Consider the following 72,089-nt stretch of genomic DNA (forward strand, 5'->3'; position numbering starts at 1 on the left):
GCAAGATGTAAAGTACCCGTAAGCCACAAGCCATGTGGTAACTTATAGATTAATTGAAATGGATTAATTTAAGAAATAAGAACTAGATAGCAAGAAACCTGCCACAGCCATACAGTTTATAAGTAATAAAAATCTCTGTGTTTACTTGGGTCTGAGCGGCTGCGGGCCCCAGCGGGACTGGAGAAATCTCCAGCTACAATTGGTGCCCAATGGCTCTAGTTTCCACCTAAAATCTGAGAATACTCAATAAGCAATTCTAAACGGAGCCCAAAACAGATTCCTACTTCATGTCTCATGCGGGCAGCTAGACGCCACAACATGTGGGCTTGAGCTACTTTATGGTGGGTTCATAGCATGCGTGCTTGTGCTTGACCTACATGCAACATGGCAGATTCTAAGCCCCTCAGTGCGCTGTGGGGAGGGTATACCTTTTGCTAGTTAGAAAAAAAAACTGGAGAAAGCTCCAGCTACAATGAACAGTTACTGTTTTTAAACCAGATATATCCTGCCCAACCCTAAAATGGTGTATCTAGCAAATGCCTCATCCCTGGACAAGTGTTTGTGATATTTTCAGATTTAAACCTTCCCATAATCTTTACAGATGCCATAGACTTCCATGAATTCCTTTATCCCCTTTCCATCTACCCTCTATAAACAATAAAACCTTTGGGAGAAAAGCAAAAAACAATAAGCTGGGCAGTGGTGACACACATCTTTAATCCCAGCACTCAAGAGGCAGAGGCAGGCAGATATCTGTAAGTTTGAGGCTAGCCTGATCTACAAAGTGAGTTCTACAACAGTCAGGGCTAGAGAAACCCTGTCTTGAAAAAACAAACAAACAAACAAACAAACAAATATTCATACAGAATTGATGGGATTTTAGACAACCTTACTGAAACCAGTCAGCCTTAAAAAGAATGTCACTCAAAAGAACATGCCCAACTGTATAAAACTTTTGGCTGAAATCTTTAGTACACAGGCGTCAGACTCAATATGGTAGGCTCACAATTCATATTACTGTAAAAGAATTTATTGTTTAATCATTCTTTCACCCCTCAGCCCCATCCAACCACTCATTCTGCTTTTCTGGTCATTCTAAAAGCTGAATATAGTACCCTTTATGGAAGATGAAAAGCAATGTGAACATCAATACTTTTCAGCATGCCTTTATTAGGCACTATGCCACTGTGCATGGAGTGCTGGTTTGCAACAAGCAAGATTTTCCTAGGGCTCCACAGGGTAGTCCTTTTTCAAGGTCACTGGGACACTCATGGACTTGAAATGCCGCTGTCCATCTAAATACAGCATGGACTCTGAAACACAAGAAAGACAGCTCTGGAGAAATGTGCAGCACCCTAGACAATCATTTAGATGAATAACTACCTGGGAATACTAGGGAGAGCAACTATGCTGAGAGAGCAGACCCTGACTTCATCCTGTTTGTTGGTTGCACTAGGCTCTCATTATCAGTGGCTGTTTGCAGTTTGAACCAGCTCCATGTACAATAGCTGTGCAAAGCAGCAACAGTCACTCCTGGGGCCCAAAAGTTATCTTTAGTTTTCAGGGCTACAGAACTTTGAAACCCAAATCTCCCAAAGACATGCTTCTGGATTAACAGGCTTGGGGACACTGCTAAGGATAATTTAAAAGAAGAGGGGTGGAAATATAACTCAGTGGTGGAGTACAGGTTTAGCTCATGTGAATCCCTGGGTTTGGAGGTAATTTAAAAGATGAAGGCTGGGAATATAACTCAGTGGCAGAGTATTTGCCTAACACATAAAAACCCCTGAGTTCAACCCCCTGCCACAGAAAAAAAAGAATTTTTTCTTGAGAATTTCTTTCTTTCATTAGGAATAAGCAATCACCACAACTTACCTCCGTATGTTCTGGGGCAAATCAAGGGTACTTCTTTTTCTGACATGAATGTAAAATGAAAGACATTGGTGGTCATATGCTCATTACGCTCAAGAGAGGCCACTTCACTATGTACTCTGACTTGAATGTAATTTTCCTGAGTAAAGCATACCTAACAGATTATAGACAAAAGATTTAATCAGTTGTTTTAGGAAGGAGGAAAGAAATCAGTCATAAAAGAAACACAGAAGGTAAAACCTTCTTTTCTAAACCCAAATGACAAAAAATACTTTTCACCTTTCATGACACACCTACCTGTGAAGAAAGGAAGAGCAATGAGCCAACTTCAACGGGTTTCTGAAACATGATATCATCTACTGTCACCACAAATGGCCGGGAACCACTATTGGAGAAAGCCCAAAATTGGAGTGAACTACAAAATTCAGGTCTAAAATGTTTCCCTTAACAATTCACTGATGCAAAATAACAAAGGTCAAAAAATAAATGTAAAGAACGGGAAAATTATCAAATGCAGCTACTAAGAGGGCGCTGTTCATTAAAGTAAAATTCTGGGACTGGATATGCTCTAAATACACTGTATTCATGTATGGCATTACCTAGGAATTATGATAAAAGTTTTTCATTCAAAAAAATCTGAGGCATTTAACTTTGATTTTAGAATGTTAGCCCATTAATTAAAGACCTACTGAAAAAATACAGCAATACAAAAAAGGGAAAAGAAACAATGATTTGGGACCTATATGGTCAGTGCTATCTCTTATATAATTCACCGATTTAGAACATGAAGAGACACATAAACACACACACACAAAAAAACCCAAAACAACAATAAAATGTGCCCACAAGCATGTGAGCCCATGCATACACAGATCTTATAAAAAGCATAATCCTATAGTGCAGTTCAGAGTGGTTTAAAATGTTTCCTTTCAATGGAATAAAATAACTTGCTTTTCAGAAGTTAACATAAGTCAAACTCACCCAAAACTACAAGCAGTAGCCCATCCAAGTTCATATGCTTTCCTCATAAGAAAACCACCAAAGATCCGATTGAAAATGTTCCGCTCCTATCAAATAAATAAATGAGTATTAATAAATAAAAGTTTGTGGCTACCCTTATATAGAGAACAAAGAAATTAACAATATCATAAGAAAGGTACATTTAAAGGTGTGTCAAATTTTAGACAATTATCATGAATGCAATCCAGCACATTCAGAAGACTGCTCACAAAGTTCTAGTACCTGAGGGTGACAAATATCCAAGCTCTTGAGTTTTGTATCCTCCATCCACACTGACCTTGGAGGCAAAATTCGACTATGAAAACTTATAGTCCTGTGCAAGTGGAGATGAATGAAACCCAGTTACTGTCATGTTTTCACTGTGGAGAGGAAATAGGTAATAAACATTCTCCATTCAAGTGTGGCTCTGGAGAAGACCTTGGACTCGACTGCTTTCTCAACTTGCAGTCTCCCCGTCTTAACTTACTTTGGATCCAGTGTGCTAAGAAACAGCTCATGTATGGCATTCCTCTCCTCGGGACTGGGAGCCATTTTCAGTAAGGAAATGGAGCTAAAGGCAATTCTTCGTCCCTTGTTCACTGGAGTATGCAAGAAGAAGTATGATGATTAGGAGGGTTACCCCACAGCATCTAGGGTGCTTTGCAGCATCCAAAGTATATCTAAGTTTCAAAATCCCACAAGAATATATAATGTGTGTGTGTGTGTGTGTATATATATTTATATATATATATACACACACACATCTCCAAGAGAAGGCTGCAGAGACCACATGAAATTTCCAGAGATGGACCAGGGACACAGTTGAGTGGTAAAACACTTTATGCACAAGTACAAGGCCCTGGGTTCCAATCTGAAACCACAAAAGAAACCGTTTTTTCCCAGCAAGTATTTTCTTTTTTTTAATCTATCTATCTACCTATCTATCTATCTATTTATCTATCTATCTATCTATCTATCTATCTATCTATTTATAGACAGAGTTTCTCTGTATAGCTTTGTGCCTTTCCTGGAACTCACTCTGTAGCCCAGGCTGGCCTTGAACTCAGAGATCCACCTGGCTCTGCCTCCCGAGTGCTGGGATTAAAGGCGTGTGCCACCACTGCCTGTCTTTCTTTTATTTTTTAAGACTTTATTTTGTTTTGTTTTTTGTTTTTTCGGGATAAGGTTTCTCTGTGTAACAAGCCCTGGCTGTTCTGCAACTTGCTCTATAGACCAGGCTGGCCTCAAACTCACAGAGATCCACCTGCCTCTGCCTCCCAAGTGCTGGGATCAAAGGCATGCACCACCACCAACCAGCTAAAGAATTTTTTATAATGATTTATTTTTATTTTATGTGCATTTGGTGTTTTGCCTGCATATATGTCTGTATGAGGATGTCAGGTACCCTGGAACTTGAGTTACAGGCATGTATGAGCTGCCATGTGGGTGCTGGGAATTGAACCCAAGGCCTCTAGAATAGCAGCCAGTACTCTTGACAACTGAACCACCCTTCCAGCCTGAGCATTTTCTTTCAGATGGAAATTATATCAGTTTAGTATGAGGACACTGGTTATCATATTGATCTACATCCCTGACCTGACTTGCATTTAAAGCACTAAGATATAATAATTCCCATTTCATGAAAAATAGCTACCAATGTTCCAGTACATGGCCCTGTACCCATGTACATCCTGGCAGCACTAAGTGGACTCAGTTTAAAAAAAAAAAGAGTACATGAAGTTGGGAGGGAAAAGTGGGGAAGGAAGGAAAAGAAGGGCAGGGATTGGGGTAGATTTAATCAAAAGACACTGTATGCATGTATGAAATTCTCAAGCAATAAAAAACGAAAGACAAATTGCTTCATTTAATACTGTCTCATCAATGAAACTGTTCAAAGCATGAACTCCATGAGAAAAAATACAACATATTTTTACTATCAAAAACTTCCTGATATGAGTAAGGCGTCTGACTGCTATAAGGAGTCACATAATCTTCAAGAATCCCTTCTATGGGAAAATTAATATGCTTTACATTTTTGTTTTACTATAAACAAATTAACATACATTCTCCTTGTCTAAAGAGCTCTTCTTCTTCTGCATTTTCAGGGATGAGTGGATTTACAAATGCCGGCCTAAAGAAAAGAGAAAAATTCAGTTTAAGATGTGGGCTTGATGGCTTACCTCTGTAATCTCAAGATTAGGGATGCTAAGATATGAGGATGTCAAGTGTATGCTATTTATGCTATTATCTAATAAAAAATTAAGACCAACTGCCTGCCAGTTTTAAAGTCTTCATCAGGGTTATGTCTCAATGATGGGCGCTGGCCTAGCAAATGTAAGGCCCTGGGAGCCAGCACTGCCAACATGAAAAGGTCTTTTGCCATTTGTTTTAGGTAATACTAACAGTCTCATATATGGACACTGGAACAATTAAGTAAGCCTTCTCCTTACAGACCTAACTATGCACTAGAAAGTTCACATTCTAAAAAGGATACAGAAATTGGGCATGGTGGCACATGCCTGTAATCCTAGCACATGAGAGATAGAGGAAGGAGTCCAAGGTCATCATCATAATGAGTTTGAGGCCAACCTGACCTTCATAAGGCCCTGTCTCATGAAAAGAAAGGGACAAAGAATACAGGATACAGGTACTTGCCACAAAGGTAAACCTGATTCTACTCATTAGGACACAAATATGGGTTTAGAACGTTCTGCAAGACAACTGACTTGGACCCTAAAAATATCTCAATGTCTTTAAAGATAGAAAGCAGGAGGGGTACTTCTGCTAAGCAAACACGATTACCAAATCAAATGCAGGACCTTTAGTGCAGCAGTTCTCAACCTGTGGGTCTCAACCCCACTGGGGTAACATATCAGATATTTACAATATGATTCATAACAGTAGCAAGATTACAGTTATGAGGTAGCAACAAAAAAAAATCTATGGTTAGGGTCATCATAAGGAACTGTATTAAAGGGTCGCAGCATTAGGAAGGTTGAGAACCACTGTTTAGTGGATCCAGAATCTGGGCTGGCACTTCACAAGGATATTTTAGGGAAATCTGGTGAAATCCAAATATGAATCATGTATTAGATAATATAATTGCTTCACTATTAAATAAGTTGGAAACACTGTAATATAAAGCCATCAAAGTCTTGTATGAGAATTACTTTGTTCTTAAGAGACATACACTAAATTACTGAGAGTTGAAATCAACAAAAGCATACGTTTAAGCAATTCAGAAAAAAAAATGATCCATGTGTGTAATTTCATAGGGTAAGAAAGATAAATGTGGTACCATGTTGACTGAGGAATTTAGGTAAAAGGTGTATGAGTAGGATTCACTGCATCATTAAAAATTCTTCAAAATAAAAATAAAACAAATAATAATAACTATAATGAGTCAACAAAAATAACAAATAAAAAAGTTCTTGAAAATAAAAATTGAATTCCTCAAACCAAGACATAAAATTATATATAATATATACATATACAATATACATATATATGTGACATGAAATTAGGACTGAGACAATCTCGGAAATGTAGAGGACAGAAGGAGAAGAAAAAAGATGATTGGGGTCGATAACACACTTGTACAAAAAAAAATGTCTTTATGAGATCCATCATTATGTGCAGTGAATACATGCTGTGATGGTTAGTGTTGTCAATTTGACAGAATCTGGCATCATATGGAAAATAGACCCCTGCATGGGCATGTGAGGGATTATGTAAATTACATTAGCTTCTAGGCACACCTATGGAAGATTACCTTGACAACACTTATTGAGGTGGGAAGACCAGGCCACTATGGGTGGCATTGTTCGCTGGCTGGGATCCCAGACTACAGAAAACAGAAAAAGTGAGCTGAACACTAGCATTCATTCACTGTTAATCTGCTTCCTGATTGTGGATGCAATGTGACCAGTTGCTTTAAGCTCCTGCTGCCTTGATTTTCCTACTATCATAGACCCGTGAGCCCCCAAAAACTCTTTCTCTCTGAAATTCTTTTGTCAGGGTATTTTAGTATAGCAAAAAGAAAAGTAACTAAGATATTACACAACACACACACACACACACACACACACACACACACACACAAACACACTGTATAGGACCAGCAATGTCACTCTGCTCATAAAGGAACTTGATGACAAGCCTGATGACCTGAATTTTATTCCCCAGACCCACATGGTGGAAGAAAAGAACTGACTGTCCTCTCACCTCCATATATGTGCCATGTCAAGTGCATGTACATTTCAATAAATAAAAATTTAAAATGCTTTAAAGCAGTGGTTCTCAACCCTCCTAATGCTGTAACCTTTTAATATAGTTCCTCAAGTTGTGGTGACCCCCAACCAAAAAGTTCTTTTGTTGCTACTTCATAATTGTAATTTTGCTACTGTTATGAACCACAAATATCTGATATGCAAACCCTAAAGGGGTCACAACCATTAAGTTGAGAACCACTGCTTTAAAGACCCAAAAGAACTGAAATGGGAAGTTTGGGAAGTGGAAATTTATCTGCTGGGAGAGAAACCTGAAACAATACCCTGAGTATTTGCAAATGAGTCACTGGCCAGCCACTGTTCACAGAAGGTCAGCTGGAGCTAATACGAGCAGATGAGTATTATTATTTGTTCAAATCACAGTTAAGGCATTTTATCTTTTTTAGAAGCTGGCCATAAACTAACAATCTGCCTGTTTCAATATTCCAAGTGTTAAAATTACAAAAATCATGTGTCACCACAGCTGGCTTAAGGTAATATTCAATCATAACCTAGTTTTCCAAACAAGCTTTCTATATAACAGGAAAAAATCTCATTACTGACTCTTAGGTTAGGTTTCTAATACATACATGATTAGGTTACCAGATTGTTCTGAGAAAATAGCAATAGAGCAGCAATCCCCATACCCAACTAAACAGCCTTCAGTCTGCAGGCCTTGGGCAAGTACCTGTTGCTGGAAACCAAGTATTCACTTTAAGAGTGAAAAAAAGGCCTGTATAGTTAAATTTCACACAGAAATGTCCATTTAAACTCCTGGGGTTTTTTGTTTAACATATATCCTAGCTCTATACACTGAGGCATAGAAATAAGTGACAAAATATTACCAATATAGTTCCAGTTCCTAGATTTTGGAGTGAGATAGTAGTTCCCACTGAAAGGAGCCCCAGGATTCTATAGATAATGGCTGACTCCAGGGTTTTGGAAGGAAGGCTATTAAGATGAAGGCGACAGTACTAGAAGAGATAACTGGAAATATGGGGCATGTGGAAACCTAGTATAGTATAAACTGGAATCTAGTAACCCTAGAGAAGTCCCCAAGTAATGGTGTGCCAAGAGGCATGACATAAGTACAGCAGATGGCAATTCATATTCAGGTGTCAGCCCACCAGAAGTTCAACTCTGATGGGAATGTTTTGTTCAAGCAAGACTTATAAGAATACAGACTCCAGAATGTCTTTTGCTTATGCTGAGATATCACACTGTTGCTGCTACATGCTTTTCTCTGGTATCTGATATGATGTATTTATATATGGGGAGTCCCCCAGTGTCTATAGAGTTCCACAAAAAGCTGTTTTATATCATAGCTCAGGTTGACATAGGAAAATAGTTCAACTTATCCAGCTGCCAAGACAGCTGTACACTATTAGGAGATACAAAGCTTCAAAGTAACTTTAGATTAGACCAGGTGCCTTGATAACGGTTTTTAAGATAAACTACTCCCTAAAAAAGCAGTCCACTTCACTAGGACAATAGCTAGCTGTCTGATTTGTTGAACTAAGGTTAAAGGTGCAAAGCAACTTAATTGCTATGCCAGTTTCTCTTGCTAGGTCTGGCTGATAACTTAGGACAATGATTAACTTAGTTTTATGATACAGGTATGTAATTAGAAGACTCGCAGTTCAGCCAACTAACTGCTTTTATGTTAAGTCCTGAAATCACACTAGTGACAGAGAGCAATTTACAGAGGTCTAGGGACAAATGGTTTTCGTTCAGCTACACAGTGGGGAAAGATTTTCCAACTGGCCAGGGCCACAGAGAATAATCTGACTTCACAGTCCCTGGAAAGAGCTCCAAGTTTCCTTTTTTATGGTCTAAAGTTATACACAGGGCAGAAAAATATATTTTAAGATTTAAAATGCTTTTGGTATCACTGTGCCTTGGAGAGTGTCAAAGTGAGCTCATATTAAGTGAATTAAGGTAAACCGGAATTCTAGCCAAAGCATTTAAGACATAGCTCTCTCCCTGTAAACACTCCCACTCTGAGAGATTCTGGCATTTATGACTAACCACAAAATGTTAATTTAAAATGTTATTACATTTAGAAATATAGGGTATAGTACATGATTTCCTTATTTTTCTTAGACTCTTCAATAGTTTAGTTTTATAACTCCTTTAAAATCCTTATAAGACTACCTCCCTATTAAAATAACAATGATTGGTTCTTTCTTTGAAACTGCAGCCCACCAATTAGGGAGTTGAGATTTATTCATGTGAGTTGTCGGGATAACTCTGTTTCTTATTATTTACTGGAATGTGACCTTCAGATGTAACTCCTATATTCAACATGAAAGATTCTGTTGGGTATATGTAACTGTGAAGAATAAAGAGACTCAGAGTCAACATGAGAGAATAAAGTGAGAAACCATTAAGAGAGTGTGAATTCTTTCCTTTCCCTAAAAATCCTCAGATAGAGAAAAGTCTTAGCACCACTAACACCGTGGATTCCTTGCAAGCCCTGTGTTCAGACTTGGAGCTGGTTCCCCAAGGCTACAATAATAAAGGATATAGACCCTAAACTGTCCATCTTCTATAATCAGGCAAGGTTCCTAGCAGTGGGACTGGAACATCAACTCAGTCACAAAACCTTCGACCTACAATCTGTTCTGCCTGCAAAATGTACTGGAGTAATGGTGGCACAAAACTTGTGGGAGAGGCCGATCAACAACTGGTCCAACTTGAGGCCCATTCCACAAGAGGGAGCCCATGCCTGACACTGGCTGGATGACCAGGAACAAGAGGCAGGATAGTCCAGAGATCTAAGATAGAACCAAACACGACTGGCAAAAAAAGGAAAAAAAAAGGCAAAGAAATGATCCAATTCCTAATGATATTTTGCTATACTTGTAGATCAGTGCCTAGCCCAATTGTCATCAGAATGGCATCATCCAGCAACTGATGGGAGCAGATGGAGAGACCTACAGCAAAACATTAGGCAGAGCTCAGGGAATCCTGCTGAAGAGGGCAAGGAAGTGTTGTAGGAGCCAGAGGGGTCAAGACACCATGAGAATACAGCCCACAGAATCAATTACACAGGGCACAGAGCAACTCACAGAGACTGAAGAGACAAACACAGACCCTGTATGGGTCTGAGCTAGGTCCTCTGCATATACGTTATGGCTGTATAGCTTAGAGTTCCTATGGGACTCCTAACAATTGGAGTGGAGCGGGTGTCTGTGACTCTTTTGCCTGCACTTGGGACCCTTTTGTTTTTGAAGGGAAACAGAGGAGGGAGAGGTCTAAGGGAGAAAGGAGGTGGGGGAAGGGTCTGGGAGGAGTGAAGGTAGGGGAACTGCAGTCAGGATGAAATATATAAAAGAATAAAAGGGGGGAAAAGAGTGAGCCTACACCATCTTGACATACCAGAGGACAGGAAGGTATAACAGACTAATGGGGTAGATAAGTGCTCCTCTTAGACTTACAGAGAGAAGCTTCTTTGTGTAGTGGCCAGAGGTTAACTGTTGAGTGCTCATCTCTAAATGAGGTTCTTTACCAGCCATTCCTGGCTCAGGGAACTGTTAGGATATACATATAGGAGCAGGAAGATGAGGAAGAATGCTGTGAAAAACTATCTTCTGGATATATATGACAAGACATTTTATATTCATGAACTCACAGCAACTGTGGTTACCTGCACTAACTGGAGGCCATAAACATTTCATCATGGAAGGGGAGAAGCTCATGAAGTCTTGCCCCTCCCAGGAAGTTGCCTGGGGGAAGCCACCATTTTCTTCAGTGGTGTAGCTACTGATAAGTTACTCATGTTCCAATAAATAACACTCCCTCATCCTCACAGAAGCAACCCTAATTTAACTCAGTGGATCATAGAAAAAGACAAGAAAGTAGGAGAGGTCTTATTGGGAAGAAAGGGGTTCAGCAGGTATGGGGAGAAGAGTAGAGAATGAGAATAAGAGGAGAAAGAGGTAGATATGATCAAACTACATTGTGTGTGTGTGGGGGGTGTCTGAAACTATCAAAGAGTAAATAAATAGGGGACAGGGAACTGGAATTAAAAATTTTGTTGAAATCCTGGTGTTTGGATTATGATTAGTAATACAAAGAAATTATTTTCTTTTTATTATTTCCTTAACTCCACTTTCATGATTAACTAGGAAAATAGTGCAATGAAATATTATCATTGTAAATACAAATTATCAAAAATTGAAAACAAAAAACTAATGGGGATAGGCTGAAAGGACAAAGGTGTCCCATCTCTTCCAGCAGAAGATGATACAACCTGAACATCAAGAAAAGCAAGGACTACAGTTGGTTGAAATATACATTAATATACCAAATCCATGGAAGTCAGACACATTTTTTAAAGAGAAAAAAAGAAATGCAAATATGTCCTTAGCAAATGGACCAACTGTTTATTCTGAAAAATATGTGCATGTGTGCATGTGTGTGTGTGTGTGTCTGTGTGTATAATATATACCAACTTCCAAAGCTGTCTTCTAACCTACACACATTCTCTCTCTCTCTCTCTCTCCTCTCAATAAATATATAAATAGAAGCCTGAACCGTCATGGCTGCGCCCATGTAACCTAGCACCACCGCAGCAGATCAGTGGCAGTGCAGGTCCGCGGGGTTAGGAGCCACTATGCTGCGGGCGGCCTGGCGCTCACTGAGCTCCGTCCGTGATGATGCAGTGGCACAGGCGCCAGTGTCTGCACTGCGGGGGGACGGAAGCGCCAGTCTGGCTTTAGCACACTGCGGCCTGCAGCCTCTGAGTCTCCTGCATGCTGTCCATGCATACGCCATCCAGAAACTAGTCCAGCCCAACCAAGATGATGAGCCACCCCCTTCCACATCCACCAAAGAATACAAGAACATTATCCCCAGAATGGAAAAGGTTGATGATGTTGTGAAAAGAGTCTTGTCTTTAGAAATGGCCAAAAAGAAAGAGAAGTTGAAAATCAAGCAAGAACAATGGATGAGCAGGATTTCGGAAAACCCTGAGGATTCCAGAACCTTGGAGGCTCGAGTTGCTGCCTTGACTGTCAAGATGAGCAGTTATGAAGAACATATGCAGCAACATCCAAAGGACAAAACCCACAAACACCATCTGCTGATGAGCATCGACCAAAGGAAAAAGATGCTCAAACTCCTTCAGCAGACCAACTACGAAAAGGCTTGCAGAGAGCTGGAGGTGGAGTATACCTTACCCCCTCTGCACTTCCAGAAGGTCCACCGCAGCATCCTTGCCAAGAAGGCCCTGTGTACTCGGGTATTCCAGGAGGTGCAGAAGGGGAAGAAGCAAAGAAGGGCCTTAAAAGCTGCTGCAGTGGTTGCCAAAAAGCAAAGCAGCCAGGGGGTCCAGAGAACCCTTCCCAAACCCTACAAGAGGTGACCAAAGAAAACTAATGAAGTCCGTTCTACCTTGAAAATAAATAAATAAACAAACAAACAAATAAATAAATAAGATGGAAGTAGTAGTAGCTAATCTAATCACAAGATGAAGAAGAGAAAAAGAACTTCACAATGGAGAATTCAGCCTGTTATTCCTTCAATACACAGATCAATCTTAGCAACATCCCAGGTGGGACCACCAACACCTACTGAACTCATAGAGCCTTTCACAACATTCAGGAACAGTAACACCAAAAATATGCTCTCACCAATCCTGACTTTGAATCTTACATGAAGCTCCAAGTCAATCTTCAGGTACAAGAAACAGTAGGTGCAGGGTACCACATACAAAGAATTAAGATGTCATGATGAAGCAATAAGGCAAAGCCAGCAAGTAGGATATTTTGTGCAAAAGTTAGCCCAACCTTTCTACAAATTAATGATATAAAACAGTAAGAAGGCAGTGGGAACACACAAGTAAGCTAGATTAGAACACACTTAAAAGAATGTACAACTTGTAAGTATATCAAAATCAAAATTGTACATATTCAGGGGATGAATCATATGGCATGAGTTACATCTCAATAAATCTATTTTAAAAAACAGATTTATGAGACATAAAATCAAGCATAACATGTACACTGAATATGGATCCTAATTTGAACAAAGAGAAACTAAGTATGAATGAATACTAAACTATATTAAAGATTACTTATATTTGTTAGGTGTGATAACGGTAATATAGTTTTGAACTTTTATGAGTTTATTTTTTCAGTGCTAGGAATCAAACTCAGAGCCTCACAAATGTTAATCAAACATGCTACCATAGAGGTAAGTCCCTAGCATGGTTATAAAAATTATTTAAGAAAATAGTCAGTACTAGCAATAGTGCAGAGAGTGCCTGAACTGGCCTACCCCGGTAATCAGATTGGTGAATACCCTAACTGTCATCCTAGAGCTTTCATCCAGTAACTGACAGAAACAGATGCAGAGATTCACAGACAAGCATTGGGTTGAGCTCCAGGAGTCCAGTTGAAGAGAGAGAAGACATAGAAGAAGAGAGAAGAGCAAGGAGGCTCAAGATCATTGCTGTGGGATGTCTTTCTGTATGCTGTGAATATGTGTTGCTGTAGTTGGAGTTTTCTCTCCGGGTTCTGCCAAGCCCACTCATAAAATAAACACACAGACGTTTTAGAAACTATATGGCCGTGGCAGGCTTCTAGCTAGCTTTTCTTATATCTTAAATCAACCCATTTCTATTAATCTATAAGTTTTCACATGGCTTGTGGCTTACCGGTACCTTACATCTCGCTTACATCTCTCTGCCTCAGCCTTCCACTTCCCAGAATTTACTTTTCTGCTTGACCCTCCTATACTTCCTGCCTGGCTACTGGCCAATCAGCATTTTATTTATACAGAGCAATATCCACAACATGTTGTTCTGATTGGTTGATAAATAAAGCTACACTGGACTATGGCAAAGCAGCTTAGAGGCAGGTGGAAATCCAAGCAGATAGACAGGAAGGGAAAGGACAGGGGAGAGACACCAGCCTGCCACCCAAGGAACAACATACCAGCAGACCAGTAAAGCCACAGAAAACACATGGCAAAACATAGATTAATAATTATGGGTTAATTTTAGATATAAGAGTTAGTTAGCAAGAGGTCTGCCATAGACTATATAGTTTGTAAATAATATATGCCTTTGTGTGTTTACTTGGGTCTGAGCAGCTGCGGGACTGGTCATAGGAAACCTTCTGACTACAGATCATGGTGGGGAAATCTAAAGAGACAACTGAATCAAACTAGTGGGAAATCATGAACTACTTTAGACCAACAGCTAGGAACCTGCATGGGACTGGACTAGGCCCTCTGCATATGGGAGACAGTTCTGTAGCTGGGTCTGTTTGAGGGGCCCCTGGTAGTGGGATTAGGACCTATCCCTAGTATATGAACTGGCTCTCCAGAGCACCTTATCTATGGTGGGATGCCTTGCTTAGCCTTGATGCAGGGGGGAGGGTCTTGGTCCTGCCTCAACTGAATGTACCAAGCTTTGCTGACTCCCCATGGGAAGACTTACCCTTTTGGAGGAGGGGATGGGGGATGGGCTGGGGAGAGAGCAGGAGGAGGGATGAGAGCAGGATCTGTGGTTGGTATATAAAATGAATAAAAAATTTTCTTAAAATAAAAATAAACAAAAAAAGAGTTAGTGTTGGTATCACAATACTTGAATTCAAGATATATTATAGGCCTGATATGATAATACATACCTATAATCCTAGCACTGGGGAGGCTATGACAAGAAGATTGCAAATAAGAGAACAACCTAGCCTATATAGGGCATCCAATGTAAGCATGGAATAATTGCTAGACTTTGCCTCCAAACCAAAAAAAAATCTGCCTTTGTTAGTGCATACCTGTAATATTCAGACTTAAGATGGAGTTCAAGGTCATTCTCTGTTGTAGAATATTCCTTTACACTGTCTGAAGATGTGTTGCTGTGACTGGTTTAATAAAAAGCTAAATGGTCAATAGCTAAGCAGGAGGTATAGCAGGGACTTCTGGACAGAGAGAGCTCTGAGAGGAAGAAAGGTGGAGTCATGAGCCAGACATGGGATAACCGGGATGGGCATAATGCAAATGAGGTAACAACAATCATGTGGCAGCACATAGATTAAAAAAATATGGGTTAATTTAAGTTATAAGAACTAGTTAGAAACAAGCCTAAGCTAAGGTTGAAATTTCATTGCTGTGGGAAATTCTGTATGTCAAATGTGTTGCTCTGATTGGTTAAAATAAATAAAGTGCTGATTGGCCAGCAGCCAGGCAGGAAGGATAGGGTAGGCAGGACAAGAAGGAGGAGAACTGTGGGAAGTGGACACTGCCAGCCGCTGCCATGACAAGGAAGATGTAAGGTATTGGTAAGCCACAAGCCACGTGGCAAAGTATAGATTAACAGAAATGGGCTAAATATAAGAGTAAGAGCTAGACAATGATAGGCCTGAGTTAATGGCCAAGCAGTTTAAATAATTAAATGTCTGTGTGTTTATTTTGTAAGTGGGCTACTGGATTGCTGGGGCTTAGTGGGACCTGGAGAGAAGCTCTCCAACTACATTTCATAATTAATAATAAGTCTCTATATAGTTTTTTTTGAGCTGCCAGCCCTGTGGGAGCCCATTTTCAGGTTCCTCATGGCTTTACCCAGCAGGTCTGCATGGAGAGGATGATTGAACCACAGGCTTGAGTGCAGGTGTCTGAGATGGTCTGCACTTGACTGTGCTGGGGGGAAGTCTTTTGCTCTGCCCCTTTGCGTTTCTATAAATACCCTAGGGCAGAGAGAGTCAGGGCTCATTAGAATAGGTTCCAGGTCCTCTTGAGGCTATCCTGTATTTTCTATCTGTTTATCTCCACAATATAAATCCTTCTATCTAATATTTCCTGCTGCTCACACTCAAGAAAACTCTGGGGAACTATGGGGTTGGTGGGTAAATGCCCTGCACGGCCCCAAAAGAAAAATCTGCCTATAATTTCAGTTACACACAGTGTAAGGATAGCTTGGGCTATGCTAGACCCTGTCTCAAAAAACAAATAATACATATACAGAGATTTTAAAAAGCAAAATACAATGTCATTGGCATTAAAACACATACAGATCAGTGGAAGGTAATAGATTATAAGTATAATAACTTAACTACAGTATGTAGTACAAAGGAAAGTCTTCTTAACAAAGGGTGCTAGGAAAACTGGGTACACACACATAGAAGAAAAAAAACTAGACTCATCTCTGAGCACTTAAAAACATGAACTAGCCTAGTGGTGGTGGCACACACCTTTAATCCCAGCATATGGGAGGCAGAGGCAGACAGACCTCTGTGAGTTTGAGGGCAGCCTGGTCTACAGAGTGAGTTCCAGGACAGCCAGAGCTACACAGAGAAACCCTGCCTTGAGAACAAAACAAAACAAAAGAATGAACTAAGCACTTAAATCTAAGATCTGAAACCATTACAAGAAAGAAAAAGTCAATGTAGTGATGCCTAACGATATTCTGCTTAGCCCAGTTGTCATCAGAGAGCCTTCATCCAGCAACTGATGGAAACAGATGCAGAAATCCACAGCCAAACATTAGGCCAAGCTCAGAGGAATACTTTGGAAGAGGGAGAGAAAGGAGTGTAGGAGCCAGAGGGGTCAGGGACATCACAAGAAAACCCACAGAATCAACTAACCTGGGCTCATAGGGGCTCACAGAGACTGAACCAACAACCTGGGAGCCTGCATGGGACTGACCTAGGTACTCTGAGTATATGTTACAGATGTGTAGCTTGGTCCTCTTGTGGGACTCCTAACTCTTTTTACAGGCCTTTGGGACCCTACTCCTCATACTGGGTTGCCTTGCCCAACCTTACTACAAAGGGAGGTGCTTAGTCTTACTGAAACTTGATATGCCATGTTTTGTTGATACTCATGGGAGACCTGCACTTTACTAAACAGAAATGGAGGAGGAGTGGATTGGGGGTGGGAACAGAGGGGGGATGGAGGGTGGAGGGACTGGGAGAAGAGGAGGGAAAGAAAAAAAAATAGAGGACACACTTAGGGACACTGAAATGGGTAAGGACTTTTGAGAAAATATCTTTTAGACAGAGAACAAAAGGAAAAATAAGCAAATGGGATTACATCAAAATAAAATGATTCTACTGAGCAAAGGAAACACTCAACTGAGTACAAAGAGGACCTATAGAATGGGAGAAAATCTTTACAAGCATATATTTTAGAAGGAGTTGATATCCAGAGCACATGTTACTCAAAAGAATTTAATAAACTAATTTAAATATGGGCAAATGATATGAATAGCTCCCCCACCCAAAGAAATGAGTGGCTAACAAATAAGTGAAAAAGTATTTAATATCTTTAGCTATCAGAGAGTCAGCAAGTTAAATGAGACACCAATTCACCCCCAAGTGGCTATGTTTTTTAAAAAAATTAATGCTAGCAATGATATGGAGGAAAAGGAATGTAGATGGTCTTGGAGGGAATGTAAATTAGTAAAGCCATCATAGAGAACTCTTTTTTTTTAGAAATAGATGTGCCATACGGCCCATTTATCTCTCTTTTATATATATTCAAAGGAAAATTAATTAGCATACCAGAGATACCTGTACACCCCTATTAGTGCATTGTAGCACTATTAACAATCACTAGGATAACTGAGTCAGCTTAGGTATCCATCAACTGTAGTAGAATATTTTAAGGTGTGTTACTTTTGTTTATGTTGCAGTTGTTTAACTCTTTGAAGCTGTGTTACTGTGCCTGTGTACAACACCTGATGGTCTAATAAAGAACAGGCCAAAAGATTGCAAGATAAAAGATAGGTGGGGCTGGCAAGCAGAGAGAATATATAGAGGGAAAAATCTGGGAGGCGGGGAGGAGAAAACTGGGAAGAGAGAGCTAAGATAGAGGAGCCAGAGAAGGATGAAGACTCCAGGGGCCAGCCACCCAGCTACACTGTGAGCCATGGAGTAAGAGTTAAGATGTACAGAAGTTAGAGGATGGAAAAAGCCCAGAGGCAAAAGGTAGTCGGGATAATTAATTTAAGGAAAGCTGGATAGAAACTAAACCAAGGTAAGGCAGGGCATTTATAAGTAATAATAAGCCTTCTTGTGTGATTTATTTGGGAGCTGGGTAGCAGGCCCCCCAAGAAAAGTGTAAAAACAAGCAACAATAATCAACTAATGAATGGAAAAATAAAATGAAATATATATATATAATTTAGCTGTTAGGAATAAAGTTGTTATCTGCAGAAAAATGTACTGAACTAGAGTGCATTATGTTAAGTGAAATAAGCCAAACACAGTAAAACAAGTACCACTTGTTCTCTCTTATTTGCAGAAGCTAAAAACAAGTCAACCTGAAAGTAAAATGGTGACCACCACAGCTGGGAGGTATGGAAGATGAGTTTAATTAGGAAATGGTGTATATAGTTAGTAAATAAAATAAAATATCTACATTCTTAAAAAGATGCCTACACATCACTGGGAGGTAAAATGTCGTTGTGCATGAGATTTGTTTTTAAAATATTATATATCTTCTTTAGAGAAAAAAATGTGAATTTGGAAAATATATTACAAATAAATCTGTTAAATTCAAGTCATAGACATATGGAAATTCATCAGTTTTCTCTGCAGTCTTGTGTATTTTTGAAAATTTTCAAATTAGGGAATTATGAAAAAGCAGCAATTACCCTTTATTTTCTGAATCTCGAGCCACCATTACAAAGGTTGCATCCAAAACAGGCCAAAATTCATCATTTTTGTGCAGCTAAAGAACAAAGAAAAGAAATATAAAGTTGTAAGGAATGCATTTACTGGGAAGTCCGACCACAATTCTGACAGAATATATTATTATTATTATTATATTATTATTATTATTATTATTATTATTATTATTATTATTATTTTAGGTTACTATACAGTGTAGTAAAAACCGTATGTGTGAATATGGTTAAAAATGTCATGCCCCTAAGAACTAAAAGTACTCTAAGTCTAGGTGTTATCCAAATGTTATACCAATGTTAAACTTAGAACCCACTACTACCTCTTTAAGATTGAAAAAACTGGTCAGGTGTGGTAGCACATGCCTGTAATCCTAGCAACTTGGGAAGCTGAGGCAAAACAGTGCCTATGAGTCTGGGGCTAGCCTGGTGGGTTTCAGCTTAACTTGTGTGATTATAGTCTTGTGTGACCATGGTCTTGCCTATTCATATATATATGAATGGCTGAAAAAACTTTCCAGGGTGTTCAACAGCCAAAGCTTTAAGAGAAAATCCAAAGAGAAAAACCAAAGCTAAGAAGATAGCTAGTATTTTGACCCATGCCTTTCAAAGTCAACCAGGACCCAAAGGAAAATACAATCCCTCTGAAAGGGCCCTACAACTGCAGGCCTGATCAGAGAAGCCATAGGGGATCAGGAGGTGAGACTCTAAGCAGTGCATATTGTAGCAGGAATCTTAAAAGGTCTTATTAATGAAATCAAACCCGAGGCCAGTTATTGGGGTGAATGCTGGAAGATCAGAGAAACAGAACAAGCCACAGCTATCTATCTCACCTTGCTAGTTCCTCAGGCGATCCTGTTTCCTCAGGCTGGAAGCTTCTGAGTCCTCCTCCACATGAATCTCAGCTGAACTGTGCTGCTCCAAAGCCTGAATGCTAAACCAGCCAAATGCTTAACTAACTAAAGGCTTAACTAACTCTGGTGCCTGGTTTTCACGTATTATATATCTTTCTACTTTCTGCATCATACCCTGGGATTAAAGGCTGGGTTTCTGGGATTAAAGGCGTGTGTCAACGTGCCTAGCTGTTTCTAAAGTGGCCTTGAACTCAGAGATCCAGAGGTATTTCTGTCTCTGAAATGCTAAGATTAATGGTGTGTGCTACCACTGCCTATCCTTATATTTAATCTTGTGGCCATCCTGTTCTCTGACCCCAGATAAGTTTATTTCCAGGAACACACAATATTTCGGGGAACACAATACCACCACAGCATATCCTGCAGAGTGAAGAGACCCTGGACAGGGAAACTGTAACTAAATGGTGGAAGAATTTGGTAATATTAAACTGGACTAAATAGACACAAGGACTGAGTACTATGCCAGTTACAGGATCTACTCAAATGGATACCATTAAACATCCTGTTCAGGGGAAGAAAACCAGCACATTCCAGTAGTCTCTGAGCAAATCTGTGGTGTTTTAATCAGCCATAAGGAGTCTTACTAGCTCTTCAACTCTTACTATGTTACCACTATTTCATAAACATCCAAGGAATGGTTACTTCTATGCATGGTGCTCCTGTCTTGATCCTAAAACTTTCTCTTTTTTGACTATTGTAATATATATATTGCACTCCAGCCTCAGTTTCCCCTCCCTCTTCTCCTTCCAGTCCCTCCCCCATACACACACCCTGTTCCCACCCCCAAACCACTCCTCCTCCATTTCTGTTTAAGAAAGGGAAGCTCTAATATCCCCTGAGTATCAACAAAACATGGCATATCAAGTTGCTGTGAGACTAAGCACCTTCCCATGTGTTAAGGCTGGGCAAAGTGACCCAGTATGAGGATTAAGGTCCCAAACGCCAGTAAAAGAGTTGGAAACAGCCTCTGTTCCTGTTGTTTGGAGTCCCACAAGAGGACCAAGTTATACAACTGTAATATATATGCACAGTGCCTATCTAAAACAGCAGAGAAACACTTAAGGAGATGTTCAACATCCTAAAACTTTCTTATTGGCATGCTCTATTTTTCCCATTTTAATTATTACTTCCTGTTTACATCTTCAAAAAGTCTATAGGACACACACAAAACATTCACTTCAAGTACAGAACTCAGCCTCATAAATTTAAAAACAAAATTTAGCCTGCTACAATTATATTTTATAAAAACAAAAAATAAATGGTCTGAGATTTTATTTAGATACTCACATGATTACATCAGAACCCAAAGGGAAAAGGGAGTTAGAAAAGTTGTGTTCAAGGAAACAAAAGGGATTCTGTAAAGGCTACTAGAATCCGTTAGAGGCTACTAGCCTAGTAGGAGAATCCATTAACCAGCCTAAGCCCAAGACAAAACTTAAAGAGGCCATTATGTGACATAAAAATGAAAGCCCAGTGGTGTTGGTATGTGCCCTACAATTTGAATCAGCCTCAATTCAAAATTAATGAGATTAAAAACAGGTGAAATGGCATACACCTTTAATTCCAGCACTCAGGAGGCAGAAGCAAGTTGACCTCTGTGAGTTTGGGACCAGCCTGGTCTACAAAATGAGTTCCAGGACAACCAGGGAGACACAGAAAGAAAAAAGAAGCAAAACAACAAAAAATAATGAGCAACAGCCCTATATAGGACATCTGTATCACCACCCAACCCACGGAACACAGCAGAAGAAAGAGCAAAAGAATGTAAGATCCAGAGGGTAGGGAGGAATGCTATGAAAGACCAAACATGTCATAGTCATTGCATCTGGGAACTCAAAGCAGCTGTGGTTACTGTACAAGATTGGCTGTCAACATTGTCAATCATTAATGGGGAGGAGCTACCAGCAGTTAATAGCCACAAACATGGGAGGAACCATTATTTTCAGAGGTATAGCCACTAGTATGTTCCCTACACTCCAGTAAATAACCCCCATATGCTCATGTAAACAACTGATTAAACACTGGATCATGAAAGAAGGGGACTTGTTGAAAAGAGGTTCAAGAAGCAAGAGTAGGATAACAGGTGAAAATGATCAAAATGCATTATATATAGATATAATATGCACAATGATGCCACCATGCCTCAGACACTAGACAATGGTTGCTCTGCTGAGTTTCAGTCTTATAACCTTCTTGTTCTTCTCTTTTGAAATTTGAAATGGGAATGCTTAGCATGTACCATTTATAATATAAGTATTGTTTTTTGATTTTACAGACGCTCACAGCTAATGTTTGCCATGAGTTTCAATAGAAACTTAAAATTTTTAAAAAAGTATTTAATTTTATGTGTGTGTCCTTGTGTGTACCAGAGGCATCAGATCCTCCTGGAGGTGTGTGTGTGTGTGTGTCAGAGGAAAGGGGGGTGACACATGACTGCTGGTGCCAGCAGAGACCAAAGGTATGAGCTACTCCTGACGTGTTCTCTCTCTCTCTCTCTCTCTCTCTCTCTCTCTCTCTCTCTGTGTGTGTGTGTGTGTGTGTGTGTGTGTGTGTCTGTGTGTCTGTGTCTGTGCCAGCAGAGACCAAAGGTATCAGCTACTCCTGAAGTGTTCTCTCTCTCTCTCTCTCTCTCTCTCTCTCTCTCTCTCTCTCTCTCTCTGTGTGTGTGTGTGTGTTTGTGTGTGCCTGTGTCTGTGTCTGTGTCTGTGTCTTCGTCTGTGTCTGTGTCTGTGCCAGCAGAGACCAGAGGCATCAGATCTTCTATTGTAAGATATCCAGAGTGGTTCAGGGAATCAAACTCCAGTCCTTTGTAGTAGTAATCACTCTTTACTGTTGAGCCATCTCTCCAACCCCTGAGACATGGAATTTTAGAACAGAGCTAAAACTGTTAAGGGGACTTTAGACTAAATGCATTTTGCTTTGAGACAGCTATGAGCGTTTGGAGATCACAGGCAAAATGATATAGTTTGAATGTGAAATGTCTCTGATGCACTGATTTGTTTGCTCCTTTAATTAGGTCTCATCTTTTAACGCTTGATCACCAGCTCCTAGCACTGTTTTGGGATGTTGTGGAACCGTTGGGATGTGGATGCTAGATGGCAGAATGATTTCACTAGAGTGGACGTGGACTCTGAAGGTTGCTCTCACTTTTGCTTCTGGATTGTGCTCTCTGATTTATCTGTTGCCATGATATGAGAAGCTCCAATTACATTCTCACTGACAAAAATGCTACCACCCTAACCTGCATGATGGACCAAAATGCCTCTGAAATGGAGCCAAAGTATATCCTCTCTCCTTTACTTTTTTTTGTCAGTGTATTAGTTATTTTTCTATTGCTGGGGTAAAACATCATGACCAAAGCAACCTACAGAAGGGTTTATTTGGGCTTATGGATCCAAAGGGAGAAGAGTCCACCATGGAAAGCACAGCAGCAAGCATGCAGGCTGGAATAGTGAGTTGAGGGCTCACTGCTTGAATCACAAGCAGGAAACAGAGAGACCAAACTAAAAATGGTATGAGTCTTTATAGCTCTCAAAGCCCACCCCAGTGACGTTCTCCACACCTTCTAAACCTACCCAAACAGTGCCACCAAACTGGGAACTGAGTATTCAAATGCTTGAAACTGTGGTGGGGGGACATTTATCATTCAAACCATCAGCTAGTAAAAGATACAAAGGGAAATCAAGGAGTTAAACATCTCACAATGCACTGGCAAGACTTCAGAACTAAGAAATCTTCTGGATAAAATGCCAAAATACCTGTTCTGAGAAATATTGCATAATATATCGCAATCATTTCTTTATGTGGCTGTCTCCCTATGATATGGTAAGGTTCTTGTAGACCCCCCACCATTTTCCTTCACATTTGCCCTTCCAACACTAAGCACAAATACTGGCAGATAAATATGCAATTAGTTTAAAAAAATTAATGAATGGGGCATTTCATGAATGGGCCCTTGTCAAATACAAGCTTTAAGAGAAAGGAACTTTCTGTGTCTTGTTCACTGTCATAAGACATGTTCAGTAATCATGACTGCCAAATTGATTTCATCAACAGATATTGGGAAGTGGGTTGGCTGACTGAAACCCAGGTATTGCTGTTGGTAAGTATACCATCTAGTAGAAGAGAAAAAAATGTTTGTATACTATTTTGTAGGCCCGAGAGTAGCAGGTTCCAGGAAGGAGAGAAAGATTAGCTCTTGAAGAGGGAACAAATGTGCCAAGCTGGAAGAGTCAAAGAAGGGGTTGAGCAAGATGTGATCCCAAAGCACAGTGGGAATGCACAGAATCAGAGCAGAGGGCATTTCAGGTAAAGAAAAAGGCATTAACAGACACTTGTTGCTAAATATTTACATTGTGATTCACTACAATTTACACTTGCTAGTATCACACACTAGGAATGCAAAGATATGTAGCACCATACTCACAGACTACTCAATGACAAGCAGTGAGCACTAAGAAGGTATAAGGGGCTGGGATGTGGCTCACTGGTATAGCACTTGCCTATTATACACAAGGCCCTGGATTCAAAACTTGGCATTGAAAGAACAAAAAATACTCCAGCTACACCTCCCTCTCTGAGTACTCCAGCTTGCGTCATGTTGACACACAAAACCAGCCAGTACACAATGCATGGTTTTCGTGTGTCTATATTTCTGTGTCTTTTCTCTTACTAATATGCTAATCATATTGGATTGAAGGCCCACTCTGCTCCAATATGAACTCGTTTTTTTTATCCTTTTTTTGAGATAGGATTTCTTGTAACAGGTTCTCAAGGATGTGTGAGTATGCAATGGAGGAATAATTTGTGGCTTTAGCATCAGCACAAGTATGAGGCAACCTTACAGAAGCAGTTGGAGGCTCTTCTTTTGTTTGAGGGTTTTGTTTTTCTGAGACAAGTTCATCTACTGTAGTCTATGTTAACATTAAATTCCTCATCCTACTGTCTCCACCTCTCAAGGACAAGGATCATAGGCATGTGTCATAATATCAGACTTTTTTATGGTTTTTCAAGACAGGGCTTTTCTGTGTAGCTTTGGAGCCTGTCCTGGAACTTGCTCTGTAGACCAGGCTGGCCTCAAACTCACAAAGATCCGCCTGCTTCTGCCTCCCGAGTGCTGGGATTACAGGCATGCACCACTATGGCTGGCAGGTTTGTTTGTTTGTTTGTTTGTTTGTTTTGAGAGGGGGGGTGAGCGCCTCACTGTATCACAGGCTGTCCTTCAACTCATAGTAATCTTCCTGCCTTAGCCTAACAAATACTGGAATTAGATGTGTGGTTACTATACTGGCTTTCATTTTATCTAATTATGTCTGTAATGACCCTGTTTTCAAATAATTCCCACCTGTAGGTCTGGAGGTTAGGCCTTCCTCATACCTTTTGGGGGATGAAAGACACACTTCAATTCTTTTCTCTTTGTGGTCCTGGGGTCAAACTCATGTTCTTGCATATACTAGGCAAATACTTTACAACTGAGCTACATACCCACCCCTCAGTCATTAATAGTCATTTGGGTGGCAGTTAAAATAATTCCTCTCATGAGCAGAAAGAACTCAGAGGATAATCAGTCCAGACACCAAATAATTTCGAGTATGCCCAGCATTTCACTGTGGAAAACATAAGAGTGTTTCATTTAATTATGCTATGGTAGTCAATGGACATATTATTCAGATGCATTTCACCTCTTGGTAGAAAACAACTTTCAGACTTGAGAAAAGTCTGAAGCTTCCTATATGTAGTAGTTGTTTGTTCAAAAAACTTGCTTTTAGAATTTTGAAAATTTATTCTTTGATAATTTTAAACATGCATACAAGGCATTTTGGACATATGTACCCCCATTACCCTCTTTTAGCCCCCTCTGAGTCCCACTGAACCACCTTTTCCCTTCTTTCCAACTAGGACCCTTCATACTTTTATGTCATTTTTTGTGGCCTATTAAGTTTAATTAGGGTTGCTTGCTTGAGCATGGGTGAGGGGTTATTTACTAAAACAGGGGCTACCCACTGAAGAAAATGACTCCTTCCCCACTAGTAGCCATTAACTGCCAATAATGGCTGCTCAGGGAGAGGTGGGGCCCAGTCTTTTGCTGGTCTTGTGCAGGTAGCCACGGCTGCTGTGACTTCATGAGTGCAGTGGCCAGATACTGAACAGGAGACAGCATTGTATAGTACTAACAGTTTTAGGCCCCCTCTCATGGGGTGTTCTTCAAGCTTTAGAGGGAGGTGATGTAGATGGCCCTCCGTAGGGCTGCATATTCAACAGCCACTTAATTCTTAGCACTTTTGACCAGTTAAGTGTGTCTTCATTAACTACCACTAAATTAAAAAAACTTAAATACATATCAAAGTGATTGAATTGCATTCCCATAATTATGTGATTGACAATAATACTGTTTTTTTTGTCCTTTTAAAAACAACAAAACACTTATAAAGTTGCTGTGGATGCTTCTATGATTTGTAGACACTTAACCAAACTTCTTGGTTAATTTCTACCCCACTACTGCTGTGCATAGTAGATTTCTGCCTAGGGCCTGCATTCCAGAGAATCACAGCTATTTGACTCCTATATAAATAAATTAGAAAAAATGATGCAGAATTGAGAGAGGGACAGAGTATAAAAAATCATATGCCTCTCTCAAGCCTGTTCTGTCTCTTTTACCAAGTAAAATTTCCAAAGCTAATCTTAGATCATGTCACTCCACTCTCTAAAAATCTTCAGTGACCATTGGTTGGAATGCATATTCCTTTGATAAGGTAGTACCCAAGGTGCTCTGTAAACTACATGTAATCTACTTTTCCAATGGTATTCCCTTTAGTTTACCATATATGTATCCTGCAGCCATTCAGACCTAATTAAACACACAGACACTTATATTATTTAAACTGTTTGGCCTAATGGCTCAGGCTTCCTGCTAGTTCTTATATCTTAAATTAGACCATTTCTATAAATCATGGATTTACATCCTGCTCCCCATGGCAGTGGCCCTCTTCTACCCAGCATTCTTCTCTCTTGTCCACCTACCTATACTTCCTGCCTGGCTACTGGCCAATCAGCATTTTATTTATCAATCAATCATAGCAACATATATTTACAGCATACAGGACATTCCACAGCACTTTTCTCTTTTTTCAAAAAGGAAGATTTTAACTTTAACACAGTAAAATTACATATAACAAAATAATTATCAAGCAAGAATTACAGTTTTAATATCTAATCTTTTATTTGGCAGAACTGAAGATATCTATCCTATCCTATATTTGTGAATCTAAGGTATTATATCTAATTTATCTTTTATCATAAAAATTGTAATGATCTAGTTTTTGTGTGTAGCCCAGAAACCTTTTTTCTAACTAGCAAAAACTATATCCAACACACAGCATAGTGTGCAGCTTGGAGACACCTCTGTGTAACAGCATAGGTCAAGCCCACATGCCATGAACCTGCCACAGAGTAGCTCAAACCCACAGGTTGCCATTAACTTGAGAGAGACAACTAGGAAGCTGTTTTTAGCTCTGTTTTAGAATCTTTTTTCTTAGGTTTTAGGTGGAAACTCTTGCCAACCCATTGGGCACCATTTGTAGCTGAAGATATCCTGTTCCTGCCCAGCTCCCTCGGCCCTCAGACCCAATCAAACACACAGAGACTTATATTATTTACAAACTGTATGGCCTAATTGCTCAGGCTTCTTACTATCTCATTCTTACATCTTAAGTTAACCCATTTCTATTAATCTATACCTTGCCACGTGGCTCTTGGCTTACTAGTACTTTACATCCTGCTCCTTATGGCCGCTGGCAGCATCTCCCTGCCTCAGCCTTCCACCTCCCAGAATTCTCCTCCTCCTTGGTCTGCCTACACTATCTTTCCTGCCTGGCTACTGGCCAATCAGCGTTTTATTTATCAATCAATCCTAGCAATATATATTTACAGCATACAGGACATCACACAGCAAGGAGGAGTATCAGCTGAGGAAATGCCTCCATGAGATCCAGCTGTAAGGCATTTTCTCAATTAGTGATCAATGGGGGAAGGGTCAAGCCCATTATGGGTGGTGCCACTCCTGGGGTGGTGGTCCTGGCTTCTATAAGAAAGCAGGCTGAGCAAGCTAGAGGAAACAAAGCAGGAAGCAGCACCCCTCCATGGCCTCTGCATCAGCTCCTGCCTCCAGGATCCTGTCCTGTTTGAGTTCCTGTCCTGACTTCTTTCATTTATGAACAGTGGTATGGAAGGATAAACAGAATAAACCTTTTCCTCCCCCAACTTGCTTTTTGGACATGGTGTTTCATCACAGCAACAGAAACCCTAGCAAAGACACAATGACAAAAGTAGAAGAGCCCCCTGAAACCATGAAGAGGTAAGCAAAGATAATCTCCTACAGAGTTCACATGGAATGTGACCCTGCTCACAGCTTGGTCTGGGAATCAGAGCCTCCCACACTCAAACAATATATTGCTGAGATTTTTAAGCCACCAGCTTGTGAGACTTTGTGGTACAGAGCCCCCCAAAAGTAATATAGTAATCAATCCAATTCACATCTAGTCTAACTCAGACTTCTGTGAAATCCTCCTTGACAAAATCAGAAACAATGTATAGCTCTACATGACTACAAAGTAATATATATCAAATGTAAGTAGCTGAAAATGTGTCAATCTTTGTGCAAAAGGAAGATGCTATTGCTCTTTGAATCATTAATTGTTTTGAAGCTATGGGTTGTATACCTGTCCATGAATACAGACAGGTTTTCTTCAAGTGAGACTAGCTGATTATATTTGAACAGTGAGGGGTCCTCAGGTACATACATACCTGGAACATTTTCATCTTCACTTCCATGGATGTCTTTCCAACCCAGCTAACATGGCCAGTTAACTTAATATCCCGTTCAGGGCTTAAGCTCTGTTTACACATATCTGCAAAATAAAAAGTTAAGAGCCATCCAAACCCTATCAGAAAAGTGTGTACTATAAGTGAACAATATTTGAAAAGATGACAAGTTGTACTATATTTATCTTCAAAACTAAAATAATTTTTGACATACAAAAAAAATCTAAAAATTTTTTAGACCATGCAAAGACTATAAAAACTGGAATCAAGTTAAACTCTTCCACCTAATTATATAAACAGCATGTTACATTCTAGATATTTTAATATATACATTAAAATCCCCTATAAAGGAAACAATTTCCCCCCAATCCCAATAATACCTTATAATTACCGAAAATTCTAAGTATGTACAGAAGCTGATCTTGCTTACCAATCTTGTCCACTAGGGCTGTCACTATTGATAAAGGAGACATCGGAACAGAATGGTTTTTGTTATGCATGTAGCAAACAAGAACTGTAGGAAACCAAAAAGAGTATAAAATAACAGAAAAGCAGAATTATTTCTTTCATTTAAAATTCCCTTAAATTCACAAAAGGTCTTATTTTCAATAAAATCCAGTAATACTCAAGTAATGATCTTATTCTACAACTAAAGACTTTTTTCTTTTGGTTTACTGAGATACGGTCTCACTCTGTTGCCCAGGCTGATCTGGAACTCACTATACATCCCAGGCTCGTCTCAAACATGTGGTGATTCTTCTATCTCATTCTCCTAAGTTGCAAATATGAGCCTCTGGGCCCGGCAAAGACAATTTCCCATGTTTTTATGTGTGTGTGCTTGTATGTATGTATTTGTACTGCATTCGGGCAGAAACCTGTAGAAGTCTATCCTAGTTAGTGTCACCATTTCTGTGATAAAACACCATGACAAAAAGTAACTTCAGGAGGAAAAGGTTTATTTGTCTAATGCTTCCATATTACTGTTCATCACTGAAAGAAGTCAGGAGAAGAACTCAAAAACAGCAGGAACCTGGAGGCAGGAACTGATGCAGAGACCACAGAAGAGTGCTATTTACTGGCTTGCTCTTCATGGCTTGCTCAAAGTACTTCCCTATAGAACCTAGGAGTGGCACCAGCTGCAACAGACTGGGCCCTCCCACACCAATCACTAATTATAAACATCCTCCAACAAGCTTGCCTACAGCCAAGTCTTATGGAGGTATTTTCTCAACTGAGGCTCCCTCCTCTCTGATGACTCTAGCTTGTGTCAGAATGACATAAAACTAGCCAGCACAAGGTCCAAAGAGGGCACTGGATTCCTTGGAACTAGAGTTACAGACAGTGTGACCTGCAATGTAGCTGTTGGAAATTACACCTGGCTTCCTTCCAAGAGCAGGTAGTGCTCTTAACTACTGAGCCATCTCTCTAGCCCCTGCCTCAAGCCTCTTAGGTGCTGGGATTACCAGGCTACTCTACTATACCTGGCATCAAAGACTTTCATAACCTGAATCAATCTGGAGATCATTTAATCTATTCCCTCAGTTGGAGACTTAGTAAGGCAACCAAATTCCAAAGCCCAGACCCCCGCAAGCAGCTTGTCACCACTCCAGGGAAACAGTGCTAAATGAGAGTTAAGAATCCAAGACAAATTGACCATGTCAAGCAAACCTCCCCAGAAGAAAGGACCTCAACACAAGGCCTCTACTACCTGCTTTCTTCCTGATTCTCTGCAGTCACAAAGCTGTGCTTTTACTTAGCGATCCCTTTTTCCCACCCACACTCTTGATTCCCACGCTGTCCTGAAATCTTGTGTATACCATCTATATCTTTTTTTTTTCAAGACAGGGTTTCTCTGTGTAGCTTTGCACCTTTCCTGGAACTGACTTTGTAGTCCAAGCTGGCCTCCGACTCACAGAGATCTGCCTGGCTGTGTCTCTTGAGTGCTGAGATTAAAGACATGTGCTACCACCACCCAGCCTACCTTCTATATCTTAACACACATTATATATTTACCAAGTGTGGCTCTATGTCCCTTATGAATATGAACTCATTTAAATTTGTATTAGTTATTAGTCCCTGCTTTCCCCACCACGATCTCCTCAAATGTGTCTCACCCCTCCTCAGAACAAAAATCTGCTGAATAAATACTTGCTGAATGAGAGTTAATTCTTCCATCCATATACCTGTTAAAGGATACACCAGGGCATGAGATGTTAAAGGCAAGAAACCCCATTTAAAAGCCTGTCAGGTTCCCAGAAATCTTGTTGAGTCTGACTTGTGTCATAGTAGTAGAATTGGAGATAAAAAGATTCAAGAAATAAGAAAAAGATAGACCTGACATGACTTGAATAAATGCAAGCTTCTAGCTTAGATGAGTAGAAAAAAAATACAGTGAGAGCAGAATGGGCTAATTGCATTGAAATGTTGTTTGCTTTTTCATTTGTTCAGAGTTAGGAATTGACTCTAATGATGCTTAACTAGCACTCTATCACTGAGCTATAACTCCCAGCTGAAGATGCTGATTTTGAGAAGCCTAATAGGACATTCAAAGGAAGACATCCAGTAGACAGGAAGGCAACCTGGGACTCAGAGGAGACCAGAAAATGTAGTTTTACATGCATTCAGCATACCGATAGCAACTGAAGGGCTGAAAAGAGAAGAGATTATTTATATAAATGTATAGCTTTCAAAAAATGCAGAAGATAAAAACTCTGGGAAGTCAACATTTAATGGATCAACAGAGGAAGAGGAATCTATGAGGAAGACTGGAAAACAGTAGCCAAAGAGACAAAGAATGAGGTGAATAATATCACAAATCACCAAAGAGACCTGGGAAGCTGGGGGAAGTCCTTAATAGACCGTGAAATGAAGGAGCCGATGGTGATTGTGGCGAGAACACGTTCAAAGGCACGGAAGAGGTGAAACCAGAACATAGTAACCTGAAAAGTTGTACACAGTTCATAATAAGGAACAATAAAACAAAAAGACTTTTCTAATTCTTTCCAGAAAAGCAGCAATGAAGGGAGAGGGAAAGTCAGTCTGAGGGTGTTTATACGGGAAGGGGGTTTATCTGCTTTTCATTTTGAGATGGAAAATCTTGATGTTTATAAAATGTGGGAAAAGTAAAGTAGTGAAATGGCTTGAGATACAAAGAAAAAGGTCTAAGTGATATGGAATGTTCCCTGAAGAAGGAAGTACAAGTACTACAAGAACAGGATTGGCCATTGACAGAAGGTTAATGAGAGAGAAAACAAGGGTAGGGTAAGCAAGAAGGCTGAGCCTCTAAAGGGACTTGCTGTTAAGCCTGAAAACCCCAGGTGAATCCCCAGAATCTATATTGTAGGAAAAGAGAACCAACTTGCATAAGCTGTCCTTTGATTGTGTGTTCACACACACAAAAAAGTAAGAATTTTAAAAAGAAATGAGGGCAATGGCAAAGGAGTTTGTGTATATAAGGATAGCTAAGAAAACCAAAGTAAGATATACAAATACAGATGTGCATAATTTCTAATGACCACTATGAATTTTTAACTTTAGATTCAAAGGAGAAGCATAGCTATATGTAAGTGGGCTTGCATCTGTATTTTAAGAGACATCAGAGTCTTTCTTCAAGCCCTTCCCCTAAAAGCCATTAGGAGGGAGTAAGTAGGACAACAATAAGCAGGAAGCTTGTGGAATGGGTAGGATATTCATGGAGGGGGGTAACAAAAGCAATGGTAGTATGTTGCAGATCAAAAACAATGAAAAGGGTTACCATGTAGAAAGGACCTGTTTTTTTTTAGGGTATCAGAGTCCAAGGGACTTGACCATGAGGAATTCAGGTAGTGGCCCTGGTAAATGGGTTACACACAGGAAGCTGGTCAAATTAGAAAATCTACTAAGGATAATGGAGCTAACTGGAAAAAGGAATTATAAATATTGAAGTGCAAATCATACAGTGCTAAAGTTGAAGGTACCAGTTTAAAACCATAGTTTCCATATACATAGAGATATGAATAATTAAACAAATGTAAAGGTACATACATGGACTTAAATATCCCAGCATAGTGATAACCAGTAACAACAACTACTCCCAGCATAAGACCTTGGTTTCTAAAAGCCATTCTCCAGTAAAAAGAACTGTGGTCCCTCTAAGATTTAGCTAACTGGCTGGTTAGGCCAAAGAAAGGATAAGATGAATCTAGAATGTCTTACTGGTCAGAAAGTTAAAAGTGCTGAAAGAATGATGGAGGACACATTTTTAAAACCCAGGGGGCCATGGAGATGGATCAGTGTTATAAAGTGAGGCCATCTGGGGCTACATAGCAAGTGCCAGGCCATCCTATGCAGCAAGACATTGTTTCAAATTTTAACAGTAAATTGTGGGGCTAAGAATGTAGGTCAGTGGTAAAACATCTATCTCCATGCACAAGGCCCTCGGCTCAGTTTCCAGCACTGTAACATGATGAAGACAAAGATGATAATGACAAAAAGTGAAAGTCTGGCAAGGAATGGGACACTTACAACATCTCAAAGTTTCCTTAACAATGATACTATTTTACTAGAAAGGGGAAAGGAGTCATTTCACAGAAAACTTGTCAGATATCACATTTATTAAGTGAAAGTTTACCTTCTCAGGAACTGGACAAATAAAAAGTTAGCATCACTTGATGAGCCACAGTAAAAACAAAGCATCCCTTCCATGGTGCTCCTGCTAAAGATACAGATCCTGATGCTAATCATGAGAAAGCATCAGAGAAGCCCAAAGAAAGGGCTTGTCTATAAGAATCACTTAAGAAAAGCAGCCCACAACCTTCAAAAGTGTTAAGCTTACAAAAACCAAGAAAAGAATGGGTATCTACTCCTGACACAACTACCAAATGCAACCCATGCATGCAAAGTGCACTGTTCTTTAATAAACGACCACTAGGGAATACTGACTAGGCCCTGAGGATTAAACATGTTAAATTTCTGATCTTGATGGTAGTATTATGGTTATGTAAAAAATGTCCTACTTTATAGGAAATGTAAACTAAAATATATGGTGGCCTGCAATTTAATTTCTCACACATGATTCAGGGAAAATAATTCTTTATATGGTATCTGTAACTTGTCTTTAAAACTCTTTTAAAAGCTGGGTGGTGTTGGCTCACGCCTTTAATCCCAGCACTCGGGAGGCAGAGGCAGGTGGATCTCAGTGAGTTCAAGGCCAGCCTGGGCTACAAAGCAAGTTCCAGGTCAGCCAGAGCTGTTACACAGAGAAACCCTGTCTGGAACCCCACCCCATGCCCCAAAAAAACACTTTTAAAAAATTTAGTGACCCATTGAGTTTAATTGGGGTGTTTTTATAGGCCTAAGTGAGGGGTTATTTATGTGAACACAGGAGAAGTTACCAGTGATTACACCAATGAAGAAAATGTCTCTTTTTCCAGAAACCACTGTCTATAGATCCTCAGCGAGGGGTAGGGGTCTCAGAACAACAGTTAACTGCACATAGAGCTTCCAGGAGAGGTGGGACCTCCCAGGTCATTTACCCCTCTATAACGGAATGTCAAAGGGCCTAGTCTTATATAAGTCTTATACAGGAAATAACCTACTGAAAATTCAAGAGGGCAATGGCCATGTCATACCTAGACAGTGTTCCCTGACACTGCAGATAAAACTACATCTAGTGTATATGCTTAGCATGCTTGAAGCCCTGGGGTCAATCTCCAACATCCAACTGAAATTTAAAACTAAAAATCATAAAGAAAGCTTATTTGGATGGTAACTGTTAAACAGAAATCCATATTCATAAGAAAAACAGTATAACAATGAAAAATCTTTTTGTCCTTTTAGAATATCCTCATCTGTGTAATATATAGAATAAAATGGCCCTTTCTACCAGGGATTCACTATCTACTTGTACCTGTTATTAGGAATACAAATACCAATAGTACCTCCTAAGCTGTCAAGGTCCTCAAGAATCCTGCCGAATCTGTGAAGTAAAGCAAAATATGAATTCAACGAAAATCGCAATGACTTCCCTTTAAAATTTCATAATGTGCTTTGGGACAAAGAAAGGGCTTTAAAACTGAGTACAGTGATACACAAGTCTTTCACTATGCTGGAAACTACACAGTCATACATTTTAAATAGATACACTGTAAGATTTATGAATTATATCTCACAGTAGTTATTTTAAAGGGAAAAAAATGATAACAAATGACAATCATGAAAATAATAGTGTTACCTTACTGTGTTTTGAACAGTCAAATATTTATCTCGTAGTTCAGGATCACTACCCAAAGGTAAGAGAACTTCGATGTAACTGTCCTTCATTTTCCTCGGTGGTAGGTCTTTCTGTGATTTAGCCAAAAAGTTATGAAGTAATTTCCTTTCCTCCATTGCTTTTACATGGTCTCTGAGAAGAAAAGGTGAGGCTTCATAAAATAAGAACAGTGGTACACAATTCCAGTACCCATTCCCTCAAACAGGTCAGTCAGACATAATAAATGGAAGATAGGGATCAATGTCTGTCTCGTTTTCAATTCCTTCATTCCCTTCCCATGAAGTACTTGGTGAAACTGAACATTTCTGATGACATTTTTAGGCTTGCAGATACGAGTCTCATGCTCTACCAACTGAAATATCTGGGCACTAGGCATATACATAAGAAACACATACAGTGATATAGATATACCTAAATGGACCACATATTCAACTGATCAAAAAAGTTTATTCAGGAGTTGGAGATAAGGCTCAGTGCTTAAGAGCACTGGCTGCTTGTGTGAGGACTCAGATTAAATTCCCAGTACCCACATGGTGGCTCACAACCACCTGTAACTCCAGTTCCAGAGGACCTGATGCTATCTTCTGGCCTCCCTAGGTACTACACACACAGTGCACATACATAAATGCTGGTAAAACACCCATACACATAAAAAGAAATAAATCTTTAAAAAGGTTGAATCACACTAGCTAGCACCATAGCTTGGTGGTAGAACACTTGCCTAGATATGCAAAGTCCTGAGTTAAATACTTTAAAACTTTTGTTGTAAACAAAATCTTGATGTTGTTTTGAAAATTTTAATTCTAGTCTGGCTATCTCGTCTTGTGCCCCAAGTAATCTCTAGACTTCTACCAGGACCCATCCTACCTGAATACACACATAGGTCCCTTTGCCCCCATGAGTCTAGTGATTACCCCCAACAACCTGGTGTTTGTTTTTCTGTAACCTCCTGGATCTACTCTGGGTCTCACAAGCAATGCCCTGGCCTAGTCTGGCCACTCAATCCTGCACCTCAGCCAAATTCTAGACTTCCACCAGGAAGCATTCTATCTGCAAGCCCCTCCTGGGGACTAGACTGGTGAGTAACCCTGACTTATATTCATCCAAGCCTTTTCCCAACCTCCCAGAATGAGCCTGGGTCCCACAGATAGTACACTACCCTAGTCTGGCCTTCCTTGGCTTCTCAGCAAGGGAGCCCTAGATGCTGTGAGATGTTTTGTACATCAAATGTGTTGCTCTGATTGGTTAATAAATAAAACACTGATTCACCAGTAGCCAGGCAGGAAGTATAGGTGGGACAAGGAGAGAAGAGAATTCTGGGAAGTGGAAGGCTGAGGCAGAGAGACACTGCCAGCTGCCACCATGACAAGCAAGATGTAAGGTACCAGTAAGCCCCACATGGCAACTTATAGATTAATAGAAATGGGTTGATTTAAGATAAAAGAATAGTTAGCAAGAAGCCTGCCACAGCCATACAGTTTATAAGTAATATAAGTCTCTGTGTGTTTACTTGGTTGGGTCTGAGCAGCTCCTGCGGGACTGGCAGGTGAGAGAGATTTGTCCTGACCTGGACCAGGCAGGACCAGGAAAACTCTAGCTACAAATGGCGCCCAATGTATTGACAAGAGTTTCCACCTAAAACCTGAAAAAAAAAAAAAGGTTCTAAAACTGAACTAAAAACAGCTTCCTAGTTGTCTCTCTCAAGTTAGCGTCAGCCGGCCAGTTTGAGCTACTCTATGGCGGGTTCATGGATGTGTGTGGACTTGACCTATGCTATGTTACACAGAGGTGTCTCCAAGCTGCGCACTATGCTGTATGTTAGATATAGTTGTTGCTAGTTTTTTTGTTTGTTTGTTTGTTTATTTTTTTGTTTGTTTGTTTGTTTGTTTTTAAAAAGAGGTTTCTGGGCTATATGCTGCTTTGATAGAACTGCTTCTGATAGTTGATGGTACATGTAGCTCCAGAGCCAGAGCTGGCAGTAAACTGAACCACTGCCATGTTGTGAAGGTGAGGTGGAGCCAGTAGCCACAGCAGCATTTCAGTCTTAGAATGCTACAGTCTAAAGCAATAGGCTCACAATAAGACAGATTCAGATGGACTAGTTTACAATGTGTGTAAAAATGTACATAGGCTTAGAAGAGAGAGGAAAAAGTAATATATACAGTTATATAAAGAAATACATAGTTTTTAAAAATAAAGTCTTTAAAGAGACAGTAAAGGTAGTACTAAAAAAATAAGCCACATAAAGATGGATATTACACAGAGAATCTGGATTGTGTTGTCTTTGGGATTTTTAACTGCAGAAAAACAAATGATTGTAAAAGCCGTTGAGTTAAACCAATATGTATATTTTAAAGATACCTTGAATTGAAAATTTGGATCTAAGGATATGTTGCTTTGGGAAGGAGGCTCTGCTTTTGTTTCCACAGAAAGCAAGAGGCTATGGATTTGTTCCAAATTAAGATACATCAGGTTTGACCAACCAAGACCACCTAAAAGGTCTCTGATGATACCATGGCCCAGATGATCGAACATCCAGAATGGTTTCAAGGAAACTGGTTCAGATGATACACCCTTCATGGACTACTCCATAATCCTAAAATTTTCTTTGTGTCCCCATAAGATACAGCACCCCCCTCCAACAGGAAGTAGTAAGATAAGCTATGCCCAAATTCCCAAATATGACAAGCTGGCTTTGTAGATGGAACTGGCTCACTCCTTCTCTAAACTCAGGCATATTGCTTTAAAAAAAAAAGGTTAAGAGATTCTTGTGTCCCAAATCAAAAGAGCCCTCTAATGTGGGACAGAGAAAAACAAATATTTTTATGTAAAACAGGCTGATTATAAATGCAATCTCTTTCTAAAGAAAAAAGAAAATAGTATAGATGATAGGATAAAAGGATAGATTGTTGAACCTACTTTTAAAGAGGAACAATCTGTTTAGAAATGGTTTACATTACTATAGATTTTAGTTTATTGATACAAATTTAGAGGTGATTTTGTTATAGTGTATATATATTTCTACTCTTATTTGAGGTATTAAGTTTATGTATCTCATTTAGATTGTAATGGATAATTAAGAAACACAGATTAATAATTAGTCTATGATAGTCAATCTTAAAGTCATGTTGTTTTCTAGGTATACATAGATATATTTCAGATATATAGGTAATCTTCAGATACTTCAAAGACCTATATAATATGACATTTAAAATGTTTAAAAAATTTAGTCTTTCTGAACAGTGAGACATGTCTGCTCCTGGCAGCACCGATTTACTTCAGAAAAGAGGATGGGCATCAAAGTCAATCCATATGGAGTTTATCTTCACCTTGGCAAAAATAGCCATTTGGGCAAGAAACTGTTCTTGCCTGGACTGCTTGATCGACTGGACGTGCAGGACCCATAGAAAGGTGACCACTGAAGTTTGCTTGGCAAAATGGTCCTTCAGATTCTTGCTTTGCAGAGGAAACTGCCAGACATTCTACAGGACACTAAAAAAAGTGACCAAGAGACTCTAGACCTATGGGCTGAAGCCAGATGCCCCAACTTTACAGAAAAATCTTGGGTGACTGTCCAGGCTGCCTGCTGTCTCTGTCTACTCTTGCAAAACTCCCAAAAGTTGCTTGCATCCTTCTCCCATTTCTCAGGTAGTATTATATCCTTCTGAGGTCTTTGATGTAGTTGAAGACTAGAGATAGTTATAATTTTCCTTAGTTATGATAAAGATAAGTTAGATATAAAACCTTAGACTCACAAATATAAGACAGGATATCTTTCTTTAATTTTGCCAAATAGACTAGTTATTATAAATAGACTAGACATTATAACTGTAATTCTTGCTTGATAATTGTTTTGTTATCTGTAATTTTACGATGTAAAAGTTAAAACCTGCCTTTTTGAAAAAAAAGGGGGGGAGTGCTGTGGGATGTTTTGTATGTCAAATGTGTTGCTCTGATTGGTTAATAATTAAAACACTGATTGGCCAGTAGCCAAGCAGGAAGTATAGGTGGGACAAGGAGAGAAGAGAATTCTGGGAAGTGGAAGTCTGAGGCAGAGAGACACTGCCAGCTGCCACCATGACAAGCAAGATGTAAGGTACCAATAAGCCACAAACCACATGACAACTTATAGATTAATAGAAATGGGTTGACTTAAGATAAAAGAACAGTTAGCAAGAAGCCTGCCACAGCCATACAGTTTATAAGTAATATAAGTCTCTGTGTATTTACTCGGTTGGGTCTGAGCAGCTCCTGCGGGACTGGCAGGTGAGAGAGATTTGTCCTAACCTGGGCCATGCAGGACCAGGAAAACTGTAGCTACACCTAGGCTTGGGCCAAGATTAACCCTACCCATCACCCAAACCACAGGACTCTCCCAGGCTATATACCTTTGAATAAAGCAGTCAAGTTACATGAAACAGTAAAACCAGAAGACTTGAGTTCAAGTCCCAAGTCTTGACTGTAAGTTTCAGTTTTACTGTGTGTAAAAAAATGGAAAAGAAAAATATGCCATAAGCCATCACAAGTTTTCTTCTGAGAATCAGTGAATATACCTAAACATGTTTTGAAAATGCACAAATACATAAATCCCATTTTGCATGGTGATGATGAATCAACTGATTAATACATTAAAATGTTGCTTTTTCCCCCAACAGGAAAGCCCCATCTCCACACAAGGCTCCTCATCCATAAAAGGGGATTAGCACCTGAGCTAATCACTTAGCATGACCCCTTGGGGATGAAACACCAAAGTTCATACCTCCAGTTTGTGGATACTCCTACTATCTCCCGCAACTTATCCCGAACTGAAACAAAAATAAAGACATTACTCCAAGAAACAAAGAAATAGGAAAAATTGGTTAGTGCAAGATGCTCAGAAACTAAGTAAAGCTGCTCATGCATTCAAAGGGTATCAAGATTCACAATCACATTCAATGCTACAACAGCTCAGGGGAGGGATCAGGCCTCTGCTCTCTGAAAATGGGAGAAACAACTATACTGTCGACTTAGTGCAAATAAACATACTATTTGCCAATTACTAAGGTTTATTTAAATAAGTCATAAAATTTTCAATATTTCACCCAAAAGGGCTTTATCAAAGCAAGATTTGAGTCCCTTTAGGATAGAACTTTTCTGCACATGTATGCACACATATACAGGCCAGAAAACAACCATAGGTATCATTAGTCAGGTGTGATCCACTTTGTCTATTGAACCAAGGTTTTTCACTGGCCTGCAGCTTGCTAAGTAGGCTAGGTTAACTGGCCAGTGAGCCCTGAGTATCCCTATGATTCTGCATCCTCATTGCTGGGATTACAAACGTATACCAACACATCTGGCTTTTTTACATGGGTACTAGACATCAGCCTCAGGTTCTAATGTCCCCATGGCAAGTATTTTACCAACTGTGCTATCTTCCCAGTCTGTGAACAAAAATATTAATACACAGGATCTCCACCCATAATCTTATAGGCAGTTTTAGACCAAATAACGTAGTTCAGCAACTAAGACTAATATCCAAAACTGAGCTTTATTGCAATTGATTTCTCACACACACATACATACACATATATATACACTATTCTTTTTTTGTTATTGTTGTTGTTTTGAGACAGGGTTTCTCCATGTAGTTTTGGTGCCTGTCCTGGATCTCGCTCTGTAGCCCAGGCTGGCCTAGAACTCACAGAGATCCGCCTAGCTGTGCCTCCCGAGTGCTGGGATTAAAGGTGTGTACCACCCAGCCCAGCTATACTTTCTAATTAGAGCAGTTAAGCCAGAAAAATAAAGCGAAGACTTAAATCAAGGTAAAGCAAAGAGTGTGATTTAATTTTAATTAATGCCCACTATGCAAGAGTGAATTAGGTTAAATCATAAGCGCTGAAGGGAAAAATTGATACTAATTACCACACACCATGATTCACATGGATAGATGGACATGCTATATATGGAAAGGGGAAAATAATTAGATAATCAGCAGTAATTTGAAATTAGAAAATAAACATACAATATTTCAAATAATGTGTTTTTTTTCTAGCATATACATTCCAGTTATGGGAAATTAAATGTAGCTATACTTGGTCCTTCAATAACTAAATAATCAAAACCAAATTATGGCAAGAATAATATGCAGCCTCATGAAAGTGGCGGATTTTCTATCAGACCTTTGTGTATATGTCACATACTTGGTGCACATACTAATTATGGTTAAATCATAAAGAACTGCAAAACATAACTATTAGTAAATTACTGAATTTCCTCCTGAATAGAAGAATGTATACAAAATAGCCCAAACAGTATACAGAGTACTGATGCTCACTGACATAAAATAGTTCTCACTAGTTTAGTCAATGTAAAGAGTGGTCAGTGCTGAGAACCAAGAAATTTCAACTTTATATACATTCATACTGTCCCCTCCCAATCTCTCACTTAGACCCTTTATAGAGGTGACAATTTTAATTTTTAGGAGTATTTCTAATTTCTAAGACATACCATAGTCTGCAAATGATATTAGTGAAACTAAGTGCAATTAAGCATACCTTAACAGGGTCCCTCTAACAAAACTACAGACAAGTATTAATACAAATGGCAGGCTCATTTCTTCCTCATGACTATATCTCTGTTCCAGTCTTCCATATCGCTACACAGGAAGTGGAAAGAAGAAACTGCTCAGTCCCCAAGGCTTCTAGAAACTCCTCAAATTCTCTCTCAGATTTCTACCTCAAGCTATTACACAACTATCTTAATTCTTTTATAAATGTGATGTTTATGAAACATTCACACTTAATATGTATGTCTCAGGGATAGAGAGAAGATGCAGTGCTTAAAATCATGTACTGCTCTTGTGGAAGACCTGAATTCAGTTCCCAGCACCTATATCAGGTGGCTCAGAACCACCTGTAACTCCAAAGAAAACTCATGCCTCCACATGTACATGTATTTATGTGTGCATACACACCCCCAACCCCCCACATATATGTGTAATTAATTAAAAGTAAATCTTTAACATGTACAGTTCATTACTGCTGCTATCATTCTGTGCACCTCCCAAAGGAAATGGGCTATTTCATCATGTAGGCGCAAAAGGTAAAAAACAATCATGCTTGCCTTCACGGATGTGTAAGGGTCCATGGTTTTTGGTGTACTGGGATCTTTGAGTCAGTCCTCTGCCATGAGTAAGAAGCCCCCTGTTCAAGGTACAAAGCCTGGAAAACAAGAGACAGCATATTTAAAATAGTTTCCAGAGCTGCTTCTCTGGGAATCTGCAAGACATCACCTCCTCCAGAGTATCTAACTACACAGCAGTTTTAGTACATGCTTTATTCTTTATTATCACATCATATTTCCTTCTCAATAAGGAAGATAAACTCAATTACAAACTAATCATCTTTAGACTTTGAATCAGCCCTTTGCACTCAAAGATCTTACTAGACTTGTCTAGAAATTTCCTAGGACCCTAATGAATGAAACTAAAAACTATGTACCCAAAGGAACCTTGTCAATTCTCTTTAAAAAAAAAAAAAAAAAAACTGGCCAGTGCTGGGATTAAAGGAGTGTGCCACCACCACCCGGCTGAGAGCAGCTTTTGACTATGTGGATATAAGCATAGGGTTAGGGTTTCTATTACTGTGAAGAAATGCCAAATGCACATGAAATAAAAATAAATCATTATAAAAAAACTCTTCAGCTGGTTGGTGGTGATGCATGCCTTTGATCCCAGCACTTGGGAGGCAGAGGCAGGTGGATCTCTGTGAGTTTGAGGCCAGCCTGGTCTATGGAGCAAGTTCCAGAACAGCCAGGGCTTGTTACACAGAGAAACCTTATCCCGAAAAAACAAAAAACAAAACAAAATAAAGTCTTAAAAAATAAAAGAAAGCCAGGCAGTGGTGGCACACGCCTTTAATCCCAGCACTCGGGAGGCAGAGGCAGGAGGATCTCTGTGAGTTAGAAGCCAGCTTGGGCTACAGAGTGAGTTCCAGGAAAGGCACAAAGCTACACAGAGAAACCCTGTCTCGAAAAAGCATAAAAAAAGAAACTGGTAAGCTGATATTAGCTTACTGTTATTTAAGTGATGACAACCATACACTAGCTACCATATTGGTAATAAAATACACTAGCTTAGTAGGGTGGCAGATTTCTGTGAGTTCAAGGCAAGCCTGATCTACACAGTGAGTCCAAATCTAAATAGTGAGATCAATATCTCTCTCTCTCTCTCTCTCTCTCTCTCTCTCTCTCTCTCTCTCCCCCCTCTTCCCCCCCCACACACACCAGAAATTAACAAACTGATCTGTGAAAGCTGAAAAGTTACTAAAGGGATCAAGAATTCTAAACACTGTCAAGTCCTCTAGCTCAAGTTACTAGCAAATTCTTACTACATAATGTGAGTATAATGACTAACCTAAAAATTACATTTTTACATTTTCTTAGAGAAAACTACTGAGTTACAAAATTCAGTGAAAGTCACTCAGTAAAAATATTTTGTAAGAATCTACCTGCATATAGTTTTGACAATTATGTGCTGCTAGATTAAATCTTTGACCTTTCACCAAGCCTATTAATTCAGCTGCAAAAGAACATAAAGTTATGCATACTTGTGCACTGGAAATTTTAACTCCTTAGCCTCCTGGTCAACTTATTTAGCTATGACAAAGTCCCTGTTGGCCCACTGACACAGAAATGCTTGCTGGAGGACTTTAGCCTTTATGCCCTCTACATTCTGTATCAATATGGCTGCCAGTCACTTGGCATTTTTTTTCACACAGTAACCTTTCCTTTTTCTGTACTTTTCTACACTGACTAACATTCTAGTTGTCTTGATCTTAACCTTCAAATTTGAATTTTCTCACAGTGTGATTTAGATTTTCTATTTTTCAGCATTGTATACATTTTTTGTAAGTTCAAGTCTATTACTAATGGAAGTAGGTTATGTATGCCTGTATCCTGCCATCTCATAAACCAGGATTCTGCAACAGAACATAACTAGTTTTAAAGAACATACAGGGGATGGAGGGTGATAAAGTCACAATCCTGGCAACCTGAGTTCAATCCCCAGGACCCACAGAAAGGTAAAAGGAAAGAACTGACTCCACAAAGCTTTCCTTTGACTTCCACATGCACACCATCTCTCTCTCTCTCTCTCTCTCTCTCTCTCTCTCTCTCTCTCTCTCTCTCACACACACACACACACACACACACACACACACACGTACATCATGCAGGTGTACACACATACACAAAATAATATTTTTAAATAAAAAACACTGGGGAGATAACTCAGTGTGTAGGAATGCTTACTGTACAAGCTGGCCAGCCAGTCTAGCCTAAATGATAAACTCTAGTCTCAGTGAGAGCTCCTGTCTCATGGGAATAAGGCCAGTGATAGAGCAGGATATCTAATGGCCTCCTCTTGTTTCTGCATGTAAACAAACACACTTGTAAACATACATGTGCATATACCTCAACCCACATGCACACACAAATTTGAAGAACCCACTGCAAAAAAGAAAAACTTTTCCATTGCTACCACTAGCTCAAAGACAAAACAGCCCAGATTTCAAACCCCAATAACATAAAAGGGGTAAACTGAATACAGAAAAACACCTGGGTCAACATATTTGCAAAGTCAATTGCACAGCCCTAAGTTTTGTATGCAGCCTTAAAAGATAGTAAATATATTCAAAGACAATTTGAACACTTTTTTTAAAAAGCCGTATAAACTGAGCATATAGCTGAGTTGGTGGAGTGACTGCCTATCATGCTTGAGGCCCTGGATTCAGTTTCCAGCATACATAAAATCAAGGGTGGTGGCACATGCCACAGTATTCAAGAGGTAGAGGTGTGTGCCTGTATGTGGGTATGTGGACATGCATGCTGGTATATGTGGGTGCCTGTGGGGTCCTATGCAAGGTAATGACTCTTCTGAGCTAGAGTTACAGGTGGTTATGAGCTGTCTGATATGGGTGCTGGGATTCAAACTCAGGTCCTCTGGAAGAGCAGCAAGTGCTTTTAACCAGCTAGCTATCTCTCTAATCCCTGAATTGTATATCTTAAAACCTGGAGGAAAAAAAAAGGCTTATAAGACAATAAGATGAAAAAGGATAGCTTTTTAACAGCTGTACCATATATTTGTGTTTTGAGCTGACTTTACCTAGACCAACTTCTAGTCCTGTAAGCTCCATTAATGGTAAAGGAGTACATCCTTTTTTAAATTTTCTACATCATATTAATACTCTATCTTTTCTGTTTCAGACATAGAAATAACTCACCCCTGTGTTCCAACTGCCCACACCATTCAATAAAGTACTGTGCTGTACGTTTCCAGCCAGGGAGTTGTAAGTTATAAATATTTGGTTTAGGCTGTAGCTTGAGTTTTTCTGGTCCTGCCTAGCCCACAGTCAGGGCAAATCTCTCTAACCCGCCAGTCCCACAGCTGCTCAGACCCAACCAAGTAAACACATAGAGGCTTATATTACTTATAAACTGTATGGCCATAGCAAGCTTCTTCTTATCTAGTTCTTCTATCTTAAATTAACCCATTTATATTAGTCTATAAGTTGCCACATGGCTCGTGGCTTACCAGTACCTTACATCTCGCTTGTCATGGCTGTGGCTGGCAGTGTCTGTCTGCCTCAGCCTTCCACTTCCCAGAATTCTCCTCTCTCCTTGTCCTGCCTATACTTCCTACCTGGCTACTGGCCAGTGTTTCATTTATCAATCAATCAGAGCAACACATTTGACATACAGAACATCCCACAGCACTAGGCTGTCTCATCTGGGTTTGTGTAAGCATGCTCTGTGATGTGGTATAATGACAAAAATCTCTTAACAGCACTGTGCTCAGACCATAGCCCCACTGGTAGGTGATGAAGCAGTGAAGCAGAAGAGGCAGGAGAATTGCTTAATCAATACCTAGTCCCTCTGCCCCTCAAGATTCCCTAGCTTCCTTATTTCCAATAAGTCCACAAGAGCCACACAACATAATCCCCAGGCTTTCAGAGGAAACTGTCATGGGACTTTCAGGATACTCAGGCCACAGAACCCCAGGATTGAACCTTTCTAATGAAAGAAGACTGAGAATTCCAACCTCTCCATGGCTTGCCTAGGGAGCTACAGAGTCACCTGGAGTTATGAAAAGAAACGGATTGGCCCCATCTTAGGTTCCAACTATAGAGAAAATGTGGAAAAAAATTGTCAGTGTATTATCAGGTAGTGCAAGCCTGGGGGTGTTAGCTCAGTGGTAGAAGACTTGCTTAAAATGAATGAAGGCCTGGGCTGGCTGCTCCCCAGCACTTTAGCTACAATAACACAGGCAAAGTTATTCATATGCCCACTACTCTGAGAAAATACCTCAATATGCAGACCAAATCAAGTGAGGTGACTCATGTGCATCTAGCAAAAAGCTACACAAGCAAACACCAAATAACCTGATCGCCTCAGACAGTCTGTACACTGACAGAAGTTAAGCTTCAATAGGACTAACAAGAAAGGCACAAAAGGTAAAGAGTGCAAGAAAGAATTTCTAAACTGGGGTAGAAGAGCTCAAGAAAGGTGTTGTGGGGGCTAGAGGGACAGCTCAATAATTACAACCACTTCTATTTTTTTAAATGAGATATTATTTTTATGTGTATGGGTGTTTTGTCTGCCTGTATGTCTGTGCACTACATGTATACAATGCCTGAAAAGGCCAAATGAGGGGGTCAGATCTCCTACAACTGGAGTCCTTGAACCTGGGTCCCCTAGAAGAGCAGCCACTACCCTTAGCTAGTCTCTAGCCCACTGAAGAGTAGTTCTTGCTCTTGCAGGAGACCTAAGTTTGGTGACAAGCACTCACATGGTGGCTCACAACCATCTACAACTCCAGCACCAGGGGATGTGATGTCCTCTGTGGTCTCCACTGGCATCAGGCATACTTATGGAACAAATGCATACTAGCAAGCAAAACACTATACACATGAAAATACAATTTTACAACACTTTTTAAAGATCTTGTGGAAGAAAGTACACAGGCAAGGCCACACAACGTATAGAAGCCCTTTCACATTATGTCTAAAGGTAACCATGCCCTTGTAATGACTTTCAACCTGTCTTCAAATAGTTTGACAAAGCTTAGGTGCTGGTGGGTGAGGAGATAACCCACTTGGCTCACCTGATAACAAGGTTCCTAGGAACAGTAAAGGCAGATCAAGAACCCTGGTGTTTATTCTCAAGGTCAAGCTCAACCACAGCAGGATGACTTCTGAACCCAGAGCAAGTGTCATGCTCTTGGAAACCAGACAAGCAGAAAAAAGTTGAATGCTGTGGGTTAGGGACAGCCAGATATGCCTTTCATATTGGTCCTTAACTGTGCCAGCTGGAAAGAGCACATCTACCAAAAGGCACTCTAGTTGCCCCTGTGGTTCAATGGAGCACTTTTATTACAAGGGCCTTGCTGCTTACCAAAGCCATGTTCTAAACTGGGCATGATAATAACCATCTGTAAATCTCAGCACTAAAAAGTTTGAAAGCTGAAGGAGGGCCCTGAGTCCGAGGCCAGCCAGTATTACTTGGGCTGTTTCTCTCAAACCAATGAATAAATATACAGATGAGAGCTGGAAGGCACATGTCCTTAAGCCAAACACTGGAGAGCCATAGGCAGGTGGATCTTTTTGAGTTCGAGGCCAGTCTAGTTGATATACATATCAAATTTTAGGCCAGCCAAGATTACATAGTGAAAATCTGTCTCAAAAATAAAGTAACAAGGGGCTGTAGAGTTGGCTCAGTGTTTAAGAGCACTTGTTGCAAAAGGACCAGTTTGATTCCCAGCACTCACACAGAGGCTCACCACTTCTTCAGGCACCATGCATGAATGTGGTGCACAGATGTACATGCAAGGAATACATTCATACACATAAAATAATAAAAATAAATCTAAAATAATTAAAAATAGATGAATGCGCTTATGAGAACCAAACGGCACTCTACAATCTTGGCACATGTGACAACATGCTTAAGTCAGATTCCAAGTGTGTCAAGCATGTAACCTCCAAAATGTTTTTCAAAGAGAAAAGGGCTGGGCAAGGCAAGGAGGAACGAACAATACTAGCTTTCAGAAAGCGGGATACCCCAAGGTTCCAGCCACACCCCTGGTGAGCAAAGGGATAGGAATTTCAAGGGAACGCCCTGAGTCTTCCCTTTTAAAAGTGCCAGATGTCGCTAAAGTAGGGTGACATTCTTTCAGGCTAGACCGGTGGGCCCCAGTCTGGGCTGCGGGTACCTTTTCCTGCAAGGCCAAACATCCACTGCCTGTGTCCTGCCCACCGCTTCTTCCGCCCAGCTCTGCGCAGCAAAGAAAGGCGTAGGCACCCCAGGACAGCGCCCTCCAAGCCCTTCCAAGCCCTGCCACCTACCGCATCGCTGCCCGCTTCATGGCACTCGACTGCTTAGCCACGGGTGGACAACCAAGACACTCGCACTCCTGGGCGGAGGAAAACAGGAGACAGAAGAGTGTAAGTGCGAGCCTTAAACACCAGGAACCGCGCAGAATCGAATCTTGCTCCCCACTACGCCACAAGAGCTCAGGGAGGGGGTTGGGCCTCACTGTCGGAAGGGCGGGGCTAAGATGCCCGGGGGTGGGACTACCGCGTAGAGAACGGCAGGTCCTGATGTTTGATTGGTACGTAGCTGGAGACGCAGACGATGGAACTTCCCATTCAATCAGCTAGGTGGGGTCCTAGACTAACAGACAGGACTTTTCCCTCAGTTGTGAAGTAAATGAACCACTGGGTACAACTCCGCACAGCAGAGTAACAGCTGCGGCTAGGCTCACCTCTGCCGGGATTAAACTCTAGTTCTTGACTCTTGGCAGGTTTACTCCCAGTCCGTGGTTCTTTCCCTTGACATCATCTGAGCAGCTTTCCAAAATATGGGTACTAGCTTGTTCTCCCAGCAATAGGTAGACTGAGGCCGGAGAATAGCCAGCAATTAGAGGCCATCCTACGCTAAACTGTGGGTCAAGGCCAGAAAAAATAGTGTTCCTATTTTTACTTGAAATTTTGGTTTAAAAAATGCTTAGTGAGAAAAATTAAATTATAGAGAATTTTTCAAGAGAGGCCCATTCCTGTTATCCAAGCAACCCAGAAGAGTGAGGATGGGTGATCACAAATTCAAGATCTGCCTGACTACAGAGTAAGTTCCAGTCCAACCTTTGCAGTACACCTAGATATAATCGCAAAATGAAAAGTAAAAAAGGGATTGAGGGATATAACGAAATGGCAGAGTGCAAGCCTAGCATGGTACAGGCCCTGAGTTCAATCCCCAGTGCCAAAAAAAGGAGAAAAAAAAAGACAGAACAAAAGAAATTTTCAAAAATTAGGCATGATGGCATATTGCTAGATGAGTTGATTATGAGAAGGTCTTATTTACTTAATAGGAATCCCCTTACCCAGACCCAAGACCAGGTATTGAGTCACAATCTACTAATATACAGGTTTGCATAAGTGACCATTCAGAGACTAGGAAACATGTTTTAGAAAGAAATCCTGAGAGATGAACCCCATAGACTCCACAGCAGATGATATTTAAAGTGGGAAAACTCTGAATACTTGGCTCACTTATCTTAATTCTAAAGTCAGGGAAGCCATGTTAAAAGCAGCCAACCTAGCATTTGTGTGTGTCTCTATCTCAACCTTTTAATCAGGCTGGAAAGATGGCTCAGCAGTTATGAACACTTGCTGCTCCTGCAGGGAATCAGGGTTCCATACACAGAACCCACATGCAGCTTAAAACCATCCCAGGGGATCTGATGGCCTCTTCTGGCCTCTGCACATACCAAGCCACACACATAGTACACATACATACATACAAACAAAGACTCATACACATAAAATAAATGTTTTTTTAATTCTTTTAATGTCTTAGCACCCTTATGTCTCACTGTTGTTCTTGTTGCTGCTATAATGCACTTATGTATCACAGTTTGGAACTCACAGATGGAAGGAAAAGTAGTCACAAAGCCAGACAGGAAACATGTAAAAACAGTGTAATGGTGAAAATTCCTGTCCTTACACAACCCATCTGCCAACTCACCTTTTTTCTTACTTGTGTCTCACATATAATGAAAATTTAAAAATACCTAATGATAGATACATTATTAATGTCTTTACTACAAGCAGAACAATAAATAACAAAAAAAAAGTAGTTTAAAGAATTTTCCTGGGAGACTATGTCATCCACCTTCAAACTAATTTATGCTATGATTTTACAGGCTAGAGAAACTGTGGTTTTAAAATTAGCTTATTTCCAATATTATATAGCCAATCCAAAATTATCCACATGAGGTAAATGTGAAGGCAAATGGCTGAAATACTAGCTACTTGGAGACTGAAGTGAGAACGTCACAAGTTCTGAAGCTAGTCTAGTCTTTGCAGTGAGTTCAAAGCCAGCCTTCCCAAAATAGTGAGACTCTTGTCTCAAAATAAACTTAAGGAGGACCATTTTGCTGAGATGTTAGCTCACTGGTAGTATTTGCCTAGCGTGTGGTAAGGTGCCTTTGAGTACTAATGCCAAAGAGTGTGGAAAGGGTCCAGAATAAATTAGGAGACTGTCTTAGTTACTCAGTTACTTTTCCATTGCTCTGTTAAGAACAATGTAAATGAACTATTTTAGAAGTAGGTCTGAATGTCCTTCTGAAATATATTATCTTTCTCATAGTTTGATTTATTTACTTACAGGAATATATTTTAAGTTTTTCATTATGTGTGTGTATGTGGAGGTGTGTGTTTGTGCATGTGAGGGCAGGTGCTTGTGGAGTCCAGAAGTGGAGTTATAGGTGGTTCTGAGTAATTTCGAGACAACAGATATGAATGTTGGGAACTGAACTTCGTTCTTTTGCAGGAATAGTTCCTGGCTGTCTTAGTCCCTCTTCTATTGTTATGAAAAGACACCATGACCAAGGTAACATCATGATCCCTGGAGGGGCACAAAAGCATAGTCCAAGAACAATCCTATGCTTTGGAGGTCTGAGGTCACAAGACTCTTGTCCTGTTTTCTTGGAGTCTTCTCACAAGCAATCAGAATTCTCCTCATACAGCTTCATTCATGGGCTGTGTTCCAACAATTCATAGCAAGGATCATGGTGGCAGGCAGGCAGATATGGTGCTGGAGAAGTGGCTTAGATCCACTATCCTGATCCAGAGGCAAAGAGAGAGAGACTAGGCCTAGGATGGCCTTTGAAACTTCAATGCCCACTGCCAGTGACACACATACTCACACAATCATACCTTCTAATCTTTCAAATATTGCCACTCCCTGATGACTAAGCATTCAAATACATGAGCCTATGGGGGCCAAATTCTTATTCAAACTACCACAATACCATTAACTTCTAAGCCATTCTTCCAGCCCTCTCATTTTTTACTTATATATTTTTTTATTTTAATTAAAATATAATTAATTACATAATTTCCCCCTTCCTTTCCCTTCCTCTAATCCCTCCATACACCCCAGTGTTCCCTCTCAAATTCAAGGCCTCTTTATTTTGAGTATTATTATTACATACAAATATATGTATATTTGTTACACAAATACATACACATACACACACACACACATATATCTATAAATACAACATGCTGAGTTTATTTAGTGTTGCTTGTGTGTGTATGATTTTATGGCTGACCAATTAAAGGGCTCATTCCTGGGAACGACTAATTCACCCTTTTTCAGCATCCCTTAGTTTCCTACAGTTCTTTGCCTAAGGATGGGGCCCCTTGAAATTTCCCACTCCCACTTTAGCATGTCTGTTAGTGTTCTCATTTTTTAGGTAGCCATATTATTGTAGTATGTGGGTGCACCTTCCCTGTCATTTTTAAGAAATACAATCTCACATCAGAGTTCCTGGTCTTATGGTTCCTCCATTCTTCCTGCTCTCACTTCCTCAAGGTTCCTGAGCCTTATGTGCAGGAGCTGTGTTATTCACTGGGGATGGGTGTAGTTAGAGTTTTCCTGCCTGGCCCAGAGTCAGGACAAATCTCTCTTACCCACCAGGCCCATAGATGCTCAGACCCAACCAATTAAATACACAGAAACTTATATTGTTTACAAACTGTAAGGCCGTGGCAGGCTTCTTGCTATCTAGTTCTTCTATCTTAAATTAACCCATTTTTATTAGTCTATAAGTTGCCAAGTGGCTCGTCGCTTACCAGTACCTTACATCTTCCTTGTCATGGAGGTGGCTGGAAACATCTCTCCCCTCAGCCTTCACTTCCCAGAATTTTCTTCTCCTTGTTCTGCCTACGCTATCCATCCTGCCTGGCTACTGGCCAGTCAGCACTTTATTTATTTTAACCAATCAGATCAACACATTTGACATACAGAACATCCCACAGCACTTCCCCTTTTCTTTTTTTCAAAAAGCAAGGTTTTAACTTTTATATAGTAAAATTTCAGATAACAAAACAATTATCAAGCAAGAATTACAGTTACAATATTAAAGAAAATATCCTATCTATCTTATATTTGTGAGTCTAAGGTTTTATATCTAACTTATCTTTTATCATAACTAAGGAAATTATAACTATCTAGTCTTCAACCATATCAAAGACATCAGAAGGATATAATATTACCTGAGAACCGGGAGAAGGATGCAGGCAACTTTCAGGAGTCTTGTAGGGTAGACAGAGACAGCCGGCAGCCTGGACAGTCACCTAATGTTCCTTTGTAAAGTTGGGGCTTTTGTCTTCAGCCCACAGGGCTAGAGTCTCTTGGTCACTTTTTTCAGTGTCCTGTAGAATATCTGGCAGTTTCCTCTGCAAAGCAGGAGCCTGAAGGACCATTTTGTCAAGCAAAGTTTAGTGGTCACCTTTCTATGGGTTCTGCATGTCCAGTTGATCAAGCAGTCCAGGCAAGAACAGTTTCTTGCCCAAATGGCTGTTTTTGCCAAGGTGAAGATAAACTCCATATGAAGTGTCTTCAATGCCCATCCTCCTCTCTGAAGTAAATCTGGTGCTGCCAGGAGCAGACATGTCTCACTGTCCAGAAAGTCTAAATTTTAAAAATACTTTAAATGCCATATTCTGTAGGTCTTTGAAGTGTTTGAAGATTACCTGTCTATCTGAAATATATCTATGTATACCTAGAAAACTTAACATGACTATAAGTTTGAGTATCATAGAAGACTAATTGATCCTGTATTTCTTAATTATCCATTACAATCTAAATGAGTTGCATAAACATAATACCTCAAATGAGAGTAGAAATATATATACAGTATAACAAATTTAACTTTAAGTTTGTATCAATAGACTAAAATTTATACCAATGTAAGACATTTTAAACAAGTTGTTGTTCTTTAAAAGTTCATTAATCTACCCTTTCATCCTATTATATCTATATCATATGCCCTTTTTTTCCTTTAGAAAGAGATCGCATTTATAATCAACCTGATTTAAATACAAATACTGGTTTTTGTCTGTCCCACACCAGAGGGCTCTTCTGATTTGGGACACAAGAATCTCTTAACCTTTTCTTTTAGCAATATGTCTGGGTTTAGAGAAGGAGTGAGCCAATCCCATCTCCAAAGCCAGCTTGATAATTTTGGGAATGTGGGCGTAGTTTCTCTTACTACTTCCTGCTGGAGGGGGGCGCTGTATCTTATGGGGATACAAAGAAAATTTTAGGATTATGGAGTAGTCTGTGAGGGTAAACCTCTGAGCCAGTTGCCTTGAAACCACTCTGGATGTTGGATCATCAGGGCCATGGTGTCATCGGAGACCTTTCAGGTGGTCTTGGCTGATCAAACCTGATGTATCTTAATCTGGAACAAATCCACAGCCTCTGGCTTTCTGTGGAAATAAAAGCAGAGACTCTTTTTCAATACAACATATCCTTATATCCAAATTTTGAAGTCAAGGTACCTTTAAAATTTACATATTTATTTAACTCAACAGCTTTTATGATCAAGCCTTTTTCTGCAGTTAAAAATCCCAAAGATAACATAAACCAGATTCTCTGTGTAATATCCATCTTTGTAAGACTGAAATGCCGCTGTGGCTGCTGGCTCCACCCACTCAGCTTCCCAACATGGCCGTGGTACAGTTTACCCACAGCTCTGGGTCTGGAGCCATGTATACCATCAACTATCAGAAGCAGTTCTATCAAAGTAGTGCATAGCCCAGAAACCATTAAAAAAAAAAAAAAAAAAAAAAACTAGCAAAGGCTAAATCCACCATGCAGCAGAGTAAAGTGTTGCTTGTAGACTCCTCATTCCTGCCATAGTGCAGGTCAGATGCACACGCCTGGAACCCGCCATAATAGTTCAAACCAGCAGTCTGATGCTAACTTGAGAGAGACAACTAGGAAGCAGTTTTTAGCTCTGTGTAGAATCTTTTTTTTTTCTTCAGATTTTAGGTGGAAACTCTTGCCAACACGTTGGGCACCATTTGTAGTTAGAGTTTTCCTGCCTGGCCCAGAGTCAGGACAAATCTCTCTTACCCGCCAGGCCCATAGATGCTCAGACCCAACCAAGTAAATACACAGAAGTTTATATTGTTTACAAACTGCATGGCCGTGGCAGGCTTCTTGTTATGAAGTTCTTCTATCTTAAATTAACCCATTTCTATTAGTCTATAAGTTGCCAAGTGGCTCGTTGCTTACCAGTACCTTACATCTTGTCATGGAGGTGGCTGGAAACATCTCTCCCCTCAGCCTTCACTTCCCAGAATTCTCTTCTCCTTGTCCTGCCTACCCTATCCTTCCTGCCTGGCTACAAGGCCAGTCAGCACTTTATTTATTTTAACCAATCAGATCAACACATTTGACATACAGAACATCCCACAACAGATGGGCATTCCACAATAAGTTGTTTGGTATATTTTGACCAGTTATGGATTTCTGTTATGGTCTCTATCTGCTTCTTTGATGAGAAGTGAGAGCTACACTTTATCAGGCTAAGATGGCTTATGAACAAACACATTCTTTAAATAGCAGCCAAATTCACAGGATTCTTTTCCATTTGTTACCTCAGATCATGATTTAAAAAACAAAGCTCAATATGTGAAAGGTCTGTGGTGTTTGGAAAGAGAATAGCCTCCATAAGCTCCAATGTTTGAATACTTAGTATCCAATTGACAGAACTGTTTGGGAAGGATTAGGAGGTGTGGCTTTTTTGGAGGATGTTTATCACTGGAAGCAGGCTTCTAGGTTTCAAAAGACTCATGTCCTTCTTAATGTGCTCTCTGATTTCTCCTTGCTCTCAGTTGTTCCTGCCATGAGGCTATCACTCTGAGACACTAAGCCTAATCAAACACTTTCATTTATAAGTTGTCTTGGTCATGATGATTTATCACAGCAATAAAAACCCAAACTTATACAAAGTCCTAGGTTCAATCTTCAGTACTTCAAAATGAAACTTAAAAAGTAAAACTGTGGGTGCAGTTTCCCTGAATAAAAACTATTTCTCTCTGGACTAGAGAGATAACTGAGCAGTTAAGAGCCCTGTCAGCTCTTCCAGAGGACTCAGGTTCAATTCCCAGCACCCACATGGCAGCTCACAACTGTCTGTAAATCCAGTTCCAGGGAATCCAGTGCCCTAGTCTCCTTATGTACAAGACATTGCAGGCAAAACACTCATACACATAAAATAAAATTAATTTTTAATAAAAAACCAATGATTTCTCTGAAGAACTCTGACTAATATAGTAGGCCACAAGTTACCCATAACTATCCCTTACCCATTAAACCTGGCCAAAAAATAAGTCATGTGCTCAATTGAAGATGACCAACATCCAAGCTAGTGTTTCAATACAGAGATATCACATTTTAAAGTTCATAGTAATGACCAGAGCTATGAATGTCCCTAAAATCTAATGGCAAACATAACATGCATAACTGCACTACTAGATATACTGGTTGTACTGTGCTTTAGGGCCAGTATTCAGCATAACATGCATGCTCCTAGTTCAGAGAAAGAATAAAAAGTGAGCAATTAATCTGATAATAATTCTAGATTAAACATTATTCTATAAACAGTTTCACCCAAGTGTGATCAAGAGACTATTATCTGGTCCATTGAAATATGATTTGTTGAGATTTCATACTGTTGTAAGTGATTTTCTAATCCATATTGTCAGTCATTATTGGATTAGAGGTGGAGGTAAACAGAAGTGGGATTAAGAAATGAATGAGTTCGGCTTGACTCAGGTCAGCAATCATGCATGCATTAAATTTCAAAGCTGTAAAGAAAACCTTCACATCCCAATCTTCTGATCCATATTTATTTTAAATCCTCACTATCCGTGTTCCTGGTAGTTCCTGATATCATCACTTACTTACTTCATTTCTTATTAATTACCATTAATATCAACATCAATATATAACAATTTTTACAAAGAAAATGGCTTAAAGAAGTTAGAAGCCTTGCCTAAAGTAACACTTGCAGACCCAGAACTTTAGTCCAAGGCTCCTAAGACCAAAACAAGATATTTTCATCCACCCTTTCTCTTATAGTCAAAATAGAAATATGTATAGGTGAGAAAATAGGTTTCCAATTAATCAAGCTGTGATGTCTTAAAAAATGAAAGATATTGTGCAAAAACAGAGAAAAGGTTATCAAACCATTTTCATGAATTAGTTCAGCAAATTTCACTTGCAATTTGAGGCAACAACAGATGGTACAATTCCACATTGAGGTTTCCTCTGGCTAAATTTTAGGGAATTGATCTAACACATATATGAATAATATAGAGGACTTAAATATTTCCTGGGAATAGATTTAGAAAGAAAAAAATGCTGGAATTGGCACGGACTATAAAACACAGCTTCCATTAAATCTGTCCCTTAAATTTAAACTGCCATTCTGTGACCTTTTCCCCATTTTTATGGCAGTTATAATAATTGTGTGTGTGTGTGTGTGTGTATGTGAGTGTGTGTGTGTGTGTGTGTGTGTGTGTGTGTAGATATGTGCACATGAGTGCAGATGACCATAGAGGACAGATGAGAAACAGATCTCCTGGAACTGGAGTTGCAGGTACTTGTAGGCCGCTTGGTATGGGTGCTGGAAACCCATCTCAGATCCTCTGGAAAAGCAGCCAGAAATCTAAACCACTGAGTCATCTCTCCGGGGAGCACTCTTGTCATTAAATGTAATGCTGAGCTAATAGCATCTTCCTAGAAGCTACCCTTGATACAATAAATACAGAGCAAGTCTAGTGCCATTCTTGTATACAGACCTTCGTGTGCTTTAAGTTCTTGCCATCTTACTACTTTTTCTCCATTGTTTACACTTCACTGCTAATTTCAATTACACTGCAGTTTCTTTCAAGTGCTACAACAGGGTAGTATCCACAAGGGATGTTCTAGAAACCTACTCCACACACAGAGATGCAAGATGCTATTTTTCCATGTGCCTTGTGGAGGAGGTACCTGCCATTATAACAGTAGCACCGCCTCTTACACTTCAGATATTAGATAAATGTTTCCACAAACATATAACAGGGACAGATGTTCACCCAACCCAATCTCTATTCCAGGCTTATCTTAACTTCTTACCTCATATGTCACTTGGGAGGTTTATCCCTAATTTTTCCTGATATCTGAAACCTAGCTGATGGTTGACCTCATCATTCATTCCCTTTGTTACTAAGTAGGGAAACCACCAGTGCCAAGCATTGCTGGGACTAGGGTTAGATGAGAAAGGCATATGTCTTGATTATAAATTTTGATTTTCAAAAATATTACATAGAAATATTTCTATCTTTGTCTTAGTTAGGGTTTCTATTGCTGTGATGAAACACCATGACCAAAAGGAACTTTAGGAGGAAAAATTTTATTTGACTTACACTTCTACATCATCGCTCATCATCAAAACTAGTCAGAGTAAAAACTCAAACAGGGCAGGAACCTGGAAGTAAGAGCTGATGCAGAGGCCATGGAAGGGAGCTGCTTACTGGTTTGCTCAGCCTGCTTTCTTATAGAACCCAGGACCACAAACCCAGGGATGGCACTACCTACAATGTACAGGGCCCTCCCTCAATCACTAATTAAGAAAATGCCTTACAGCCTCATCTTCTGGAGGTATCTTTTCAGTTGAGGTTCCTCCTTTCAGATAACTCATTTATGTGTCACATTGACATAAGACTAGCCAGCACAATTCTTTTTTTTTTTTTTTTTTTTTTTTTGGTATTCCCTTAAATCTTGCAAACAAAGTGAATGACTCGCTTTCCTCACCCTAATCTTAGGTACATTTCACATGTTAAAATGATGACTTTATTAGCCAAGAGGCCTCAGCTCCTTTCTCAGACAGATTAACATTATACTTCCCAGCTGGCCTTGAACTCGAAATCCTCCTGACTCAGCTTCCCAAGTAGCTAGGATTACAGTTGTATCACACTATACTCTTATTCCCAATTCATTTCAAATGATAGCTTCCAACTCTATTAAAATATTTATTTGACTCCCCTCAACATCCTACTCTCACATACAAAGAATTTGTTGAATTCCATAAAGATAGGGACTGTCACCTCAAATTAGAGATCTAAGTTCTAGTGACCAATTTCTGCCTTGTTCTAGAAAGATGTAGCTAATCACCAAGCAAAAATAGATCTGGAAATAAGGACGCCAAAGCTTCCATTGCTGGCTAGTGCATTCATCTCAAGACATCAGGGTCTAAAGCCTTTTAATTAAAAACAATGGATTTTCCATTCTAAAGTGGTAGAAATTGTAATAGTTGGCTTTAGAAAAGTCATTCAAAATACTACCAGGAGTAGTTCTTAAAAGTTTATAATTGGTTGGTAGAATGTATGCCTAGCATGCACAATGCCTTGACTTTGTTCCCCAGATGAGTTGCAATTCTAGTGCTCAGGAGGTAGAAGCAGGAGGATAAGGTCATCCATTCTCAGCTATACATTAGGTTTATAGTCCTAGGCCAGCCTAGGATAAATGTGAGTCTGTTTAAAAAAAAAAAAAAAAAACTTTTCTTACAGGGTCCCCAGTGGGTTTTCTACATTCCAATGAATGGCTAGCATAATCAGTTAAAGAAAACAGTACAAGAGCTTACATCAATAAGCAGAATGACAGGTGGATTTGGTGATCTATCTGCTGTCTTCATTTTTCAGATGCAAAGATGCAAAGACATGCAGACTGAGAAAATCTTTGCGTGTTTCACTTTGAACATTGCAGGGAGTGGAGGAAGTTGTTGAGAAGAAATAAGAATTTCACATTCTCTACCAAGCAGAGAAAGAGAACCTATTGAAGATTAGGGAGATAGCTCAGGCCTGGGTTCAATCACAGAATCCTTGATTTATTTGTTTTTTTTTTGTTTTTAAAAGCCAGGTGTGTTAGTACTTGATGTAATCACTGTGCTGGGATTGCAGAAGCAAGCAGATTCCCAGGGCTAAGTGGTCAGCCAACCTATCACACTTAGCAAGCTCCAGGCCAGTGAGAAAACCTGTCTGAAAATAATAAAGTGGACAGTGCCTAAGGAATGACTCAAGGTTGACTTCTGAACTCCACAGTAATGCACACACTAAAAAAGAAGTGTTGAACCAAGATTCATCTAATGAAGTCAAAGACAAAGGTTGTGTGGCAAAAAAATCTTTGTTTTTGTTTCTTTTAAATTAATTTAATTTTACATATCAGCCAGGTATTCCCCTGTCCTCCCTCCTCCCACCCCCAGCCTTCCCCCCAATCCACCCCCCATTTCCACCTCCTCCAAGGCAAGCCCAGCCTGGTAGATTCAGTTGAGGCAGGTCCAGTCCCCTCCTCCCTACACCTAGACTGAGCAAAGTGTCCCTACATAGGCCCTAGACTCCAAAAAGCCAGCTCATGCACCAAGGATAGGTCCTGGTCCCACTGCCTGGGGGCCTCCTAAATAGTTCAAGCTCATCAACTGTCTCACTTATCCAGAGGGCCTGGTCCAGTTCCATAGGGGCTCCTCAGCTATTGGTTTACAGTTCATGTGTTTCCACTAGTTTGGATATTTGTTCCTGGGTAATGCAGGAAAAGGGTTAGGGGAAAGAGAGCTTAGGGGAGTGGGAGGTCCCAGCTGGATCAGGAACGGAGTGGGAGAACAAAGAAGGAGATACCATGATAGGTGAGGACCCCATGGGAATAGGAAGAAGCAGAGTGCTAGAGAGGTCCCCAGAAATCCACAAAGATACCTCCATGATAGACTACTAGCAATGGTCCAGAGAAAACTCGAGCTGACCTAGTCTGGTGATCCGATGGCCAAACACCCTAACTGTCATGCTAGAACTCTCATCTAGTGATTGATGGAAGCAGATGCAGAGATCCACGGCCAGGCCCCTGGTGGAGCTCCAGGAGTCCAACTGGCGAGAGAGAGGAAGGATTATATGAGCAAGAGATATTGAGACTATGATTGGAAAAAGCACAGGGACAAAATCTTTGTTTTTAAGAGTACCAATTTTTATTTCTCATAAGCACTTGAAATCGGTCCACTACACTTCAGATCCTCCACCTGCGATCAGCCTGTCCTCATCTTACTACAGTCACCCTCCCTGATCTCCTCCAAAATGATGATTTGAAAGAAAAATAGAATCATATTACTTTTCCACCTTAAAGGCTACCCACTGATCTTTGAATAAAAACCATGCTCTGCCTGGGCTGCTGATCCTTGCTAATCCCCTCACTCCTGGCCACCAACCAGTGCCACTTCTACCTCCTCCTCTTCCTCCTCGTCCTCATCCTACTCCTCACCACCATCATCCCCCTCCTCTTGGCTCCCCCACTGCCCAGTTCCTGATTTCATACCCATGGTTCCTTCTCAGAAAGTCCTTCCCCTCACTCTTGCCTTGACCAACTTCTTAAACTCATTTCCCGAAGATAGCCTGCCCTAGACACCCCTGATCTACCCCTAACTCTGCTATGACTCCCAAGCTACAATAAGCTTCTCTCAGCCCTTTCTTCCTAGCAATTAGAACTGTCACTACCATCCAATTCCAAAATATTCTCTCTATTCACAAAAGAAATGACATAGTTTATATTCCTGAAGTCACCTCCCGGTCTCTTTCCCTGAACAACTAAATTTTCTTCTCTGTCTATACATTCCTCTATCCTGGACAGGTCATACAAATAGAAATCTCCAAAATGTGGTGGTCCTTCATGGCATATCTCATCTGAGGACATTTCTGAGGATCATCTATGTTAAAGTATGTATCAGTAACTCATTCCTTTTTATATTTTAATTTTTTCATTTAGTGCATATGTTAGAGAGAAAGGCACATGTGTGTGCATGGGTGCATGGGTGTGTCTTTTTTAAGTGTGTGTGTGTGTGTGTGTGTGTGTGTGTGTGTGTCTGTGTGTGTGTGTCTGTGTGTCTGTGTGTGCATTTGTCATGGCTCATGTATGGTGGTCATAAGACAACATTTGTGAATAATTGCCTCCTTCTATCATGGATTCTGAGAACCTAACTCAGATCATCAGGCTTGCCCAGTAAGTGTTTTTGCCCACTAAGCCATCTCATCAGCCCCATTTCTTTTTAGAATGGAATGAAATGTCATGTATACTTTATTTGGCTAATCCACTCATCAGTTGATAGACACTTATGGTATTTCTCCTTTGGGGCTACCATGAATAATGCTGCTATGACTAATCAAATACAAGTTTTTAAATCACTTTTTATCTATAACTTGAAGCCTTCACCATACAGATATTGTCCAAGGTCTCAGTTCTCACATGCCATATCAAGGGCAGAAGAAGAAATGAAGTTATTTCAGGTTTTCTTTTACCTGAACACTATAATGCAAACTGTATATTAAAACTTGGATGAGTCTTTTGATTATTTGTGATAACTAATATAACTATGTGAGTATTAGTTAACTAGATAATTAATTGACTAGTTCATCAGTACTGTGTTTCCCAGCACTGAATAATTCTCTCCAATGACATCTAGAAGTTTGCATCTAAAACACCACTCTTCCTCATTTTCCATCTGTATACTTTGGGTTGGTTTTCTCAGGCCTTTGTGTCGATGCCTGATCTCATGGGAATTCAGTCAAAACTATGAAAATATCTGTCTCTGTCTGTTTCTCTCCCCATAGCTCTCTCTGTGTCTCTTTCTGCATCCTCTTCCCCTTCTCTCTCATGTTGTGTGTGTGAGGGTGTGTGCTTTCGTTCGTACATTTATGCATGTGTTAGTGTGTTGCTGGGAATAGAAGCCAAATCTTTTTGCATGCTGTTTATCTGTTTTGAATTTCATTTCTCTTTGGATTCTGAGCACATCCCACAAGGAGCCTATTCCTTCTTCATTCCTCTTCCCAGAATCAACTGCAAAACAGTTCCATGGATGACTTATATTTAGTCAAGAGTTATAGATGATGCCATATACCTCTAATCCCAGCACTGTGAAGCTGACACAGGAAAAATCATGAGTTTGAAACCAGCTTGGGCTATATATTGTGAGATGAGAGAGAGGAGGTAGGGAGAAAAAAGAAGGGAGAAAGAGAATGCATATGCGAGTAAGAAAACTCTATCTTCAATGCTTTAAAATATAGAGAGCCAATACAGTAAATCAATTCCACTGAATTCACTTATTAAGTCACTATATGTTAAGTCCTGAGCTGGGTACAGAGCCTACCCAGATCAAAAAAAGGAGAATTCATGGATCAAGTCGTCAAGCTGTGGGAGTGTGGATAAGGGTATGGAGAAGAGGGGAGTGAGAGTAACACAAATAAGGGGTGCTAAACTTTAGGTCATAGAGATAGCAAGTGGTAGCAGTTGACTCCCAGCTGTGTGGGAGGCTGGGCTCAGTGAGCTAGAACTTCCCATATTTCCAAGGAAGCCAGAACTCTAGTTTTATGTGAATAGCATTATTTAAACATTCACTAGTTCAGAACACATTGCCAAATTCTTTGTGCTTCACAAGTTTCTCTGCCTTTCTTAGATTTGGTAATTGGAAAATATTTAAAGGACAGTTGGAAAGATAGCCATAAAATATCAATTTAAAAAGAACAGCCTTTATCTGCTGAGCTATCATGTTCATGGGCACGCAGGTACACACACACAAAAATGTAGTTTTAAAAATAAGAGCTGGGGAGATGGCTCAGCAGTTTCAAGAACTTCTTGCTCTATCAGAGGACCCAGTTTTCATTCCAGTACTCACTTTGTGACTCAAAACCATCTGAAACTACAGTTCTAGGGGATCTAGCACCCTCCTGACCTTCACAAGGCACCAGACAGGCACTGTATATATGCATATTATACAGGCAAAACACTCATACATATATAAAATAAATATTAAAAAACAAACAAACAAAAACAAGACAAGGAGGGCTCCTAACACCTAGGAATGCATCATCACCTAGAGAGAAAAACCTGAAAATGTTCCCAAATTATTATAAGTACTCCAGTGCACAGTGTGCCACCCTCTCTCAGAAGCAGCAGAAAGCAACTCAATTCATCTATCATGACAGAGCATGGGAGGTATCTAGGTGATGGTGCAGAACAGTGGCTTAGAAACTTGGAAACACCGAGAATGTGACATTTGAGGGAATTCTGCACTCAGAAAAAAAACTTTATAAGATGACCAAAACTAAAATTTTCTAGTTTCATAAACTCTTTATTATAATATTAGAGTTTTCCAAAATAAGATTTTACACTTAATATGTCATGCCACACATTGTCATACACCTAGATGCCTGGCTAATTAAGGAACGCCATTTAAACTAAAGGCACCAATAAAATATGGCCAGGTACCCTGCACCATTAGAGCCCGGTCCCCCACCTCCTGACAGCAGGGTCATCATCACTTCCAACTCAGATAAATCTTTCATGGAAGCAACTAAAGCTATGTGTCCTCAGAAGGACAGAATGCCAAAAGAAGAGACTTCATTTGCCTTACTCTTGAAGAATTTAGTTTGATGCTTTGGGAGAACTAATGCACCTCTGGCAGGGTAGCTCTGAACTGAGCACCAAGTCACTGAGGGAAATGACTGCTTACTCACTTTGTCCTGGGTAAACTATCTCTTCCATGTACTATTTTGTTCAAGTCAAATCACATAGAACACACATATCAAGTACCTGTGAGAAACTGCTGAGTCCTGGAGCAACAAGAATGAAAACAGGCTGGGGTATAGTACAATGGTACAGGGCTTGCCTAATATAGACAAGGCTCTGAATTCCATCCCAGCATACACACACACACACACACACACACACACACACACACACACACACTATCAAATAACAACAACAACAATAATAAAAAATAGTGTGAAGGCAACAGTCTCTGCCACAGAGGGGGCTTATGTCTGGCTTCTTGACTCATTTTACAGATGAGAAATAGAATATGAAACTCTCATTTCTTCCTCTGGTGTGATAATGCTTTACACCCTTTCCAGAATGTATGAATTTTTTTCAAGGCCCAAATAAAGCCATACATCTTAGAGGATTTTCTGACCCCTTAACTCAAGATCAGCTTTTACTTGCCCTCAATTTCTTAGCTCACAAAGTCTGTACCTGATAATTTGCTGTGTCATAATTTTGCTTTGTATTCTTGCTTTAATAATTGGATTGTTCATCTTGGTACTGCAGTGATACTGTTACTTATCAAAGGGAAGAGTCACATTTTAAACTTTGGGACTGGCATGTAGTTAATTCTCAATATATTCAATATATAAGATTTCCTTGATTGAGTCCTGGGCATGATTGCATGCTCCTGTAATGCCAACACTCAGGAGGCTGAAGCAGAAGGATCAATTCTCTGTCAAGGGAAAAAAGCACAACAACACTCAGTTGATTGGATGATGGAAACCAGATTGTCAACTGTCTAATAAAGAAGGACAAAGATGCTGAACAATTTTCTCACTTTCAAAAGTTAGTTTGATACTAATCCAGTCTTTAAATGTCAGCTAGATGAATTTAAACAACCAAATTCTATGAGCATAATATAAAATCAGAAGAATCTACATGATAAATAACATTCACATTCTATCTGATTGAAAATTAGATCCATTACAGTGACAGGAAGGGTGATTTACTATATGAGAAAACAGCATCTAACATGATATGTCAACCACGAAAGGACCCTCCAGAACCTCCTAACTTTTTAATTTTATAAACTTTATTATTAAAAAACTTACAAATAAATTAAAGGATCACACACACACACACACCAAAATTAACCAGATCTAGATTCAACATAACTCAATAAACTGTTACACAGAGTATGCATTTGCAATGGAAGCTGTGGAGTTTCACACTAAATTTTACACTTTCAGTGTCAAACTTATTTTATGCACTTAAAACAAAACAAAAATCCATGACATAATTAGAACTAGAAAAGCAATGACTTTGTATCCTCTTTCATAACTCGTGTCCATTACATGCATTCAAAGCATCCTAAATTGAATTTATTAAACCATCATCCTAAACCTAACAACCCCTTCACGGTGTTTTAAAATTGAAAGGGATTTATTTTCTCATTGCTTTAAAATGTTTTTTTTTCTCTATATATTGCTCCTATTCTTGAACTTCAATGCCGCCTACTAAAAGCTTGTTTAACAGAGGAGGCCATTGAGCAAGGAAAGAGACAGCGGTTCTCTGTGGCATTATAATGCGTGAGAGAACATGAGTGCTGGCAGCATGAAAAAGCTCCGCTTTTGTAGCTCATTCTTCCTGTGACAGAGGACCATAAAGACTTCTTTCTTTCTTCCTTTCTTCTGCCTACTTGCAAGGCTGAGGCTCAATGAAATGCTTACCACTTTTCTACTCCCTAGTCTCTCTCGGCCGGAAAGAACTGGGTGAATAACACTCTACTGAGGGCTGCAAACAGGAAGACATCTGTAAGACTTCGTTTTCCCTCTTCACTGGGGAAAGACAAATCCTCTAGCTTGTTCCGGCGGCGGCGTCTAGAGGGAAGCCTAGAGCCGATGTTTTGGTTTGTGTTGCTTCTGTGTTTTTTTTCCTCCTGCTTATAGTAGAATTTCTCCCCTCAGTTCTTCAGTGGAATTCCTCCCCTAGTATGCTAGTTTCTTCTAAAAAGAAGAAAGAAAACGAAAGCTAACATTTAGCCCCACCTACCTATGTGGGCACAGGTTTCTTGGATTTTGATAACCCCTGTTCTGGCCCATTAGTCAGTCAGAACCAGATACGGTGTAGGAAGGTGATTGACCGTGAACTCTCTCACTGAACAGAAGTTTTTTGGTTTTGTTTTGCAGTGAGAGGGGTGGAACCCAGGGCCTCGTATATGCTAGGTGCGTAAGCATCCCATCATTGAACTATATCCCCAGCCCTTGGTTAATGAGGCAAGGTCTCCCTATATGGCCCAGACTCGCCTCCATTTAAAATTGTTCCTGCTTTCACTTCCCTAGTGCAGGGATTACAGGTGTGTGCTACAGTGCCCGACATTTTATTTTGTGATGTTGAGGATGGAAGCCAAGATCTTGTGCATACTAAGTAAGTACTCTTACTTAACACTGAGCTACATCCAAGCCCAAAGAGAAGATTTTACCAAAGACATCCAAAGAATTAATAAGAAGGAAAAGTGTCCAGTTTGGTAGAACCAAAATATGTATCTAGAGTCGTGAAGGTTCTATCTCATTTACTACTGTGGTTTCTATATGTGGCACAGAGCCCAAATACACTGTAACTACAGAATAATATGGATTGACCAAATGACTAAATAGAAGTAGCAAGTTCCCATATATTCAGTATTTAGCTCAGTACTTACATGTTAAGTAAGTGAGGGATTTACAGTAGGCAGTATTATTTATTGAGCACTCATTGATCAATTGTCTCATGTAATTCTCACAAAAATTAAACATAGAAACTTGACATCTCCATTTTACAGATGAAGAAATCATATCTCAAAAGCATTAAATAATTGTCCCCAAAGTCAGTATGCCTAAACAAGTAATAGCTAGCAAGCATTTTCCAAATTGTTCTTATTAGATGTGCAAGTAGTTACATCCTTCTCCACCGGTTAGGTACAGACTTGACACTCCAGACTTGCAGAGAGGAAACTGGTGATGAGAGTAGATCTGAGGAACTGGTAGGCTCATGACCCCAGCTGTCTACAACAACCGTCACCACTGGAAACAGGGTTCTGCAAAATCAGTGGATCCAAACTTGGAAACAAGAAATCATCTAGAAACCTAAATGATCATGAGGTCTCAAGCTGTAATCCTCAAGTTCCTCTCTCATGGACACATTCAGCGTTTTCAAGGCCTTCAAGTAATGTTTCTCCCTCTTTGAATTGTTTCTGCTTAGGGATGAATGTCTTCTTATTTAAGCAAATTATAAGGTGAGGAATAGACACATGATTCCAGCCTAATTCATGGTTTACAATCAACATATTGCAAACAAAATGTCCTGGGAAACTCCAGCTCAGGTATGGTGACACGTGTCTGGTATCCTAGCACTTGAGAAGCTGAGTTCCAGACCAGTCTGGATTATTCAATGAGAACCCCCTTCCTTCCACACACCCCCAAAACACAGGCAAAAGCAAGAAAACTGTCATCTTAAACCCCTTTGTCTGCTAAGCACTATACCTGTAACCACAGAATTGGGAAGCAGAGGCTGGGGTTTTAAGAGTTCAAAGTCATCCTCAACTACATAGCAAGTTTGATGCCAGCTGAGGATACAATGGACCCATAAACAAGTAAACGCACACACAAACAGAAATTCCTGTCTGTATTTGGATTTTCCTAATCTAAGACTCTTTCTGTCTCAAACTAATAAAGAAAGAAACTTTACTTTTAATTTTTTCTAGTACTTTAGCAAAAATAGATTCCAAATTTCTCTCTATCTCACACAAGTAAAGAAACTTTAATTTCAACTTTTTTCTGGTGTACTTTAACAAAAATAGATTTCAAATTTCTCTTTACTGTTTCACTTGATCCTTTCAGGCAGGTCTTAGTCTGTCTTGTGCATTGGTTAGATCCTTATTTATGTCATTCTTATCTACACCATGGAAGCAATAGGTAATGATGAGAAAGAAATACGCATGAAATTCAAAGTCAAAATGCTAAGCATGTGAATGGACAATGGTAGTACTGGGCCTTTGTTGTCTGCAAAGTGAATGGACCAGCCCTCCAGTGCTTCTTTCTCTTGGTACAACACTGTAGCAGGAATAGCGTAATGTTGAAAGTAAAGATTAGGGGAAAACATAAATCTGGTAAATATCTACAAAAACAAAGCTGTATTGAAATACCCACTTCGTAAAAATGTTATTCAAATAAAAAACTATAACTATCACAGGGGCTAAGTGTGTTGGTACATATTTGTAAACCCAGCACTCCTAGGCTCAAAGAATAGAAATGCTTTGTTGTGTTTATTGTGGGTCAGGTACTGGATTTTATATTTGCAACTCAGAAAACTAATTTTCATTTCACCCAAGGTGCATCTATGTCTCTTGGAGGCCCTACATAAGCCAAGGTACTGGTATGTGAAATCAGAATATCTATTTCTTTAAAGTTTGGGAGTAAATATGGAGATAAAGTCCAGAGTAAATGTGTGTTATTGATATAAGCATGGCCATGTCATGGACCCCAGGACCTCAAACCCATAGAAATGGCAAAACCTTTCCCAGATCAGGATTAGATGAATGGCAAGACTTTTTCCTGGTCTAAGTACAGATGTTTACAAATGGTTGAATTTTAGCTAAAATCAGTGTATGGAGAAACTATCAATCAAAGTCTTCCCCTCTGACATGACTATAACCTGAGACTGCTCCCCTATAAAGACCTCCTACTGAGATTAGCTAGAACATCTCCTCTTCCTTCATGCTGTATATAATAAATGGGCTGAGTGTCCAGGCTGCTGCTGGTACGTCTCTATCAGAGCATACATCCCACCCAAAGCCAGCTTTCTGTACATGTGGCTGTCATTTCCTCATTCCTCTATCACCCCAGTTAGGTCAATCCCAAAGTCGTGCAGGCTGAAGCACGTGTGTGGTGTGTGTGTATGTGTGTATGTGTGTGTGTGTGTGTGTGTGTGTGTGTGTGTGTGTGTGTGAGAACATGCATGTGTACACTCACATGTCAGTATTTGAAAAACTCACCATTTCAGCTAGGTTGGCTGGCCATGGAGCTCCCTGGATTCACCTATCTTTATCCTCCCAACGCTGGGGTTATAGACATAATCCATATTCAAGTCTTCATGCTTTCACAGCAAGAGCTTGTACCATCTGAGCAATCTCCCAGCCCTAGAATATCTCGTTTTTAAGTCACAATGGGGTATATGACTGTAATGAAAATCAGCTTTCTGATTTGCATATGTAAAATCTAGTACCTGACCCACAGTAAACACAACAAGGCATTTCTATTCTGTGAGCCTGGGAGTGCTGGGTTTACAAATATGTGGCAACACACTTGGTTCCTTTGATATTTATAGTTTTTTATTTGAATAACATCTTTATGAAGTGAGTATTTCAGTACAGCTTTATTTCTGTAAATATTTACCGGATAAATCTTTCACCCCTAATCTTTGTTTTCAATATTACAGTGTCCTTACACTGTCATACCAAAAGAAGCACTAGAAGGCTGGTCCATAGCCATGGGAAGCCTAATTATTTGTCTCAGACTGGGTCTTTAGTATCCTTGGTTAGCCTTGAACTTGTTATGTAGCCAGGGATGACCTTGAACTCCTCATCCTTCTGCCTCTATTGGGATTACAGTCATGTTCTTCAGTTTCTCATTGAAAAGCCCAATAATAGCCAGAAAAAATTGCTGATGTGAATAGAATCTACTGTTTTCTTCTAAAATATATTTACAAGAACATGATCACTATGATGGTAAAGTGCTTTGTCTGATTTCCTCACTGCTACAATTGCAAGGACTACAAAACATGCTACAAAAACAACAACAACAACAACAAAAAAAACTTAAATAAGCAAAGGCTGGCATTCATCCCCACAGATATACCAGTCTCAAGATAGTCCTGTCACTGAGCTATACCTCTGATCCCAAAACTACTAGATTTTTTTTTTGCATCAGAGCATTTTTGTTATGGAGCAGTGTCAATTTTGGCCTCTGAGGTCCTTTTTCTGTGCTTCCATGTCTGAGCCTAGTAAACACATTTAGTTGTCTAACTTAGAGCTATCCCAATTATGTTGCAATGTTCCTAACCTCAAAGTATGATGGGTAGCTCAACATGACACAATCTAAAATTACTAGGGAAGAATTGTGATGAGGATTGTCTAGATCAGGATGGCCTATGGACCCGTCTCTGGGGGAATATCTTGATTATGCTAGTTGATGGGGGAAATCCCAGGCCATTATATAAGAGAGAAGAAAGTGAGCTCTAGGAAGCATTCATGCATTACTTTCTCTCTGCTCTTGACTGTGGATGTATTGAAATATCTGTTTGAAGTTCCTGCCATCTTGACTTCCCTGCTATGATGGACAATAACCTGGAATTGTAAACTAAATAAACCCTTTCTTCCTTAAGTTGCTTTTTGTCAGGATATTTTATGACAGCAATAGAAATGAAACCAGATACATCACTCCTCCTTTTATCATTATCAGATACTCATTTTTCCTGCCTCTCTTGCAGCCATGCATAGCCATGTTATGTGGTACTATCCAGAGATACATAAAGAGAAGCGTTCTAAGGCATTTCAGGACAGCTATTACTTCCCAGGATTAAAAATAAATCCTTGATCTTGGAGTATAGTAAAGTAATACAGTATGTGCTCAGCATGTGTGTTAGCTTTTTTTGTTGCTGTGACAAGGCAATTTAAAATGAGGAAGGATTCTTTTCCTTGTGGTTTTAGAGGTTTTGTCCATTGTGACATACAGGGCATGGTGTAATAGAGATATTTAATTCAAGATAGTTGTGAAGGAGAACGCAGCAGCAAAAGGAAGGGGCTGAGACAAAGTATAGATAGCACTCAAGGACATGTCCCAGGGGCCTACTTCTTCCAATCAGGCCTCATCCTCCACAGTTTCACCACTTCATAATAGCCCATTCAAATTTTCTATCCATGAATGGATTAAATGATTCAATAGGTGAAAGCCTTCAGGGTCTAATAACGTCTGGAAACATTTTAATTGGCACATCATCAGATGTGCTAATCTCCGAGGATTCCCTCAGTCGGATCAGATTGATAATCAATATCAACCATTCCAAGGCTGGGGATGTAGCTCAGGTTTAGAACACTTGAATCCCCAACACTGAACACATTTCCCAGATCCTGTATCTTGGTGTGATGTGGTGATCCATGACTGTAATTCTAGCACATGGAAAACTGAGACAAAAGGATTGATGTTTCTAAGCCACCCTGGGATACATGGTGAAATATTGTCTCAAAAAGATTAAAAATGGCACAACATCTAATACACTTTATGCTAATTTAAAAATAATTTGGAAATGCTAAACAAAAAATTAATAATAATATTAATAATAATGGCTTTTGATAACATGCTTAATTGCTAATGAGCCTATAACTGGTAACTTTGAGGCTCCTAATTAGGTTCAGAGATAAAAAGTATATATAGCTTAAGCTATGGTAACTAAAGTGTTATAAGCTAACATACCTTCTCTGCTAAAGTATGTGAATTCATTTACTCAGTTTATATTTACATATTATCTGGCTTGGGATACATTTTAAACATCCCTGTTTGACTATTGGTTTTAAGTCTCACTTTCAGACAGTGTTCTAATTTTAGTCAGTTCCAGTTCCATTACAAAACCCACACAACCTCCCCGATTGTAACATCACAGGATTTCAGGGCTCCCTTTCCTTGATCTGTTACCTACTTCAAATCTTTGCACATTACATACAGTTGTAGGCAGTTCTAAATACAAATCGTCTCTTTCAGAAACAGATAAACAGAAAAGATTTGATTTGCTAGTTTGAGTCATTAGAAGTAATGATGTTATCATTAGCAAAACTGACACGTTTTCTTGTGCAAATGATTATTTACTTGTTACTCATCTCATTTTAATTACCTCAGAATTACATACGGATTTAGGATTTCTTTTGGTCATTTCTTACCAGTAACAACAGTAATCCTTCACTTCTGTTTGTCCCATCCATTTCTTTTTCCTCTTTGAATGTGTGTGTGTGTGTGTGTGTGTGTGTGTGTGTCTGTCTGTCTGTCTGTCTGTCTGTGTGTAAACATATGTCATATATATGGAAATCAGAGAACAAATTTCAGTAGGCAGTTCTCTCATCCACCAAATAGATCCCAATGATAAAACTCAGGTGATCAGGCTTGGTAGCAAGCACCTTTTCCCTCTGAGCCATCACATCAGCCCAAAAATAGGATACAGAGAGCAAAATGGAAGTGGACTTACAGGATTATAGTGAAGCTCCACCTCCAGTTATTCTTTCATATTCTTGGACATGCTGATTTATCATTAATGAATTTGGAACTGTGAATTGTGTTACATTAATATATACTAAC

General features: G+C 39.7%; 2 protein-coding genes across 3 annotated transcripts; one reads left to right on the top strand and one right to left on the bottom strand.

The window, feature by feature from the left end:
- Window positions 1-1,008: 1,008 nt before the first annotated feature.
- Window positions 1,009-48,328, bottom strand: Acot9 (acyl-CoA thioesterase 9). Of its 2 annotated transcripts, XM_036175152.1 has the most exons (16): window positions 48,138-48,328; window positions 41,860-41,957; window positions 40,667-40,693; window positions 39,515-39,560; window positions 34,717-34,887; window positions 34,424-34,461; window positions 28,936-29,019; window positions 28,488-28,591; window positions 18,742-18,818; window positions 4,935-5,002; window positions 3,359-3,470; window positions 3,115-3,205; window positions 2,854-2,939; window positions 2,170-2,257; window positions 1,876-2,026; window positions 1,009-1,313 (listed from the first exon to the last, which is right to left on the bottom strand). In XM_036175152.1, the coding sequence occupies exons 1-16, from the start codon at window positions 48,155-48,157 to the stop codon at window positions 1,225-1,227; spliced, it is 1,350 nt and encodes a 449-aa protein (XP_036031045.1). In that variant the 5' UTR covers window positions 48,158-48,328; the 3' UTR covers window positions 1,009-1,224. The 2 variants fall into 2 exon arrangements, with proteins under 2 accessions (XP_036031045.1, XP_036031046.1); XM_036175153.1 differs by lacking the exon at window positions 40,667-40,693.
- Window positions 11,758-12,507, top strand: LOC118574313 (28S ribosomal protein S15, mitochondrial-like). Its single transcript, XM_036175154.1, has one exon. The coding sequence runs from the start codon at window positions 11,758-11,760 to the stop codon at window positions 12,505-12,507; it is 750 nt and encodes a 249-aa protein (XP_036031047.1).
- Window positions 48,329-72,089: the final 23,761 nt, after the last annotated feature.

This window comes from Onychomys torridus, chromosome X, assembly GCF_903995425.1.
Source record: "Onychomys torridus chromosome X, mOncTor1.1, whole genome shotgun sequence".
Taxonomy (NCBI): Eukaryota; Metazoa; Chordata; class Mammalia; order Rodentia; family Cricetidae; genus Onychomys; species Onychomys torridus.

What these genes read in the sequence shown, in the direction of transcription:
- LOC118574313 (XM_036175154.1), top strand. Translation starts at nt 11,758, where the DNA reads ATGCTGCGGGCGGCCTGGCGCTCACTGAGCTCCGTCCGTGATGATGCA.
- Acot9 (XM_036175152.1), bottom strand. Translation starts at nt 48,157, where the DNA reads ATGAAGCGGGCAGCGATGCG. An exon ending in CTTAGCACACTGGATCCAAA is followed by an intron (nt 3,206 to 3,358) that starts GTAAGTTAAGAC and finishes CCACTTGCACAG; the next exon opens with GACTATAAGTTTTCATAGTC. An exon ending in TGCTCTTCCTTTCTTCACAG is followed by an intron (nt 2,027 to 2,169) that starts GTAGGTGTGTCA and finishes ATAATCTGTTAG; the next exon opens with GTATGCTTTACTCAGGAAAA.